Source organism: Malus sylvestris, chromosome 10, assembly GCF_916048215.2.
Source record: "Malus sylvestris chromosome 10, drMalSylv7.2, whole genome shotgun sequence".
NCBI classification, from domain to species: domain Eukaryota; kingdom Viridiplantae; phylum Streptophyta; class Magnoliopsida; order Rosales; family Rosaceae; genus Malus; species Malus sylvestris.
Window position 1 is genome coordinate 6,854,053 of NC_062269.1, and position 71,349 is coordinate 6,925,401.

At 38.9% G+C, this 71,349-nt stretch overlaps 4 protein-coding genes, 1 long non-coding RNA gene and 1 pseudogene across 9 annotated transcripts; 4 read left to right on the forward strand and 2 right to left on the reverse strand.

Annotated features, from left to right (window-relative positions):
• The first annotated feature begins 1,735 nt into the window (after positions 1-1,735).
• On the forward strand, positions 1,736-3,522 carry LOC126586655 (protein CHROMOSOME TRANSMISSION FIDELITY 7-like). 2 transcript variants are annotated; one of them, XM_050251577.1, is made up of 4 exons: positions 1,736-2,043; positions 2,313-2,594; positions 2,705-2,800; positions 3,125-3,522. In XM_050251577.1, exons 1-4 carry the CDS (start codon positions 1,865-1,867, stop codon positions 3,243-3,245), a joined length of 678 nt encoding a protein of 225 aa, XP_050107534.1. In that variant the 5' UTR covers positions 1,736-1,864; the 3' UTR covers positions 3,246-3,522. The 2 variants fall into 2 exon arrangements, with proteins under 2 accessions (XP_050107534.1, XP_050107535.1); XM_050251578.1 differs by having other exon boundaries at positions 2,316-2,594.
• Positions 3,523-13,806: 10,284 nt separating this feature from the next.
• LOC126586654 (beta carbonic anhydrase 5, chloroplastic-like) lies at positions 13,807-17,129 on the reverse strand. Of its 3 annotated transcripts, none has more exons than XM_050251574.1 (10): positions 16,794-17,129; positions 16,639-16,706; positions 15,926-15,985; positions 15,658-15,819; positions 15,523-15,571; positions 15,242-15,355; positions 15,049-15,102; positions 14,738-14,820; positions 14,513-14,615; positions 13,807-14,161 (listed from the first exon to the last, which is right to left on the reverse strand). In XM_050251574.1, the coding sequence occupies exons 1-10, from the start codon at positions 16,887-16,889 to the stop codon at positions 13,958-13,960; spliced, it is 993 nt and encodes a 330-aa protein (XP_050107531.1). In that variant the 5' UTR covers positions 16,890-17,129; the 3' UTR covers positions 13,807-13,957. The 3 variants fall into 3 exon arrangements, with proteins under 3 accessions (XP_050107531.1, XP_050107530.1, XP_050107532.1); XM_050251573.1 differs by having other exon boundaries at positions 14,513-14,618; positions 16,794-17,128; XM_050251575.1 differs by lacking the exon at positions 15,926-15,985 and having other exon boundaries at positions 14,513-14,618; positions 16,794-17,123.
• A 3,081-nt stretch (positions 17,130-20,210) lies between these two features.
• On the reverse strand, positions 20,211-22,456 carry LOC126586649 (uncharacterized). The gene has a single exon (XM_050251568.1). The coding sequence runs from the start codon at positions 22,174-22,176 to the stop codon at positions 20,395-20,397; it is 1,782 nt and encodes a 593-aa protein (XP_050107525.1). The 5' UTR covers positions 22,177-22,456; the 3' UTR covers positions 20,211-20,394.
• A 22,942-nt stretch (positions 22,457-45,398) lies between these two features.
• LOC126587510 (uncharacterized) lies at positions 45,399-47,358 on the forward strand. 2 transcript variants are annotated; one of them, XR_007611107.1, is made up of 3 exons: positions 45,399-45,529; positions 47,066-47,135; positions 47,270-47,358. It is a non-coding gene; the product is annotated as an uncharacterized LOC126587510 (long non-coding RNA). The 2 variants fall into 2 exon arrangements; XR_007611106.1 differs by lacking the exons at positions 45,399-45,529; positions 47,270-47,358 and adding an exon at positions 46,141-46,301 and having other exon boundaries at positions 47,066-47,241.
• Positions 47,359-48,440: 1,082 nt separating this feature from the next.
• Positions 48,441-60,907, forward strand: LOC126586518 (probable ubiquitin-like-specific protease 2A). The gene is made up of 15 exons (XM_050251371.1): positions 48,441-48,777; positions 49,073-49,266; positions 49,512-49,602; positions 49,712-49,761; positions 51,960-52,035; positions 52,707-52,782; positions 53,431-53,559; positions 54,229-54,429; positions 54,524-54,579; positions 54,844-54,937; positions 55,366-55,456; positions 55,820-55,939; positions 58,706-58,990; positions 59,080-59,118; positions 60,026-60,907. Exons 1-15 carry the CDS (start codon positions 48,567-48,569, stop codon positions 60,695-60,697), a joined length of 2,385 nt encoding a protein of 794 aa, XP_050107328.1. The 5' UTR covers positions 48,441-48,566; the 3' UTR covers positions 60,698-60,907.
• Positions 60,908-65,559: 4,652 nt separating this feature from the next.
• On the forward strand, positions 65,560-67,648 carry LOC126584180 (uncharacterized; annotated as a pseudogene).
• Positions 67,649-71,349: the final 3,701 nt, after the last annotated feature.

Sequence of the window (71,349 nt, forward strand, 5' to 3'; positions counted from 1 at the left end):
AAACTCAGGTGAGTTATGTTAGGTTATATGAATTATCAATGGTGCGATATGTGATTGAATAATGTGGAGCTCATAAAACTGCACCTAGGGTGATTGTGATTTAGCCAGAGATATGACACAGACCTGTTTATTATGTCACTTCTTGGACCATATGCTCATATTGGATCCAATTTAGGTGCACAGTCCTGTCGTATAGACCATCTTAGGTGGTTCCAACTCGTAGGTGACTAGCGATTTATCGCCCATCTATTATGTGAGAGTAGTATTGAGCATGATTATATTACACCCACTATTGTCATACAAACCTTGTCATTTGGTTCCGACTCTTGTGCAATATAGTGCTGTATAGGTCATTGTAGTGACTCCAGTTAGATTGACTGTTGAGCTATGAATTCAGCCTACAGACTACCACAGGGGTTCTGGCTAACTTGTTATATTTATATGAAATTATTCTTACCTGAATTGCTTACCCTGTTATATCTTGGCATGGCATACATATGAATATGATTATGTGAAGCATGATTTGAATTGATATGATTACATATATATTTATGTATATGCTTAGATCTTGATTATGGGAAAAATTATACATGTTTTACAGCGAGGGGTTAGATATGTTGATAAATGAAATGGTTTTGTAAAACATTTGTTTTTGCCCACTCACGTTTTTTGTTTTGCGCCCCTCCAGGTTTTAGGTAAGCTTGATATTGGTGGCTTGAGGACTTCGGCGGTTCTGACTTATCAAAATAATTGTAGGACATCATATGGTATTGTATGACTAGTACTTATCCTACTGGACTGCACCTAGACTTTCTATGCTCTGATTAGGAGTACTTACTTTTGTATCTTACTCCTAACACTTCCTGTTTTCTAATGCACTCTAGTAGTTTCGATTTTTAATTATTCATATATTTCTTATCCTTACTGCTTCCGCACTGTGCACATGGCTACGTCACCTTCACGTGACGGCCATCATGCCTTGATTTTGGTCGGGGTGTGTCATATACCATCATGTGACATTGTATATTTAATCAATGATAGAAAAATTACATATGATATATTTATGTTTTATGCCTAAACTTCGTATCATATATTTATATTTTTAGTTTGTACCCACTTTTAATTTGCAACATTTTTTTTAATTTGTAGTATTTTCTTTTTTAGTTTTATTTTGTACCCATGTATTAATTTCTTTTAGCACCTATATTTAAAAAAAAATCATTTGTACTAATAATTTTTTAATCTTTTATCTGTATCCTAATTTATTTATAATGTACCCATTCTTCTTTATTAATGTACCACTTTGTTATATGTGAAATGTACCTATTTTTTTTGTAAAATGTACCAATTTTTTTAACACTATGGATACATTATTTTGCCATTTATTAATTCTTATTTTTACATAGTTTTTATCCATTTATTAAATCAAAATGTTTGAATTTTTTATTGTAACTGTTTCTAATAGTATTATAATGAAGGATTTTAAATTTATATGATTATAAATCTCATAAAATATCAAACAATTAATGTCAAAACTATAAAAATATAAATATTAATAGTAATATAATGAGGTGTACAAAGTCAAAAGACTTTGATCAAACTTTGAATACTATTAAGATTTTAATAAAAAAATGTCAAGGATTAAGCACTGCATCCAAAATATTCCAAAATAAAAAGTGATCAAATTCAATAAAACTCTAGGGTTAGTTCAAAAGGAACAGAAGGCCCAAAGAAATAAATTAGGCGGGAAAATTGACTCAATCCCCCAATTTCCCCAATTTCTTGGCGCCAAAATCAAAGTCAATGATGAGGTAAGCGCAATGAAATCAGATCCAATTCAAATCAACTCCGACGAATTCATGCAATGCAATCAAAGATCAGTGCCTTCTTCAAACCCTCCTCCTCTTCTTCTTACTCTTCACCCAACCCAGCAGCCGCACCTCCGCTTCTTTCCAACGAAAACGACGACGAATTGACCATCTGGGAGAATACGCAGCACCAGTACTGTAACACCTACAAGCGAAGAGCTCCAAACCCGCAAAGGTATTTGTTTTTTGTTCTGGGCTTTCTGCTGTTTGGATGCCGAGAAAAAACGTTTCAATTTTTATTTTTATTTTTTATTAAAAGTTGTTTCTGGGTAGCTTCTGTTAAGACAATTAGGAACTTGGGTTAGCCTGGATTTAAAATTCTGGGATTTTCCATACAGAAAATCCGAGATTTAGTTTATTTATGAATATATTGATTTACTGACTGTTTAAATTTATATTTATTTGCTTCTGTTTCCCTTCCAATCTTTTCTTTGTCTACTAAAGTAGTGGAAGGGACAAAAATCCAGTGAACCAATTGCCGGAGAAACCCTTTTCTGATGGTAATTCCGGGAAGCCGGAATCGACCACATTGGGAAGAACAGTGATCAAGAACAAGAAGAGAAGCTATGCTCAGTTCTATCTGGACTATGGACAGTCTGATTTTAATCTGCACATGTGCTCCACTTGCGGGGATAAGTATACCGCCGGAGACGAAGACGATGAGAAGGCTCACAGGACGCTCACAGGGCATTTCACAAGGACTATACCAATGGAATTCCATTCAAGGTGCAAATTCGTTATAGGTTTTGTGTCTCCTTTGTTAGGTCCATTTATAAAAAAATGAGATTGTTAGAAATGGGTGCTTGTTTACTCAAATTGCTGACCAAATTTTGCAGGGATGGTGCAATGAGAGGGTTGTTCATTTGCCTTCTGTGGAAGGAGGTCGGATTGTTTTGGTGTAAGATTCTGATCCTCCGGCGCAGAGAAACAAGGTTCGAACACAAAATCTGTTTTCTTGAATTTGATACTTTATCAGAGGATTGGATTGGATTGGATAGGATAATTCAAAGAATTCAAGGTATGATAAAGGTAGAGATGAATGATTAGAGTGAAGGAAACTTACCCCATCTGGCTTGCACCTCAATTTAAACACGGTTTTCATTTCTTGCTTCAACCATACCTTGAATATAATGGGTTATATAATCAAATCCAACCCTAGACACCAAACGAGCCCTATGTCTGTGGTATTGTTTCAAGTTAACTTGAAGATGTGCTGAATGGGGTTACTATGTTGTATGGTACAATTCAATTTGAAGGGTACGCCAAATACAAGTGCAAAGAAGACAACAGCTGGCCGACGAAGAGGTGGTTCTGCTGCTGCCGTTGAGAAAAAAAGGTGGCCGAGGTTCAGGAGCTGGTGCCAAGAGAAAGAGATGAATGGAATGGAAAAAGAGATGAAACTTTTCCTTGCTGTGCTGTTGGCACGTTTTATAAGCGAACGTAAATAGATATTTCCTCCGTACATGAACATTTTTGGTAGGAGAGGAATGGTAGGATCTCCAATTTCAGCGTCGGTTTGCAAGGTTGATGTTTATACTAATACTATTGATCTCTAGTTTTAGTGTCGTTTTTAGTGCTTTAGAAATGTGTAGACAAGTTGGCTAGAGCAGTTACTTTTCATCTTCATCCCAAATTCAAATGGCTATTTACGTAATTTAGTTTAAATTAAATTAGAATATCGCTCAATTAACCTTTTTATAATAGAAAGGAGAAATGTCAAATGTTTGAAGCAATGAGCCATAACCGGTAATTGGTCGCTTATTATAGTGTCGAAAGATTTTATTACAATTGAGCAAGAGCAATGATACACCACGCCACAATATTATATGGAAATTGATCATTACAAAATTATTCAATTTTTCTTCGGCTTACACAAACTATATCGATAAATGTTTAAAGTTGCTCACAAAATGCTTGTAGCTCAATTGACTAATAGCATTCATCACTGTATCAACACTGCAACACCAAACGATTGAGGTCCCCAAAACAGATCTAGCTAGAGGGATCCAATGAATCCACCTTTATTTAACTGCATTTGGAAACTATAATAATACCATACAATAGCAAGTTAGTGCCAAGATATATTGGCAAATGCCAACTTATAATATATAAAAGACATAGACATAATATATATATATATATATTTATGTGTGTATATATTGATGGTTTTAATTAAGGGGTGGTAGTGGTAATTGAAGGTGGAGAGGCGATGGGGAAAGTGAGAACTGGAGGGAAATCTGGAAGTGAAGTAATAGGGGGAGGCAACCTGTATTCTGGCCAAAGTGGTGTGGGTGGCAGAAAAGGAAGGTCGATTGTGGGTGGCAGAGGTGGAAAGTTGAGGTTTGGAATATTAATATTGGGCACATTATAAGGAAAGGTTGGTGCTAAGAGTTTTCGAGGGGCGGCGCCGCCGCCCAAGGCTGAAGAAATTGATAATGTGAAAAGGATAGAAGTGACAAACAACCACTTCCAGTTATATGCCATTTTGGACTTGTGATGTGGAACCAAACCAAAGGGAGTGAGCTCGAATTAGCTAATTCACGAGGAAACTCAACAAGGTTAACTTGAGGGAGAAAAGACCCAGGAGATGGTGAATTTATATACGAATGGTTGAAACCTAGTTGTTTTAATTTGGACCCCCCGGAAAAAATTGAGTAAAGGTTTGGTAGTTTGATGGGGTACCATCGAATTTATATTTGGTTTTGAATGCTGTAAAATTCTGATGTGGGTGTAAATGAGTAAGACACATATGTCAGATGCAGGTTTCGGTCAAATTTAAGAATAGCAGCAGCAAAAGTACCAATAATTTGCACACCGTTTCTGTTGACCCTATAAATCACAGAGACTACATGGTATACATGCCGAAATAACTAAGGAGCTAATTACACTTTTAGGTGGTTAATTGCTGATGCGGGCGTATCAGTTTGCTACCGAACTCGATTGGGCGAATATTTTGAATGTAATGGATGTGGTGAAATGCACTTTTGATTCCTGAATTGAGCGACTTCGGCCGAGGAAGGAACACTGTAGACTTTAAGTTGTATAACTTGAAGACAAGGTTATGCAACTCACTATGAAGCTCTGGATCTTGTGCACCGGGTTCGGCAACCTTGACTATATTGGTAAGAGTATAGGTCTGTCGAAATGGCATCTGTTGGAATTTATTAGGTTTATTTAGGAAATTAATTAGAGATTTGATTTGATTTTGTAGTAGGGTATTTTTGGCATATACGCATTAGGGTTTCTTTGGTTTATTGCTCTATAAATAGAGCTTGTAATTTAGTTAGAGAGTAAGTTATTCACAATGTAGTCTCTAGGGTTTTTGTAGCCGTCTCGGCATTCTCAATTTGTTCAATAAAATTCCTATTATTTTGTAGTCTTGTTTGTTCCGCACTCTGATATTCAACTTGGTATCAGAGCGGGTTCGATCCTTATGGTTCAATCCGTTCTTGTTGGTATCAATTTGTTTTGTCGCTTTTTGTTTTTTGGTTTAGTTTGGGTCTCGTTTAGGCTTTCGCTTCCGCTTTGGTCTGTGTCCTTTGTTCTTGGTCACTCTGTTTTTGTTCGTTTTGTCTTTGGATTTCTGCTTATGTTCTTTGTCTTTGGATTTTGGTATTGACCGTCAAATTGTGTTAGTCTTGTCCGTAGATTTTTTACGTTTTCTGGTTTGGTTTTCAGTTTGTCCTTGGTAGTCTTCAAGAAAGGGAAAAAAATTTCTGTTTTTTGAAAAAAGGAATTTGGTGAATCCATTGCACTAGGATTTCTGCATTCCCCAGCCCCACCCTACATCTGGATCCGTCCACAACCGTACCCTCGCGAAAAAAAAAAAAAGGAGCCTGGTGATGTTGGTTCGCACAAAAGGTAAAAAAAAAAAAAAAGGAAGGAATCACACAGAAGGAAAAAAAAGGAAGAAAGAAGGAAGAAAAAAAAATATTTGGTTGGATTTTTTTTGTTTGTTTGTTAGGCATCGGCATTGACATTTGCACTGGTACTGGCATTGGAATCTTGCACTGGCATGGAAATCTTGCACTGGCATTGGAATCTTGCACTTGCACCGATGGAATTTCGTATTGAAATTGGCATCAGAAATCGGCATCGGCATCAGAATTTGGAGGCTTGCATCCATATCTGCTTGTTGGCAAACTCATGTCGTGTACCGCCATGAGTTTGACGGGGGGTGTTGGAATTTATTAGGTTTATTTAGGAAATTAATTAGAGATTTGATTTGATTTTGTAGTAAGGTATTTTTGGCACATACGCACTAGGGTTTCTTTGGTTTATTGCTCTATAAATAGAGCTTGTAATTTAGTTAGAGAGTAAGTTATTCACAATGTAGTCTCTAGGGTTTTTGTAGCCGTCTCGGCATTCTCAATTTGTTCAATAAAATTCCTATTATTTTGTAGTCTTGTTTGTTCCGCACTCTGATATTCAACTATAGGGACAAAAGTACTCAAGGGAAATGAGCGTTTTTATTGTAAAAGTAGTTCGGCCGTCGCGGTCTGTCGAACTCTAAGGGTGCGTTTGGTACGTGGGACGGGACGGGACGGAACGGGACGAGGCGTTCCGTCCCGCGTTTGGTGCGCCAAAAATGGGTGGAACGGGCTGTTCCACGGGACAGATTTTGGGTGTTTTTGCGTCCCACCTCCCCCCTGGAACGGGTTTGTTCCACATCTGTGGAACACAATGTTTTACCATTTTAAGACAAATATACCCCATGTCTTTTTCAAAAATTACACCTTCGTTCCGTCCCGTCCCGTTCCGTCCCGTCCCGTCCCGTCTGCGTACCAAACGCACCCTAAATATAACTTGGGAGCATTCAATCATAAAAACACTCCATTTTGCCGAGAAGGCTAATGAAGTGACCTCATTCGGCCAAAAACTTTTCGCCAATGACGTGAGATGGATAACTTGTAAAACTTGGTGTTTAACTAAACTGTTAAGACTCCTAAGACGAACTGTTGCCTCTTAAATACTTCATTTAACTACTTAGTATTTTTCTCAAAAAAGTGACATGGTTTATGTAGAGGCTGATTTGTGTATTAAATTGAAGATCTCTTTACAGTGCAAATCCTTGTATATTTATAGAGACAAATTCCTTGATGCCCAAGTCGTACTGCAGAGTCTGACGGCATTACAACTCCTTGGAATATTATCTCGATATACTCGAAATCACCTTCAATTTCCTCATAACCAATCCAACTTTTGTAAATTATCTTAATGCAATTTGCTATTAGACCCATGGTCCGAAATGCCGATAATATCGGCGAAATATCGCCGATATTATCGGTTTTTAAGGGAACCGATTTTTTTTTCAATATCCAAATGATTTTCGTCAAAATATCGCGATATTTCCGAAACTATCGCGATATTTTGGCCTGGTTTCGACGGAAAGAGGACGCCGGAGCTTACAAGCTCCGGTCAACCCCAAAACGTGACCAACACATGTCAAATAAACTACCAAACTGAAGCCCAAGGGAAGAGGAAGAGATCTATACCATTTTCAAGGCATGTCGTGGTCGGAGCTCGACGGAGTTTCACCTTGGAACCCACGGTCCACACCGGAAACTGGGTTTTGGTTCCTTGTCTGCACTAGCAGAGGGAGAAGAAGAACGAGGGAGATGAGGGAGTGCTGGTGTGTGTGTGTGTGTGAGTTCGGGGAAGAACCGAAGAACTAGAAGGAATGATGAGAGTTGCAGAGAGAGGGAGGAATGATGAGAGTTGTAGAGAGAGGGAGAGCATGGGAAAGTGGAGAGAAAGAGAGGACTGAGAGAGATGAGAGCCTCGGGACAAAAATAAGGGGGTGGACCCCTTGGCTCACTAATTAAGATCCAAAAACAATAATTTAAAAAAAAAATAAAAATAAAAACCTACAAAGTAAAATTATAAACTAAAGGGAAGGGTTTTACATTAAGGCCTTATTCGAAGATGTGACCCTTCTAAACTAGAAATATACCAACTGATGGATTGCTTTATGAAAAATTGGTAGAAAGAGACATAAAGATAAAGTCATCTAACTTGTAAGGCAACTTTCTTGACATAGTATTTTACGTCAATATATAATTTTGAACCTCATAGGAACTCTATGTGGTACTGAGTCACTAATATATCTTACCATGCAATGTATAAAGTGTAAAATATTATACTAATTCATTATATATAAATGATTATGGTGTGTTTAGACTTCTTTCATTAATTACTACATATTTTCTACATTCACAATGTTTGTCAGCTCGCTATATAATCAACTTGATAATGTTAAATCCATCATGCAATGCATTTCCTTCCAATTTTTTGTGATAAACTAATAAATAATTGACTAAATAAACATCCTGCAAAGTTTCAATAAAAATTTCCAAGTTTTTCTTACAATTTCCGTGGTTTCCATGTAATTTTTATCGATATCGATATTATCCCGATATTTCCATCAATATTTCCGTGTTTTCGGACTACCGATATTTCCGATATTACCGATATTTAATACCTTGATTAGACCTATATTCCACGTAGACACCAACTTTTGAAATAATCTTCAATATTATCTTGACATTCGGCCTTTTCTTGATAATTTGCTATCAGACTACCAAGATAATTTCCACATGGTCAGTCAAGCCTTATCTTGATATTCTAAAACCCGATAGCATCTCAATCTCCAAGACTCTTTAATTATCCATTCAATTTTACGATAATTTTCAATAACTCCTCAGATAAAACCATGATTATTAAAACCATAATATCTAGAAAAATGATTAAAAATCACTTTGACCGGTCGATAGTGAAAAAAATAGTGTCCAAACAGTTCCATTGAAAACTTTGCAGTTGGCAGTTATCTATTTATTATCATTGTCCCTCTTGGTTTATCCAAGGATAAGAAGTTCATTGTCTCGGTTTTCATTTTAATTTTCCAAGTTATTATACTTAATTTTAGTGGTTAAAAGGAGTAGTATAAAGAAATGGCTAAGGGACTGTGTAAACTTTTGTGGTTGGGGAGGTTTGTCACAAAATTGGGTTTCTGATTGTGTAGTGAATCTATATGGCGACAATAAAACTGCAAATAACATTGCTCATAATTTAGTTTTGTACTAAGCATGTTAAGGTGGTCGTATATTTCATTTAAAAGAAGCGGGAAGATTAGATTGTTCAATTCAGTTTGTGAATCAAAAGACCAATTGGCTGATATCCTAACGAAAACAATTTCGAGTAAAGCGCTCCACAACTCACTTTTATAATTTCATGGAAATTAGGTATCCTATTATATTTATAATAACCTGTAAAGTCCCTTGTATATGTATATACTTCCACTATAGATAGGAATAAGATATCAGAAATTTATGATGAGTTAAAATCATATTCTATATTTTACCCTATTCTTAGTATAATTTGATAATTATTTTGGTAGAATTTTGATACTTTGCTTTATATTTTCAACATAGAACATTCGACTTCCTCTGGAGCCAAACGTGACCAAACAGACGAATTTTGGAGTGATTCAAATTAGAGGACGTTCGTGTGTTCCTTAGCTTGTCCGTGTCAAAATCTCAGCAATTTCTACCAAGCGATTACTTTCTGAAGATTAAATGAATGAGCAGTGCGTGTTGCTGGAAAGTAATGTTTATGGGCTTAAACTGCGTTTTTGGAGCCCAAGATGACTTTGGATGGGTTCGTGGCCTTCTGGAGATGTGTTCAGAATAGTCAAGGCTTTAAATCCAGCTATTTTGGGCCAGTTTTGGAGGTGATTTGGGTCCAAAACGTGGTTGTGCAAGATTTTGGACGAATTTACCAAGTCAATTTAAGATTATGTTTCCTATTTTATTTTAATTTATTTAGTTTCCTAGTCTATTTCTAAGACCTTTTACATGGAGGATTTTAATGAGAGTAGTATAAATAAGCCTTTTGGCAGACCTAGGGTTTGATGGGATACATTGTATGCAACTTTTGGAGAGAAGACTTTGGGCAAAACTTAGAGATTTCAAGACTTTATTCTACAAGGTATTTTCATTCTTTTTCTATAGTTTAGTATAATTCTTTTGATTTTAATTATGAATATGCGTAACTAATCCTTTTTGCTAGGGTGAGGCCATGATCCTTAGCAAGAATACCTTTTAATTTTCTTATGAATTTATGCATGCAAAGTTTTGGATTGTTAATCACTGTGCTTTAAACTATCTATTTGTCTTAATGATTTGCGACCATTAAGATATTTAGAAAAGTAATTTGATGCAATTTTGGCGGAGGGCTATCCCTAAAATTGACTAAGGCTTCTTGTGTTTAATATGTGTAAACGACACATTTTAAGGGTTATATGGTTTTTCAAAAGGTTTTCATAAAACTTAATGAGTCTTGCATGTTCACATTCGATCTGGACGCCACAAACGGGTTGCATGTTAGATATACGTTCTATGTTAGAGGTTCCAAGTAGGGCATACTTTAAGAAAACCTAACCTTCAAAATATGCATGTGTAATTCTTAAGGAATTAGCAGAACTATGAAGGATTGTTAGGGTGACGGCGGAACCCTAGTACTTTCTCACTTTGAATTCTAAAAATTGTTTATGTCTCCTTCTTTAAAATTGCAAATTTTAAGTAATTTTTTAATTAAATTCGTTTTTCTTAATTTAGGTCATTAAATCACCCTTTTCAAAAATTTTGTTCTAAATAATTAGTTGAGAATTGATTTGGCGTCAATCTATTTAAATTAATCCTTGTGAATAACGACCTTACTTGAGCCAACTATACTACGACAATCTTGTTTCTCTTGCAAGTATTTTAGGTGTTTTTATCCCTACTTTTGCAGATGGTAAAAATCCTATCAATTTACATAAACTTAATTTTCCCGCGAAGTATATGAAGAAAACAAATTAAGTTATAGGTTCGATTTCACATTATAAATACAAAGCACAAATGAACTTGAAATATGTATAACAACACACCAAATAAAGCTTCATTGGACATAAAGCATATCAAGGCATACAGTACATATTATAATCAAAGACATACGTAACCAATACCGTGCATAAACAAAAGCATATTAATAAAAAGAGAAAATGAAGATCCAATCCAATAGTAGCTAGTCAGCTAGCGTTGCTGCGTCTGCATGTGCGAACATATATGCATGACTTACGGTTTACGGGCTGCAGGTGGTGGAGAGAAAAATGGGAAAGATGGAATTATAGTAGGGAAATTGTTTGGGAGTACTGAGGGATAGTTTGGTATTGGAGGCAGTGTAACCTTAGGGATAGCAGGGAATGATGTAGTAGGGAAATTGGGAAGTGGAGGTAGCTGTGTCTGTGTGGAGCCGCCGCCGGTGGGAATAGGTAGAGATGGTAGGTTGTTTGGCAAGTTTGGCAAGTTAGGCAATGTGGGTTGTGGCAGTGTTGGCAGGGGAGGGAAAGGTGGCAGTGTTGTGGCAGGTTTAGGCAAAGACGGTACAGTCGTCTGGAGAAGATTGCGAGCCGCTACGGAGACATGGATGCTTGAAGAACACAGGATAATGAACAAGATGGCAGCAAAGAAGCAGTGCTTGTAATTGGCCATTGATTCAAACTGATCGATCTAAAAGGTTTGGAAGTAATTCGAATGAGTAACTAAGTATATATGACCAGTTGAGTTAATGTTGATGATGAGTTTGTGCATGTATATATAGCCAAGGAAATATATATTATATTTATTTTTTTTTCTATGGTTGTGCTGTTGTTGGTTTGCTCAAATATGGTTAGGAAAAACTTGACATGATGACCCATACATATTTGAGTTGTTAATTAGTTCACCTTCTTGTCCACTACTCGTCAATGAGATAGAGTCGGTCTCTTAAGTTGTTGGCTTCGGTTGCGGTTGGCTGTATATAGCCAATTATGACTCACTACGTGCTCGTCTGGTTTAAAGATATATATTGCATGCAACGTTAGATTATTTCTTCCGCGGTAAAAGGTAGAGTTATTAGGTTATCTAATTTTGCTCACTACGGCATCTATTTGACAATCATGGAATCAAATCTTGACTTATACATTGCATTCTTTTATAAATTCATATTGAATTCAAAATTTTGTTCACTATTTGTGGCTTAATACTACGATTTAATGATATTACTTTTTATTTGTACGTGAAAGTCTTATTTCGATCTTATAGATGACAAACCAATGCTTATTCATCTACAATTAATATTTACAACCAACTGTTACACAATTTGCATCCAGTTAAATTTAGTTTTAACAACCAAATCTACTTGCATCCAGTTAAATGTAGATTCTCATCACTTCCACACAACAATTCCATTTATCATTGCCTTCTTACAATTACTTCGATTTCATACAATTACTTGGATTCAAAGGGCAGTGTTATCCACATACTCATTTTTACCTCTCACACACACCTCTTAATTTTCGATCGTCAGATTGAATGAATTAAGAAAGATCAATAACAACAAATTAATAAGAGTGTGTAGAAAGTAAAAATGTATAAATAGCAGCTTCCTTCACAAAATACCAATGTAGTTGGACACTTGACAAATCACAGCTAGATTGACCTTCATTCACAAATATATCGACCACACCCAAACATAATTTTCATGCCCAATTTTGCACATTAGCCTGCCTCCGCAAAACTTCTGTACCACTCACGCTTGTTTCTCTATATCATTCAATTCTCATCCTTCTACGCATCATTCCATTGCATTTCAGTCAACCCTAACCAATACAAATCATCTTACTGCGGAATATAATCCAGAGAATCATACCCAACAAATATAAGAACGGCCGTCGGCAGCACGCCTCTCCACTATTTTTTAGTGTGCATTTATAATGGTTTGGTATGTCATTACAATTGGTTGGAAATTTTTGTTTTCAAGTTTCCAATCGATTGTATTATTACACTTAGTATACCAGATTCTTTTACTGATACATTAAAAAATTTCTCCACTTAGGATGAACTACACGAGTTTCGTGACAGAACATACACAATGACAAAAATGCCCTTATGGCCAACTGTAGTAAAAATGTGAACCAAACACAATGAAGCACATGTAATGTCCCAACGTTTAGAGGGTGATGGGAAGTTTTTAAAGCCAATGGTTTCAGGTTTCCCAAATTTGCCGACACAAATGAATAAGCTTGCATATGTACGGGAAAGGTATTTCGCTTTAATTATAATTTTTTTGCGTCAGACAATAGATTTTTTTAAATTAGATATTAGATTAGAGAGCCGACGGGGTTTGAACCAATGCCGTGGCACAAGGGTATTTCGCTTTGATTATTTAATTCCCCCAATTTAATGAACAGAGATTACATGAATTAGTAAGGCGGTGGAGAGCTAATTGTCTTCCAAGTTTTGTAACGGTCATAACTGGAACCCTATCCTCAAATACTAAACCAACTCTAATGACTCCCTACTCATAATCTCATTATTCTCATATCATATGAAAGCCTTAGACTTTAGAGCTCGCACAAGTTTTTCTCTTTCTCTTTCCGTCCTCAATCTGCAAACCAAAACCTTGATTCAACCTGAATCTCTCTCTCTCTCTCTCTCTCTCTCTCTCTCTCTCTCTCTCCGCATCAAGCAACGGTGAACTAAGTACAAAGAGAAAAACTTGGATTTCGTACAATTACTTGGATTCAAAACTCGTGCGATTGAGGACGTATATCAACAAGAAATTGTTCTTCTTGTTCTTAACTTCATGCTCCACACTTTGCTAATTGACCGACTTAAACTTGAGTTGCATCTCTTAATCATACGATCAATGTCTTCAAATGTCTTCTTACAGAAAAATAGCTCGATGCCAGGTTGATGAAATGTTTAACATAGAGTCGCGTTAAATTTAATTTTGGTAACTTTACTTTGGATAACTACTGATCAAAAGAGTGAAAGTTTCTTGGCCCAAAAGAAAAGAAAAGAAAGCATCAACTTGAAAACAATGAGCATAACCTCCGTCAGATGAAAAACAAAACAAATTATAAAAATTGTTTTATTTTATTTTATTTCAATACAAACGAAATCATTTCACATTATTTTTCGAATTGTCTTAATTTAATCACCATACAAACAACATATACTTTAAATAACTTATTGGGTGAATTAGATCATACAAGGCCACAGATGAAATCAGGACCAAAACAAATGATTTTTGACAGAAATTCTGCCATGTTTCTCCTTCAAGTTGCCTTCCTTATAATCGAGCGTCCATTTCTCAAATGTACATTCAACAAAGTCATAATAACCACCATGTACAGCAAGAACACCTTGCTTCACCTTTTCTTCTATCCACGGGTACGTGAGCAGATTCAACAACGAACGGTTGATTGATTCCTGCACAAGGATATCATTCAATATGGGCAACATTTTTTATAAATCTGGAGCATCCTTTTATAATACAAGACACCCAACATTAGTTACAACCAAAATTTATGCCGCAATGGGAGAATCTATGGCCTTCAAAAGAATTTGGTTTAACTCCCAGATACATACAAGGTCAACGACGACTAAAATAAATGGATCAGGAATTTAATATACCAGTACAACAGAATGCTGATACAAGTTTGAACATATACAAACTAGAAGTTCATTTAGGTTATAGTCATATACTGATGAAATGAAGAAAAATACAAATGGAGAATAATTACGTTACTTTTAAAGAAAATAAGAAATATAAAATGTTACCTTCTCACAATGTTTGCACTGCTGGTCAAAACTGAGCGTGGAGGCAGCAGCCTTAGTCCACGACCTTGCATCCTTCCCAACAACAACCCAATTTTGTATAAAGCTACTGCATAAAAGAGTTTTGGCAAAGTGAAAACTATAGGTCGACTGTTATTGGAGAAACAAATAAAAGGCAACCGTACACAAAGACCACATGCAACAACTTGAAAAGTATACAAGGTGAACCTTTTCTCTATTTCATCATCCATGCTCATAAGAGCACGAATGCCTCCACAGCAGCTGTGACCAACGACCAATATGTTTTCGACCTACAAAATAACTACGGTTAAGGATGTATTTCCATGTAGCTTTTCTTGCTTCCCTTTTCTATTAAGAATCGCACTCAATCTGGGAAACTCAACTTTTCGAGTTGTACCTCCCTATTGCCACTCTATAACTTTAAAGCCATTACTTAGATAGGGATTTGGTTGTAACGGATTAGACTAGCAAGCAAATAATTGGAAGTTTCTTTTAGAATTTATTCCCAGTATACTTACTTTCAGAGAATTCACGGAGAATTCCAATGCAGCATTTGTTTCTGAGGGTCCACTCTGCAAAAACAGAAAAAAATAACAAAACAAATGTAGTGGATAATAATATATCATTTGATTCGTGACTGTTCACTTTTTCGTAACCTTCCACAAATCAGAAATGAAACAAAATAATTCAACTTTGATTTACAATGTATACCTCAAGGGAGGGCACCAAATTCGCAATGTTGCGCACTATAAATGCTTCTCCCGGTTGGAATCCCAGAATGGTTGAGGGGCATACCCTAGAATCTGCACAAGAAATGACCATGAACTGTTCGAGAAACATCAGTACACACACATATTCTCCCTGACACTCAACACCAGATTGAGGCAAACAGCAAATGAACGACATGTCCTAGTATTAAGAATACTTATGAACATCAACTGTTAATAACTAAATTTGAAAAGAAAAAAGAATCTACACGTATACTATACAACCTTTGGCGCTTGACCCTTTGCAAGGTTTTGATAATGTTCCAAGTTTTCCCTATTCATAATAAAAGCCAAATTAGGAAACAGAATTACTTTACTTTAAACTAAACAACCTTCAGACCTGAGTCCTTGGGCACCTACATGTATTTATGGTTTTTGAAGTCAAGAAACCGTTGTTTCATATCCTCAAACAATTCGCTCCGATCATCAGTTTCAGCTACTCTCTCCAGTTTGATGTTTTTATGTTGTTCGGTGATCCCTAAGGACTCTCTTGAAGCCTTTACAGTCAACCCTGGACAATTGCTGCAAATATGCCGAAAGGAAAGGATTTCAGCACCAACCAATTATCTTTGGGATTTTGAGTTCAACAGGTTACTCGGATGGCGAGTTAAAAAAAATAGAGACATTCTTATCTCTTAGATCAATCTGAAGGTTGCATGTAGTCGTAATCTTATATTGTAAACATCTCCTATATACAAACCATCAAACAAAGAAAATTAGAACCTTTGTGATGGCACACAACACATCTAAGTAAATCCATCAAATTGATCTCACTAATAGAGGAGCAGTCCATGGATTTGTAGCTGAGGTATGAACAACTGACTAAACCAAAAGTACGGTTAATAACATCCAAGCCAAAAATCAAATTTTCCCAGATTATACCAGTAACTTTAGCCATGATACTGGATTTGTTTTTGGGAACTTTAACGAAAAGCTCTATGTACTGTTTACTTTAACAAAAAAACCATATTTTTACACTAAAAAATCAATCTTGGTACTATTCACTTTACCCTTTATTTTTTCCTTATAATTAAAACTCAAAATTTTCAAGTTTTTTTCATTAGTTTTCATTTTGTTTTTTCTTACACAAATTTAAAAATTAAAAAATTTCACGGAGCTGACAGAAATTCAATGTCATTTACATTGCCTTTCTCAAATCAGTCAAAATTAGTAAATTTTGGAGCTCAAATGGACATATTTGGAAAGAGGATATAAAGCAAAACATTCAAAATAAAATAATACAAAACTAGATCATGAAACCTGAAACAGACATACCAATTAAGAAAACATAACAAAAATAATAAGAATTTGAGCAGAAAGGTGATGAATTCAGGATCTTACTCGGAAGTAGTCAATAATCTCAGTTGGGTCGGCTGAACTTTTCCTGATTTCAGCTTAGAACCAAAGATCTGCAGCAAAAATGACCAAAAATAAACAAAACCAAGAAACAAATGAATAAATGAAATGGTAAAGAGAGAAAGAAAGAGGAGGTTTACTGGTCGTGTGTTGAATGGGATTCTGTGAAAATCCGAGGAGGAGGAGGAATTGGAGATTGAGTATTTTGAGACAGAGGTTGGCGCGAGAACAGCCATGGAAGACAGAGAGCTATGAGATGGGAAATGGGGTTTCAGTCTGTAGAGAAGAGAGCGATTAAAAAGATGGAGGGGAAAGGAAGGGAGTGGGTGAGTTGGTTGGTCAGATTAAGAGACATTTGTCGGCCTCCCACAAAGACGGAGAAATCGAAGTTAAAGTACATCAAATCTATAGCTTCTATGCTATTATGCTCTGCACACACGCAGACACACTAAGTAGCTGCTTCCTGAATCCTGATGTTATCCAACTGTCTTTTGAAAAATGAAAATATTTTTGCTCTTAGTAATGCTTACTATTTTATTTATTATTGTTAAATAAATTTAAATTTTGATATCTATGTAGTTGATAAATACAAATATCAAAATTTAAACTTATTCAATGATAGTAAATAAGTGATGAGCATTACTACTACTTGAGAGTGATGAGCAAAAATGCATCATTTGGAAATGAGATGTTTGGACACCATGTGGAGAGTCCACTTTTCTTTTCTCTTGTGCCACTTTGTGTTAAGAGTTGTCTCACATCAGTTAAGGACAAGATATGTTATGAGCTGATATAGTCTTGGGCTACTTTCCATATTACCAATTGGTTTTATGATGGAACCTCAATCTCATCATGGTATTAGAGCAGTTGTCCTCTTGTGAAGCCAAAACGGCCACACGCACCCTACGTCACGTTGTCCACGTGTAGGCTTAAAAATACGCCACACAGGCTTAAAAATACACCACACATGCAGGGGCGTGTTAAGAGTTGTCCCATATCCTTGAAGGACAAGATATGCTATGAGCTTATATAATCTTAGGCTACTCCCCATATTGTCAATTGGTTTTATGGTAAAACCTCAATTTCATCACTTTGCTAACTATTTTCCTATCTGTCCTATTTGCTCAAGAGGTGCATGCGTTACTACACTTTTTTTGTTCAATAATTCAGATTACTTAACAGTATGAAGAATGAATGGTCATAATTAAATTGAAGAAATATTATTTTTGTTTGTTTACTAATCTAACGGATATAAAGTCAAACTACTTAGTAGCCCAGACTATTTTTTAGATATATATATATATATATATAAATGCTAAGTTAGGGAGCACCTCAAACTCACCGGAGCTCTCCGCAACCGAACCGACGCCATCCTCGTCTTTCGATTGTCCTACCTCCCTCGCCGCCTTCCCGTTTTGATAACGCGACTCCACATGTTTAGTTGCAAAGTAAACTTTGTGGAGTTTGTTGGAGGATCTCTAATTAAATTGAGTCTCCTTCAGCAGTTTTCAGCAAACGCCTGAAATGTTTCCCCTTTCGATACATTCGCTTTCAAGCCGAGTTGCCGTACTTGAGAAGGAAGACGACACTGCAGAGTTCGTCGTCGCAAGTCCACCGGCCTTGTAGTATGTAACGTGTGAAATTATACGAGACTATTACATCTGAATGATGGGCAATGATGCCAAAGCAAAGGTTTAGAGGACGTGCACCCACCACGATTGCAAACATCAATAACTGCTGCCCTACCCATACAGCATAACCCATACAAACCGGCCACCGCAGCATAAATAGCAAGTACTCGGGTGAACATCGTGAAAACATATTCTCAGTGAAATCAGTACCAATTTTTCAGCATGACATTATGCCTCTGCATACCGATGCCGACGTACCTTTTCCACCCTAACATTACCTAACATTAAAATACAACTTCTAACGTCATAGCGAAGAGAATGAAGAAATAATTCTAAAGACAACATGATATGCAGATTGTTGCACAACAGGCAGTCATCAAATAAAGAAAGGAAGGACCATGCTGCCCAAAGAGTAAATCAATTATCCACGTCTAGTAGAATAAGACACAAAAATTCCAGAATCAAAGTGCTGCTAAGCACCCAATAATATTTGTTTTAGAAATCAAAAGGCCGGTACGCGGATTTGTTCGGGTTGTAAAAGAATGAAATGAAAAACCACCTCAAAGAGATAATTAGTTATCCTGCCACAGAGCACCGGGGCACTAACCTAGGAACAATACAGTAATCCTTTACTCTCTAATAAGTAAGGGCATATACAAGTGATTCACGGGAACAACAGAGCATATCAAGACCGAAATACATATGGTTTACTAACAATGACCACGGCACATCAAGACCGCAATACACATGGTACACGAATGACCGCTCTTCGTAAAATACTTCCCATACCCACAAAACTCTAGCCTCCCTTCCTCTACAAAACCCAACAGTACCCTTATGCAACCTTTTGAGTCCTCTAGCAAGTATAGATCGACATATTGCACTATATTTAAAGAACAAGAATATGCGGAGAAATAAATGATAATGGACCTTGTATAAATAGATTCTTCCACAGAACTAAAACATTGATGAATCACATCAGGAATCAATTTAGAAATGAAAAGCCTACAATCACTACGGCTTGGTGATTACCATGTTGCTCCATTTCCAGCTTTCAATGTCAATAATACCATTGTCATCAGTGAAAGAATGCAATTTGAATACCCATCTAAACTTGGCGCCGACTGGCTTTTTATGAGCCCAAGTTGGGCCAGTGCTATGATTCCCAACAGACATTCCATATGCTCCAGAAAGAACAACAAAGGCATCACTTCGAGCCAAATACGCTTTACCATCATGTTTGCAACTGTTCTTCTCCAAAAGCTTGGCCGGATACCTCAATAAACATGACCTCTTTGAATAACCCCAAAAGACCTGGCAACCTCCATCATGGTCGGGGAAATTAGACCCATCAAACTGACATTCTCCCAACATACACGAAAATTATCTTCCTTTTCATCAGTTCATTGCCCAACTCAAGAGTAGCATCACTAAAGATATTCCTTTTCATCAGTTCTTACTCCTTGTGTTGCTTTCTTCCATTCACAACTGCTACATTTTATACTATTCATAGTCGATCCCAAACCATCTGGGAAAAACAGGTTTTGAGTTCCCTATAAGACACCTAGGGATAATAAATAATATATCAAGTAAATAACGCAAGAGAGGCCCATTCCATTTCCTTTCTAATCCCAAAAGAATGTGAAATTGCTTATAGCACACCAACATAAAAATGTTAGTGGTCTCCTAACACAATCCTTGTCATAGGATCAGCAAAAAGATAATAAATAAAGAAGCTTCAACCATGATTGATGAAAAAAAAAGCCTCTGCATTATAGTATACGAAGATTTCATGATTTCAGCACAACGGAAAAATCGGATTATCACTAGAACTGATGCCCCATGTTAGTCTATTTTGGGGTTGATGTCCAAACTTCAAAGATCAACCCTTCCACCGCAAGATAATCCACGGAAATCACAGTAACATTTTCTAAAACTAAAAACTGAATTAAGTTCACATTGCTGCAGATTATATAACATATTCAAACAGCGAGAGCCATGAAACAAAAGGCATAGAAGCTCTACATCATTCAATACAACATGCATCCATAAAGCAATTACAACAGCTAAAGCAGCAATGACAAAAAGGAAAATTCTTACCCTTACTTCCCTAATTTGCCTTAACCTTGTCATCTCCCACAACATTAAGTATGGGTAGACTACTCAAAAACTCGTCAAGACCTTCAAAAAACCCGATCCCTTCCATATTATCCTCCTCCCCATTTGCTGTCCCATTCCCTTCACTCATTGTCTGAGCCGCAGGCTCTTCCCCCTCATTATTACTAAACTCCACATTCAAATCCAACTTCCCCAATGCAGCAGCACTTCTCTTTCTTGCACCAGAAGTTGATTTCTTACTTGACTCTGCCTTCGACACAGACCCAGCACCCACACTCCCACCAGTACCCTCCTTACCCTGCCCACCAGCATTCTGACTCCCCTTCCTTAATCTATCCGAAGCTCTCACGGGAGTCTTAGCGGTGGAAGCTTTACCTTTTGCCTTTACAACTCTCTTCTTCCTCCTAACCCTCTGCCACTCATCATCATCATCAGAGTCCTCACTTGGGTCCGAAACATCAAGCAACGCCTCCTCATCATCATAATAGACCCTTGGCCCCGAATTAGCAATCTTGGCTCGTGCGGTATTCTTCTTCCCTTGTATTGGGCAAGCAAACATTGTCGAAAATGGTGTCCACACCTCAGCAGACCCGCCTGTATCCTTACTACTCTCCAGTAACCCCAATGGGAAATACCCCCAACAGCAGAAGTTCACATCTTTCCCCGCCTGAGGCGGTGCAGCTATCGCCATTGCATTGAACGCCCTCTTACAATTCTGGCACCGGAGCATGCAATCCGCGTAAGCGCTAGGATACTCGAAGAGGTTATAACAGTAAGGACATGCAGTCCAGAAGCTCCCCGTTTTGGACACTGTTTGAGGCCGAGTCGACTCAGAAGGGGGAGCTGACTCAGAAGGAGGAGTTGACTCAACAGGGCCAGTTGATTCGGAGGGCGGAGGAGTTGACTCAGAGGCCGGAGGTGCAGGCTCCGTCACATTGATGGGAATCGGAATTGGCCTTTCCTCCTCCATCGACGGTCTTCCGTCCTTACTTCTAGGGTTTTTACTCACTTCTTGTTGCTGCAGCTGCTGCCACAGCTGGGGAAGTTCCTGATATTGTTGCTGCTGAGGAGGTTCGTGGTGATGGTGCTGCTGCTGATGTTGCTGCTCTGGTGGTGGTTGTTGTCGCTTTTGTTGAAAATTCCATTGTGGCTGTGGTCTCTGCACTTCTGGTTGTGGTTGTGGCGGCGGTGGCGGTTGAGGCTGGAATTGTAGTAGCTGTGACGGTTGGGGATGAAATAGAAGTGGCTGTGGTGGTGGTGGCTGCTGCGGCTGTTGCTGAACATGATGCATTTGCAAGAATTGCCTCTCGAACAGCTGAGTCGACCCGGATGGGGGCGAGTCGAACCGGTTGAACATGCTCAACTCGTGGTCGTACATGGCCTTCTTGGTGGGGTTAGAGAGGACGTTCCAGGCCTCGGAGACCAGCCGGAAGGCATGATCGGCGTAAGGGAAGCGATTCCGGTGGGGGTTCAGCAGGAGAGCGAGTCGGCGGTACTGAGTCGCGACGATTTCGAGGTTCTGAGTGTACTGGGCGAGTTGGAGAATAGCGTACCAGTCGGGCTGCTGGTTTTGGTTGTTGATCTGGGATTCAGCGGCGAGGAGAGTGTCGGCGACGGCGATTATCTGCTCGGTGGCCTCGAGCCTGGGGTCGGTCTCTCGGGCTCGGATCGCGAAGGTCTTAGTCCCCTGCAAGTCATGCGCCGACAGTAGCTTCACAGCGGTGCTCAGCCACCGCTCCGCTTCCGCCCTGTTGGTGTTGAAATTGAACTCCATTTCTCTGTCTCTCTCTTCTCTGTCTCTCTCTCACTCCCCCTCTTTGCCTTTCTTGGTTTTCGGTGAAGTTCGGACAGAGTAGAAGGGTGGGGGAATTTGGGTGGACGAAAGAGGACCTGGGTTGTGACTGAAATGACGGGGATTGTTCGGTGGTGGGGTGGGAGAATGGGAGGTGCAGTAGGGGTGTTTTGGGAGTTTGGTAAAAGTTTGATCTGATAAATCTGGGACTGGCGTTTTATCTGGATGCGCAGTGAGAGTGACACGTAACACGTTGTTGTTGTTGAGGGTTTTGAGCACACTTGGACTCGGTTAATGGATTGAGATTTTAAACCAACGGAACTGCTACTCTTTTGACTTTTGACCACTACTTCGTCTGGTGTCAACAGCGGAACTAGTCTCTCATGAATCATGACATCAATAGATGTGATGTGAAATGGGTCGGATCATTGAACACCAGCACTACGACCCACTGGAAGTCCACGTTGGATCTCCTGTTTTGATCACTGTGATGGTTCGCCTACTAATTTGTAATCAGAATAGATAAAATTGAATTAATGAGACATACAATTGAAGGATAATTGAAATCTGATTATCTAGAATTGAAATCTGATTATCTAGAATTGAAGTAGAAATGATGTTAGATATCATATGATACTTGTGTTCCCGGTTAAAGATCATCTCATTGCCCCTTTGACATGGACCTATTTAAAACAAGATACCTGTTATTCTACTAAAAAGAGAAAAAGAAGGCTGAAATTTTCTAAACCGAATAAAAAAAAATTGTATAGAAACCGAAAATTACTGAACTTTTCGGTTCAATGTTCAAAATCGAATTGAAATTATTAGTGTATTTGGATGAGATTAATCTCAACTATTGGTTCATAAAGGAAAACTCATTCAGTCATAAAGATAAACTCATTCTTTGTATTCAATATGCCTTTATTAAAAACATGATATTGGTTCATATAGACAAACTCATTTAGTCATTTTCGCATTTAGTCATGAAGAGAAACTCATTCTTGGTATTCAATATGCCTTAATTAAAAACGTAATACGGCCTATTTATTTATTCCTTGTCAATTTTATACGTATGCATCTAAGTTGAAGTTCCAAATAGAACTCTAGGTGAAATACCACTTCCATTACCCCCATCAACTCATCCAACTCCTCAACAATGTCCACCTCCACGTTCTACAACTAGTTCAACTTCAAGAGGAAGGGATCAAGCTTCTACAAGGGTAAAGGTGGCAAATCAAACCATTGGGTTTAGAGGTGGGCACGGGCCGGGCCAGGCCCAAAATTGAAAGGACCGGACCGAACCCGCTTGAAAATACAACAAGCCGCGCCGAGACAGATTTTACTATTTAAAAACTGAGAACTGCTCGTAAATTCATAGGAGGGAAAAAGAGAGAGAGAGAGAGAGAGAGTTACGACGTCGCCAACAACTATTATACGAGCCGAGCTGCGAGCTACAGCGGAGGCCATGGAAGCACGCACGGCAATGTGGTTGGAACGAGGGTGGAATTAGCACTATTCCTATGATTTGTCTCGAAAAGCCAACGAGCAGCCCTCTCTCTATCTCGGTCTCGATTTAGCATCATATATCAATCTGGAGAACATTTTTATTGGTTGTGGCAAACCGAGGAAAGAACATGGTGTGGGTGCTGGTACTGGCGCGCTTAGCATTCCCTGACTGTCTCTATAGTCGCTCTATCTTTCGCACATATGTTGCTTTATTGGTTGGTCAAGACGACAAGGATGATGGTGATGGTGGCTAGCTCGGAGTGGTGTCAAAGAGATCGAGGGATGAGACTCCGAGTGGTGTCGAAGAGATCGGAAGGTGAAAGGAGACGACAACGACTATGGTGATGGTGGCTGGCTCGGAGTGGTGTCGGAAAGATCGAGGGAGGAGACTCAGAGTGGTGTTGGAGAGATCAAGGGTGAGGGGAGAGTTTGACAGTTGAGTGAATGGGTGGGTAGAGAGATAGACTAATAAAGGGTTATTCATTTAGGTGGGCAATGAACGATCCGAGTATGGGACCCGTTTTCTCCAATTTTTAGAACTGGCCCTCCCCGCCTCGTTTTGTATTTATAATTTTTAGACCCATCCCGTACCCACCCTGAACCGCAAGGATCCACCCCGACCCTCGGGTCCAAGACCCGTTTGCCCATCCCTAATTGGGTTATTAATGAGTACTTGTTAAGACTTGTTTAATTTGATATCACCATAATATAGATGTGAGATTGGTAGTGGTGGTTATAGTGTAAGGTGAAATCAAACCAAATGAGTCTTCTTGAGCACCCATTAACAACTAAATAGATCGATTAACAAGGGAAAAGGGGCAAAGGAGCCTCAGAAGTGGAAGGGATTAAGCTTCTGATAAATATTGAAAAAATTAAAAAAATAAATAAATATGTAGATTATCGTAAATTAATTTTATAAACATTTTAATCTAAAAAAATTTAAATTCCGATAAATATTGAAAAATTTAAATTTCGATTTCTGGGCTAAATTTCGGGGGGAATATGGCCTTGATTTAACATTTAGCATTTAGCCCAAATTTTCCCCTTGGGTTGGAGTGGGTTTGGGGGGAAAATTTGGGGAGTAATTTGGCTTTTAGCCCACCATTGAAGTTGGTCTAACAAGGGAAAAGGGGCAAAGGAGCCAAAGAAGTGGAAGGGATTAAGCTTCTGCATCAAGCTCTTGAGTTTGAACTCTAGATTTATTTTGAATCATTTAGATTTGTTACTTTTGTGTCGTAACTTATTATTTCATTTGGGTTGTAAGCTTTGTAATCTATTATTTTGATATTTAGATATAACCTTTTAATTTCACTAGATTTAAAAAAAAATAAAAAAAATAAAAAAAAAAGCCCAAACTGATATTACAACTTGTACAAATTAGGTAGCTGCAGAATGCATTATATTCTTATCGTTGCTTGTACAATTCGGGTCCTTGTGGCTTGAGCTACCGCTTATACAATTGAAAATCCTTCAGTCCATAAATTTGGGTCATTGCTTTTAATGATAGAAAATGGTCATTGATAGAAATAACTTTACACATCAAACCCTCTTTTAATAACAAATTGACTAATTGGATGACGATCCATCTAAACTTTCTATGGCAGCACGAGTTTGACGATACCCACTCTCTATATTAAGGCACATTAAATGAACACCAAGTTTTCATACTATGGCAATCTGGAAAACGTGTACTGTGGCATACAAAATTTTTTTTTAAAGAAGAAAAAACAAACTAACGAACAATATATTTTCTGAAAGAAGTATCAGTTATGTGTTTTTTCAAGATCCACTTAAATTTTTACTAATGATTGTTTTTAAAAATATTTTCACTAAAAACGTTTTCAATTATTTTAAAATCACTTACAAATAAGCCTTTTATGCAAACAGTGACGGAGCCACCTTAAGACCTGGGTATAGGTTACGCTCCAAGTCAAAGTTCTTTTGTAAACTTCTCCTGTCATTGATACTATATATATCAATAATTGACCCAAAAAAAAAAAAATTAAATACCAAGTGGATGAAGTTACTCCAATGTATCAGCTTGAGTTTGTTTAATTTCGAATTACTTTCAGTCCAACAAATAATGAGGCTTAGTTTTCTGGAATCAGAGATTCAAAATTACAATTCCATATAATGATATTGGTTGAAGATCTAAGGATCTTCTGTCTTTGGCCTGTTGCACGCTTTCCTTGCCAACTGTTTGATATATACTCAAGCGTATGGTAATTAATATATTGTATAGTAACTTGTATAACCTAGAGGTCCTTTCGTTTATTTTGTTTGATTTTTTTATTTCCTCTATTTTCTAACCTATGCTTTCAAGAGAGAAAATGGTTTATGTGGAGTTCAAAATAAATCCAAAAATTCTAAAGGCGACATGTGAATTTTTACTTAAAAAATACAAGATTGCTCTTATTAAATAGGCATACTTCTCAAATACTCTCACGCGTAGTTCAACACTCCTGAAGGTTCATGCAGCTGAATACGACAACTCACAGCTCACTTGCACATGGCAAGGAAAAGTCAAAGCATTAAAGATAAGGATTAATTATCCAAATCCTATCTTTAATACATTCCAATTGAAGATTGACTACATGTAAGTAATCTCTATTTAACTCAATTAGGGAAATTTACAATTTTACATCATTATCTCAAGATATTATTTCCTACATAATATCTTGAGAATATTCTCTCCATAAACCTTGTCCAATAGAATGCCGCCATGTGTATGGTAAAACCCTAACACCATGGCTGGCCTTCTCCCCTATATATATCTCTAATTCTACCAAATTTCGAGAAGTTTTTACTACCCCTAAAAGCCCTAAATACATACTTTTTTTCTTCAGAGAAACTAACTTAGGCATCGGAGATTCATTGGCCTAAACCTCCCACCTTGTGGGCGTGTAAGGCTTAGGTTTTTGATCAAAGGAGTTGATTGTTTTACAGGTGCATTTTCGTCAAAACAAAGGACGACATAAATTTGTATCGACAAATTGGTGCTTTCAATGAGAGATAATTCAAATACTCGAAGAAAACTCTCGCAATTAGTTTTGGGAATTTTCTGTTATGTTGAATTTCTCACACGTCGTCTCAATTAATTTTTCCTAGAAAAGTTCATTCTAGGAAATGATACAATGGTAGGCAATTCTGAAATCACGACAAACGGATCCCATATGTTCAAGGATTTTGAACGAAGTGGAGATGAGGATGTGACCCCACTACAGTGATCCTCGAGGCTCAATGAGACGGTAGGAGGTGCCCCACCACTACAGAGCAACGTCACCACCACGGCCGTAAACTAGCAGCCACGACAGGGCCATCAGGGCATGCCCAAATAGCTGCACTACTACCCTTGTAGCACATGGACCCCAAAACCTTGGGCAAAAGGCCTAGGTTCATCCACCAACCAACGGGTAGGAGACCCAGGCCCTCCCAGTAGCAGGCTAAGCCAGAAGGCCGAAGCCATTGCAACTCAAGCAACTGGAGCCCAGCCAACAGCTGAAGCCGCAAACGGTCCAGGCCCAACTTGTTATAAATGCAGCTCGAGCCCAGCAGACGGCGCAAGCAACGTAGACCTAAGGACAAGCGGCCCACGCGTGAGCCCAACGTGCTCCAACACATAGCTCAACCAGCCATGAGGGTTGGCCCACCCCGTGATCCGACCCGTGGCCCAGACCGGTCTGAGGCCATTTCAGCGGGCCAGATTCCGACCACCGGACAGACCATCGACCCAGGTATTTTTTCACCCTATTTTTCCATAGGTATGCCCGCTCCGGGCCTAAGTTTCGTACCTACAGCTCATTACACTTACACCACACATGGAGACACCCATCATCTAGATTTTTCCACTCCAAATGGTGAACCTCACCTGTCTCGGTAGGTCGCCAACCTAAGTAGTGCCCTCGTGCAACAGACAACCTTGGTGAATCAACTTCTTGAGTGCATCGAGATGCAGCATATGTCCTAGATAAGGTGTTCAAAAGTAGGACAAGGGCAGATGATCGTGACTCTTTCCTACGATGACAAGCCCCGATCCCGATATTCCCCGAATACTAGGGTAGGTACTTGCTGGCCGACACCCGATGGTGACGAAAGCCATTTATTGAATGCAAATGCTGAGAACAAGAAATAAATAAGACTTATAAATTTAAAATATAATGAATATGCACTTCAAGAACATGTTCAGAGCACACATCTAATCTAGAACACTAAAAGAATTTATATAAAAATTGAATGAATAAAAGAATGGGTCCTACACCGAGAGGACTCGAAGATGTCGTTGCGGAAGTGCCTTGATACCGGGATTGTATGCCTCAATTTTAGTCCTAAAGGGGGCTCAAAACAAACATGAGTTGACCAAGTTGATATAGATATAATAAACTAGTTATCAACATACTAACCCCCAGGTTTTATGAAAACACATATATCATGACGCAAATATGTTTTCCGAAACCTAGTATGCCGTGCAATGTCTCAAACCATACCTCGTATATATAATAATCACTAATGAATATCCAATATCCCTCCAAGCCCCGTGCCAGCTCCTCGTCCTTGTGCCAATTGCCAAAGGAAAATCACCTTCAGGCCCCGTGCCAGCTCCCTATCCTTATGCTAATTGCCAGAGGAAAATCATCTTCAAGCCCTATGCCAACACTGTACCCTCACTCGTGACAGAATCTATCCATCGCCCCGTGGCGGAATAGGGACCACTAGGTAAGTACAAAACTATTGAACATACATCTATTTGAAATTCAACTTCATAGTATAAAGTCATCCATCATCTACACTATAAAGAGGTGTTCGAAACATGTTCTAAATATTATATTTTCATCCATCAAATATTCTATAAAGAACACGGGTTATAGGAAAAATAATAATAATTCAAACTAGCCTTAGTAAGCATGTTATCTCGTAAAACGTTTCATAAAACGTAATCATTAAATCATGCTTTTCATGTATGCATTACTACTGTTAAAACATGCATTTTTAGAAGGGGTCCATCACAGATACTTAGCCGCCAAAGAGTCACGCAAACTAGCGAACATGGAATCGTCATAAACAATTACCCCTAAGCACATAAAGGGTTTAATTAATAAAACTATATAATAGCAATTGAATTTGGGAAAACGGACATCGTAAACGGATTCACAAAATTGAATTACCCTAAAAAGCGTACCAGGTAAATTTCGTAAAGTCAATATAAGAATATTCCAGAGAATATTCCCTGACGAAATATTCTCTAATGGAATATTCCCTAATGGAATATTCCACATAGAGGGTTTGGCCCCGCTAGGGTTTAGGATTTTGGACTTGGGTTACAAGGATTTGGGTCATGGGAGGATTACGGCTCAAGCCTAGAAAGGGTTTGGGGATTAAAAGGTTATAGGGTTAGGTTGCCCAAAAAAGTTGGCTTCTAAGGGATAAAAGGGTTTAGGGCTGGGCTTGAAGCCTGGCCCAATTATTTTAGGGTTTTGAAACAAATAAACACAAATTAAATTAAAAAGGAAACGGGCTGGGCTTCGAAGAATTCAGCAGGCCAAGGGCCTGAGTTGGCACGGCCCTTAAGGCTTGGTTCAAAGGGATTTGGGCTTGAAAGTCTGGCCTGAGTTCAAAACATGGGTCGCCGAACCCAATTGAAGGATAAGGTCGAATTTTGGCCTAAAAATTGGACAAATTTTAAACGTTCATAACTTTTTCAATACTCAATGAAATCGAGTGATTAAAAATGGAAATCATAGCTCTCGACGAGACGAAGAGAATGGTACCTTGCACGACGTCTAACTCGTCGTGGTTTGGCCGGAAAACGCCTCGAAAGCCACAGAGGTTGCTAGAAACTAGGTAAGATTCAAATGAACATAACTTCTTCAATACTCAACAAAATTGGGTGAAACAAAAAGGAAAGTTGTAGTACTCAGCAAGATGAAGAGATTGATATCTTGCACATTGGCCAACTCATCGTGGGTTGGCCGGAAATTGGCTCGAAAGTGATGGGTTCCTTGCCAGAATCTGGGAAAGTCTCCCCGACGTGTTTCTTCATAGTTTCGACGACCAAAACACACAGATACGATCAGAAATGAATTATGAGGATAAAAAGGGAAAGTTTTAGAGTAGTTTCGAAGCTCGCCTATGTTGGGGTTCGCCGGAGCACACTTTGAACAGTGACAGTGTCACTGTTTATTGAAAGGGGAAAGATAAGGACAACTATGGCGGTCCAGGGTCACGATGGGGAGGTCCATGTGGTTGATGATGCTCATCAGAGGGAATGAGTGCTTGCGTGTGTGTGTGGGTTGCAGAGAGAGTCGAGAGGGATAGATAAGGGAAAATGAAACCTGAATGAGAGAAAAAGAGCTCGAGGGAGAACAGAAACGAGAAAGACCGGGGGACACAAAAACAAGGTGGGCCCCCTGGGCACACCTATTAAGGCCCTAAAAACAAGTTTTAGATAAAAACCCAAAACTACCTTTAAAATCGGGGGTGGGGGTGGGGGTGTAACATGCGATATCTCGGCAAGCAGTCGCTCAGCCTATCATGAACTGAACATTAGGATTGTGTATACTTTCGGCTTAGCCCTCGAGAAAACGTCTTCTTATGCCTTAATGCACAGAGAAGCGTTCATTCCCGACTCGGCCCATGAGTCCATGTGCATTCGAGGTTGGGTTCACACTCTGACGAACACTCTGGACATTCTAGGCAAAATGGCCACACGAGACTAGGCCCACAAGGAGATCCTCATGTGAGGCACTGAAGTAGGCAGTTGCACTAGGAGAGCAAGAGAGCAATCCTGCTTGAGTTCAACTTAACACGCCTCGATCCCGTGCTAACCGACACCCAAGGGTGACGCAAACCATTTCATGAATACATATACTAAGAACATGAGGAACATGCATAAAAAATTTTGCGCATAACCACGCAATATAGTATTCAAGTATAACCTTAATACAATATAATAATCAACTACCAACAATTTAAAAGTGATAATGCATGACATGTTCAGAGCATACTACTAATTCGAAATACAAGCGGAAGGAATATTATAAAGTGCGATTACAAGAGATGTCCTAAGCAAAGAGGAGGACACAAATTCATTGATATGGAAATGCCTCGTAGCTCGGATCGTATGCCTCGTTCATAGGTCCTGAAGGGGGCGCAAAACAAAACATGAGTGGATCAAGTTTATATATAGTAATACTAAATCAATTACTCTACAAACATACTAACCCCAGTTTTAGAAAAGTCATATAGCATAATAAATAGTAGGTTTTCCGAAAACCCCAGCATGCTATAAAACCTTCATAAAATATATTTCGTATATAATGTGCTTAATATTGGTATCATAATCGCCTGAAGGCATTTATATCTTCCGTCCGAAGGCACTACATCGCCCGCTCGAAGACATATATATCTTCCGCTCAAAGGCACTACATCACCCGCCTGAAGGCACATATATATAGATATCCACTAAGTAAGCCTAGAAAAATCTTGAACATAATCTTTCCAAAATATATCTCATTGGAGCTCAATACCTCAAACATCATATCATAAATCATATTCATCAATATCTCAATAAACATAATTCGATAAATCACAATATTTCATAAAGCGTAAAACTGATAATTCAGAAACATTTTATACAACGTGGCCATAAGATCATGTTTTTCATGTATGCATTTCTAGTAATAAAATCATGCATTTTGGAAAGGGTTCACTCACAGATACTTCGTGATATGCTCGACCCTGATATTATCCAAATACTAGGGAGGCATATGTTGGCCGACACCCGAAGGTGACGAAGCCATGTTAGGATGCATGAGAACTAAAAACAATTAACCGACATAAATAAAACTTGTAAATTTCATTAATGAATAAGCAATTGTGGAACTTGTTCAGAGCATACAACTAATTCAAGACACTAAAAAGGAACAATATAAAATTGAATGAACAAAGGGATGGGTCCTACACCGAGAGGACTCGAAGATGCCAATGCGGGAGCGCCTTGACGCTGGGATTGTACGCCTCAATTCTAAGTCCTGAGGGGGCACAAAACAAAACATGAGTGGACCAAGTTTATATATAAGTAATGCCGAAATAGTTAAACATCAACGTACTAACCCCCAAAGTTTATGAAAACTCAATAGTATAATATGTAATAGGTTTTCCGAAAACCCTAGCATACCATAAAACCTTTGCGTAAAACATATATCGTATATAATGTGCTTAGTAGTGTTATCATAATCAACTGAAGCCAAATATAAATATCGTCCGGCCGAAGCCACCAACCTACGCTCGACCGAAGCCATACATACATACATATATATATCATTCGCCCGTAGGCAGTATCATTGAATAACCACTAAGTAAGCATATAAGAACATTAACATAATATATATATATATATATATATATATCTCAAAACAAAGCTCAGTAACTAAAACGTCATATCGTAAAACCACGTTCATAAGTAGGTATATAGTCATCAATCATATATACCACAAAGAATGCAAAGTAGATAAAGCATAAAATATCATAAAGTGTAAATCCAATTTACTCATAAACGTTTCATAAAACGTAACCAACAAATCATGCTTTTCATATATGCATTTCTAATAGTAAAATCATGCAGTTTAGAAAATGTCCACTTACAAATATTTCGCCGTTGAAGAGCCATGCAAACAAGAGAGGACGGAAACGCCATACACAATTGCACCTAAGCACATAAAGGGTTCGATTAATAAAACTCTATCATAACAATTGAATTTTGAGAAACGGACGTCATAAATAGATTCAGGACATACCGGGATGGCCATGAGCCGATTTGGGTCGCCAAAAAGTTGGCCAAAAAGGTCACTGGCGCCGCCATCACCATGGCGGAGCATAGTACCTCTAATGGAGGCACGTGTACTCCATGCACCTGTCAAGATTTGTGTTCACGCGTGCCTATACATAGGCCCACGTACGGCCTAGGTTCTGGGTTAGGCCGAGTTCTATAACCCAATAACTTTAGGCCGACTAGGGTTGTGCGTCGGGTTTAACACGTTTTCAGGTCAAGGTTTGGCCGGTTTCTGGGCACAACTTCAAACGCCCATAATTTCTTGGATAATCAACCAAATCAAGTGATTTAAAAACTAAAGTTGTAGTACTCAATGGGATGAAGAGAATAGTACCTTGCACGATGGCTAACTTGTCGTGGTTTGGTTGAAAAACACCTCAAAAATGGCCGTGCTCACAGAAAAACTAGGAAAAGCTACTCCGAGCTATTTTATGCAATTAACACGTAAGTACAACTCAAAAAAAACTTTGATCCAACCCTAAAACACATCTCAAGGGTTTAAGGGAACTTACCAACATAAAAAAAGTCACGAAACATGTCATAGTCTGACGGGGAAGATGGTGAATAGTGACTCTGTCACTGTTGGGGTTCCACAAAGGTTTGCCTGGGTTTCTCGAGATCCCTACGTCTAGTGGGAAGGGTTGTTGTTGTTGTTAAGCTCGGGGATGAGGAGGAGGATACGTTGTAGATGAGAGAGAGGGTTCGATGAATGCTTAAAAGAAAGAGAAAAAGTGATGGGGAAAGAGAGTAAGAGAGAGTTTCACACGAGAAAGAGGAAGGAGATAGCCAAATGGGCCTAAAGCAATTTTTAAAATAAATATCCCAAAACTTAGTGAAATTACAAAAATGCCTTTTCGTTCAGTAAATTCCAGGATGGATTGTTACACTTTGTTGATGCACAAAATCGACGAGGACTTTGGTACAACAGAGAGTGTCAAGTTTGTGACCTTCGCTAGATTGCTCCAGTCACTAATATGGATAGGTATGTAAATGGACAGAAATAAGGAAGCAAACACAAGATGTATGTGGTTCACCCATATTGATTACGTCCACGGAGTAAAAGAGTTATCATTAATTGTGAAGGGTTTACACAAGTACATAGGTTCAAGCTCTCCTTTAGTGAGTACTAGTGAATGATTTAGTACAAATGACATTAGGGAATATTGTGGGAGAATGATCTCCTTTTATAGAAAAGGGTTTCTAGCTTTGTTCTGACAATGACACGTGTCGTGTTGTGATTGGCTTCTGATGTTGACACGTGTCGCGTTATGATTGGCTTCTGATGTTGACACGTGTCGTGCTATGATTGGCATCTGATGTCGACACGTGTTGCATTGTGATTGGCTTCCTAGTTGAAGGGAAACTCTTCTGGGTACTTGACGGTATAACGTTGATCGGTGCCTGGTAGTTTCGAGATTGGTCAAGTATGGTATAATAGTGCTTCCGTAAGTTCTCGAGTAAGGGAAGCTCCTCGATTGGGGACCTGCAAGATCCAAGCCGCGAAGTAATCACGAAACTTCTAAATACCGAAGTGTGGTATCGTTTTCACTTGCCTTATCTGTCTCATAGGTAGATGTGGCATCTTCTCTGGAAGTACTTTTCCTCCTTCCAAGGGTGGTATCTTTAACCGGTGGAGATGCACAAGGTAATGTATCAATTTCGCTTGAAGCTTACTTGTAGTTTCATGCTTGGTCAAGCGCGATACAAACCATGTAGTAAGAGTCCCCAAGTCGCCGAGCTAGGAGATTTGCCGAAAGAGGTGGCAAACAAGGTAAGCAATCAGAGTTCCAAGCAATCAATCCCAGATTATAAGTTTAATTTTGAGTTCCGGTTGATTGTTCTCATTCTCCCGATCTTGCAGGCAGCAAGAAGGATAAAGAGAAGAAAAAGGAAAAGAGATGATATGAGATACTTTTGCTTTTGAAGAAGTAACTTTCCACAATCTTATTCTTGAACTAGGCTGGAAGGTTTTCTGGTTTCCTCTAGAGTATAAGGCCAACTCAAGAATTTGAGGGTCAAAACAAGTTCATCAAATCTAGAGTACATTTGACCATGATGATATGTGATACTTTTGTTGTTGACAAAGTAATGGATGTGGCATGGCGAGGCTTTGCTCTTTGGCGACGATGTCAGCAAAAGGTTGTTGAAGCTCCTCGAGCTATTCGGATAGGACTATGATGTTGAGCTTGGATTTGACTTAGACTGTTCCGTCTGGATTATGCGATTCTGCAGAGAGGGCGTCGTGCTATAGTGATCTGTTCCAGCTCATCGTTGAACCTTCTGCTTCAATCTTTTGCATCGCAGAAGTGGTGCACAACCTTTGCATTTTAATGGTCCTTCAAAGTACTACTTCTCATCGACTCATCCATGTTTGGCAGCTTCAGTGTAAAGAGCCAATATTGTATCAACTATTCTGAGGTATTTGCCGAAAGAATTCGCGACCTTGACAACAGTTGAGGATGAGTACTTGAGAGCAATGTTAGGCAAGCAACCATGCAAACATTCCGGGCAATCAGTTTCAGATCGAAAGTTTGATTTCAAGTTCCGACTGATTGCGTTCTTTCTTCTTGTCATGTAGGTAAGAGCAAGGGCAAAGGAAAAGACAAGGAAAAAGCATGATATGGGATACTCTTGGTTTTAACCCTGATAGTATGAGATACTCTTGCTCTGGTGTGGCTTGTTTGCAGAGGTATTATCGGGGGAAAAATAAGCTGAGTATTTCGAGAGACTCTGCTGAGAATGCCCTCTCGGATGTGAAGAAAAGTTGAGCATTTTTTTTATTTGCAGGTCTGCCTGACTGTGGAGGATGGAGGTCGACATATATAGAAATTCTCCCAACAACGAGTAGTAACGTTGTTCCTTTACCTTTTTCGATCATAGCAATGTAGTGAGAGCTGCAAGATTCACGTGCTTTAACTTTGTTAGAGCACTTTGAAAAAGTGGTCTGTGGTATCTGGAAAGCTGATGTTGCGTGTGAAAATTACGGACAAATTTTATTCAAGGAAATCTGGCTCTCGAAGTTCGGAGAGCGATGCCTCTTCGATTTTCGAACAAGCAATCCTATTGAGGATCTGGCTCTCGAGATTTAGATAGCGGTGCCTCTTCAATTTTTGAGAAAGTAATCCTGGTGGGAGTCTGGCTCTCAAGATTTGGAGAGTGGTGCCTCTTTGATTTTTGAGAAAGCAATCCTGTTGAGAGTGTTTTCTTGATGTGAGTAAAGGTTGGACATTTTTGCAAGTCTGTCTTAGCACGGAGCACGGAGGTTGACACAAATAGGGATTTTCCAGTTATCAAGCAGTGGTGTTGTTCCTTTACCCTTGTGGGTAATGGTAGGGTAGCTGGACCTTCAAAATTTATATGTCTAAACTTTTTCAGAGATATTTAGCAAAGTTATCTGTAGTACCCGAGGAGCTGATGTTGCGTATGGAGATTGTCGACATATTTTACTCAGGAAAATCTGCTTCTCGAAATCCGGAGAGTGGTGCCTTTTCGATTTTTGAATAAACGGCCCTGCTGCCTTTTCTTTTATAGGGGCACTAATTGTGTGCAAGAAGTATGTTCAGAGAGTTATTGCCTGTAGGAATTTTCCCCTTATTTTTGTACTTTAGAGATTTATTAGACCTCATTTCTCCTTCATTATTTCTGAAAATGTCTGGCCCATTCGACTGTCTTTTTTACTTGAACTTTGGTGAAGAGGCAACCATGCCTCTTCAAGACAACATATGGCGCCCATCCTTCTTATCCCCTACTGGTCCTCTTACCGTTGGGACTCTATGATGAAGAATGATATGACCGCTGCGATGGTGGCCAGGAACCTTCTCACTCCCAAAGATAACAGACTATTTTCCAAACGGTCTGATGAGTTGGCTGTTAAGGATTCTCTGGCTCTTAGTGTTCAATGTGCAGGTTCTGTGTCTAATATGGCTCAACGCCTATTTGCTCGAACCCGCCTAGTTGAATCATTGGCGGCTGAAATGATAAGTCTCAAATAGAAGATCAGAGGGCTCAAGCATGAGAATAAACAATTGCACAGGCTCGCACATGACTATGCTACAAACATGAAGAGGATGCTTGACCAGCTGCAGGAATCTGATGGTCAGATTTTACTTGATCATCAGAGGTTTGTAGGTTTGTTCCAAAGGCATTTATTGCCTTCGTCTTCCGGAGCTGTACCACTTAATGAAGCTACAAATGATCAACCTTTGGTGCCTCCTCCTTTTGGGGTTCTGCCCAGTACTGAGGCTCTGAATGATCACCCTCTGGTACCTTCTCTTTCTAGGGCTCTGCCGACTGCTGAGACTTCTCCTGAGCAACCTTTGTGAAGGCTCCATCTTGTTTGTTTATTTTGATTCATGTACATATTTGTAACTTATCGGAGATATAAATAAATAAGCTTTGCTTCATTTCAACGTATTGTGTTAAATACACCAAGGCCTCCTTCACTAAGTTCTTTGAATTTTTTCTTTTGTTGAAGCTTTGTGAGTGAAGCATGTAGGTTGAGGTAATGTTCCCTTAATTTCCCGAGTGAGGAAAACTTCTCGGTTGGAGACTTGAAAAATCCAAGTCATTGAGTAGTCGTGATACTTCCAAGTACCGAGGTGTAGTATCATATGGTAGGAGTCCCCCAAGTCTCCGGTCAATGGAGCTGACGAATGAGGTGTCTTGCTAGTAGCCAAGTTTCCAAAGTAACAAAACTTTACCATTTTCCTTTCTAAGTGGTAGCTCAAAACTCCTCTTTCACGTACATTTGTTATGAAAGTTGTTAGGCCCAAAATTTCTGAATTTTTGAATTTCCGAAAATATATATATATATATATATTTTTTTTTTTAAGCTTTGTAGGTGAAGCTTTGGTGTTGAAGTTTTGTAGGTGAAGCTTTGTTGGGTACCATGAATTGATTTTGCTTCACACTATCTTGATCAAGAATGTGTGAAGCTTTTGACATTTGTAGTTGCCCTCCATTTGGTGAAGCTTTTGTGGTGAAGCTTTTGTGTTGAAGCTTTGTAGGTGAAGCTTTGAGGTTGAAGCTTTGTTGGGTACCATGAATTGATTTTGCTTCACACTATCTTGATCAAGAGTATGTGAAGCTTTTGTGGGTCAAGCTTTTGCAGGTCAAGCTTTTGTGGGTCAAGCTTTTGTGGGTCAAGCTTTTGTAGATGAAGCTTTTATGGGTCAAGCTTTTGTGGGTCAAGCTTTTGTAGGTCAAGCTTTTGTAGGTCAAGCTTTTGTAGGTCAAGCTTTTGTGGGTCAAGCTTTTGTAGGTGAAGCTTTTGTGGGTCAAGCTTTTATAGGTCAAGTTTTTGTTGGTGAAGCTTTTATGGTGAAGCTTTGTTGGGTACCATGAATTGATTTTGCTTCACACTTCTTGATCAAGATAGTGTGAAGCTTTTGAGAATTTGTAGTTATCCTCCATTGATGAAGCTTTGTTGAATTTCCTAATTTCCTTTTTTTTTTTTTGGGAAAATTAGAAATTTGAAAATGTGGGAGAGACAACATATACAAATTTTGCTTCCACACTGTTGAGCAAGAGATTGTGATGCAAGCCACACCTTGTAGTAGTCGAAGGTTTGGATGAACCATATAAATTGAATTTGCTTCGAACAGTCTTGATCAAAAGTGTGTGAAGCTTTCTACGAGTTGTAGTGTTTGCATTGTTACAGAGGAGAAATGTCTGAAGCAATGCAAGAGGGCTGAAGAGCTTGATCTTCGTATACCATGCACTGAAGTCGTTGTTGGCTTGCAATAAGACTTTGTTGGTGACTATAACTCTTGATAGGCATGAGTGCTCCCCTAGTTGAGTTGTAAAGCTTGAGGGTTTGTGATTATATGTGAATGCTAAGAGTTCACATGTACAAGTTGTACCACTCATCTTCTAGTTGGTGGAATGAATGGTGAGTTGCTTTCATCACTTGGTTGGTGGTACGAAGGTGAGTTCCTTCATCACATTTCATCACCTAGTTGGTGGCACGAAGATGAGTTCCTTCTTCACCTGGTTGGTGGCATGAGTGGCAAGTTGCCAAATGATATTAGAGTATGAGTTGTACATTTCATCACCTAGTTGATGGCATAAAGGAGAGTACGGGTTGTACATTTCATCACCTGGTTGGTGGCATGAAGATGAGTTCATTCTTCACATTTCATCACCTGGTTGGTGGCACGAAGGTGAGTTCCTTCTTCACCTAGTTAGTGATAAGAGTGGTAAGTTGCCAAATAATATTAGAGTACGGGTTGTACATTTCATCACCTGGTTGGTGGCACAAAGGTGAGTTCTTTCATCACATAGTTGGTGAGAATAATGGCAAGGTGTCGAGGCACATTGTAGCAAGTGTCGAATGTCACAAAGTATGTTGAACCCTTTTGAAGCACAGTTGGCTTATGGATGTATGTGTTGGAATGTATGATGTTTATGTATGAATGTGTTGGAATATATGATGTTTATGTTGATTGACATGAGTGATGCTTATGAATGTTTTGTTATGCATGAAGAGATCCATGCTTTCGTTATGCGAACCATGTTGGTTGTAACACTTAGTATCACATACTTTGTGTCAAAATACGCATGTTGAAGCTCTGAGTTGGAGTATAGAGGTAGGTCAGCGTAAACCCAGTATTCCAGTGCTAGGAATGCAAAAGACTCAGAAGAAGTGTCTGAATTCCCTATTCTTTAAACATTTGCCGAATGGCTTGTGTGACAAAAGATCTCAAGCGGTTGAAGGTCAAAACATTTGTAATGTGTATGCCTTCTTATAATAGCATTTCCTTCAATACCTAGTCCTCCACTTTGAAAGAGTGAGGCTTGGCCCCATAGTCATAATAGTTGATGGTAAGTTCACCCCTAGTTGTCTTGATACGAACTTTTATCCCTCTTGTTGTAATAGGCTTGTTGAGAGTAAAAATTCTTCCTTTTACCAAGAGACAAATACGTTTGGTGACTTAGCGAGTAGCTAAATGAGGCAGGAGATGATGCAATGGGTGTTTGAATGGCCAAGATTTTCTCACTTGGTAGACTTGACTTCCACTTCCCACTTGTTGATAGGGGTTAACCATAAGGGGGTTCCTTTGGTATGTCATTGCTTCGGCGGAGGCGTGGTTGTATGCCTGTGCCATCACCTCAGAGTAAGTCTTCCAAGTGTTGGCATTGATCATGTACTTGAAGAAACAATCACGTAGCCCTACCGTGAAGGCTTTGAGAGCGGTCTTGTCATCTGCCTCAGCGCAGCGAGAATACTCATAGCTGAAGCGACTGGCATACTGTAGTAGTGACTTATCCGGCTTCTGGCAAATAGTGTACAAGTCATTTGTAGAATGTAAGCAATCGATCTGGAAGATGTGTTGAGAGACAAACAGTTTCCTTAGTTCCTCAAATGAGTTTATTGTCTTGGGTGGAAGACGACAATACCAATTTAAAGCTCCGCTAGAGAGGGTGAAAGGGAAAAGAAGACATCGCTCTTCATCGGTGTGCATCCGGTATGCCATGGTGGACTCAAAGAGGTTAAGGTGTTCAATCTAGTCATTCTTTCCAGTATAGAGTTGCAAGCCAAGCTTCTACTTTGTCTTTGCTTTGAGGGAGGTTTCGAGATCCTTCTTGTAAGAGGGCCAGGTCTGGGTTGGTTCCAATCAGGTATCTCAGCTTGTCGTTCAGCCTTCAACTTGTTTACTTCCTTAAGGAGCTATTGGACAAAAGGGTCCTAAGTGGAGTCATGTACCATTGGAGCTTTCTTTCGTGAATCTCCATCTCCTCTTGGAAGTAGGAATGTTTGATCAAGAGCATGTGATTTTTCCCTAGACTCGTCGTACTGACTTCCAAGGTATTCTGTTGGAACATTTTTAAGTTCCTTGTACCTTCATGTTCCTCTGGGACCTGTCGTTCCTTCCCTAGATTGGCAGCTGGCCTGGGTCGTGGAAGAGGACTGAGTCTTTCAGAAACCCTTAAGTTATTGATCTTCGAGCTTATGTGGAGGGGATTCTCTCGACGTTGCTTTAGGAAGTCTCGGCAGTCACGATAAATGGATTTCGATTCTTTTAACCCTTCTGCAAGGAGGTGTCTTTCTCCACTTCTCCTGCTTCGGGTCCAAATAGCTGGGTTGAGAGAAGTCTCATGTTGATCAATATTTTGATGATTAGTTCACTCCTCATCAGGGATACCCATGTCGAAGGAAGATGACCCTATGTGTTGGGGGGCACCCAGATGATGGTTGATGCCTATATGGGCAACAAGCTCGTGTGTTTGAGTACGCCTAGTTTCTCGAAGCATCTCAAAGAGTTTCTCATATTGTTCTTGAAGGATCTCATTCTTTATTGTTATCTTGTTATTCTAAGCCTCCAGCTCCTCAACTTTAGCTTGAAGAACGAGTTTTTTTCGTTGCTTTACACTAGGTGCGAGGGGGTGTCGTTCTGCGTGCTGTGGCTTCCTTCACTCCCCTGTTGGAGAGGGATGCTTGGTAAAAAAAGAGTGTACAAATGGTGGAAACCAGCTTAACAAAGCTGAAGATAGTAGGAATAAGTGTGATTCCCACAGACGGCGCCAAATGTTGATGCACAAAATCGATGAGGACTTTGGTATAACAGAAAGTGTCAAGTTTGTGACTTTCGCTAGATTTCTCCAGTCACTAGTATGGATAGGTATGTAAATGGACAGAAACATGGAAGCAAACACAAGATGTACGTGGTTCACCCAGATTGGCTACGTCCACGGAGTAGAAGAGTTCTCATTAATTGTGAAGGGTTTACACAAGTACATAGGTTCAAGCTCTCCTTTAGTAAGTACTAGTGAATGATTTAGTACAAATGACATTAGGCAATATTGTGGGAAAATGATCTCATTTTATAGAAGAGAGTTTTTAGCTTTGTTCTGACATTGACACATGTCGTGTTGTGATTGGATTCTAATGTTGACATGTGTCGCGCTATGATTGGCTTTTGATGTCGACACGTATCGCGCTGTGATTGGCCTTCTGGTTGGAGGGAAACTCTTCTGAGTCCTTGACGGTATAACGTTGACTGGTGCTCTGTAGTTTCGGGATTGGTCAAGTATGGTATAAACATACTTTGTTACCAATGTGCCGTTCAACAATAGGGATGACGGGGTCACCTCAAACGACACAACTAAGCACAAAAGAGGACAATTTAGTAAACCCTAACAAAAAGATTGAATTTAAGAAAACGGATGTCGTAATCGGATTCAGGACATCGAAAAACCTAACAGGGAATCTCGAGTTCCCGCATGCGTCGCCACGGGATGGCAGCCAGGAAGGCCATTTGTCGCCGCAGGTGTCGAGTTGAGTCATCGAAAAGTTGGTCAAAAAGTCGTTGGCGCCGCTGTAGTCGCTGCAAAGCACAGTACCTTCAAGAAGGCACGTGTGCTCCATGCGCTGGCCATGACAGCCCTCCACGAGCACCATACGCCGCTAGTACGCTGTACTTGCCTTCTCCACGAAATCTGCAGATTTGCATATGGAAGGGCCAACTTCCAGAGCTCATTCTGAGCTTGATACAACACCAAAATGAGTAATTCAATGTCCTATGTAAAGCTAGAAATATAAGGAAGAAATATATACCCTTTCGAGGCTCGACGGTAAGGGTGGGTTCAAAAAATCGAAAACCGAAAACCAAACCGAACCGAAACCTAAAAAATCGAACCGAACGAAAAAATCAAACCGAATTGAAAAAACTGAACCGAACCGAATTCTTTTGGTTCGGTTCGGTTTTAGTGATCTGAAACCGAACCGAACCGAATTGATTAAATTAATTTTTTTATTTAATTATTTGTTTTGGGTATTATTTTCTAAACCCAATTTGTAAGTTAAAATGTGCTAAACCCAATGTGTTGCCAAACTTTAAGCTCAAAATATTAAAAAAAGGCCTATAAAAACTCTAAACCCTAACCTATTATTTATCCCCCATATAAGGTTCCGGAACCAAACCTCCTTCTGAAGTACCTACATCCATCTCCATAGCACTGTCTACTTCTGCCCTAGCTTTCTTTTCCAAATCTACTCTCATATAACATGTAACAGAATCCATAAATATTTATTTCGGGTAGATTACTTGGGTAATTTGTGATGGAAAAGAATCCAACACACACTAAATAAATCCACCCACACATTACTTTTACTAATCAAGTTGTCAACATGCAGTTACAAGCAAACAACCCTGATCTTTGAACAACATCATACAATTTAACTTTTCTAAGTCATGTGTACGATTTTTGTGTTGTGAGGTTGTTAGTTTGAACTTTGGAAGACTTGATTGATGATTTTAGTTCAACTTTAAATGTTTATTTTCATTGTCTTTGATTCTAGTTAGAATGCTTATGTTATGATTGTGTTGGATATGTTAAAATTTAAAATTTCAATGTTTTTAATTTTTTGAAAAAAAAAAACAAAAAACCGAAACCAAACCGAAAAAAACCGAAAAAAAATGAACCAAACTGAACCGAACCGAAATTTTGGTTTGGTTTCGGTTTTGGCAAAAAACCGAACCGATTTAAACCGAACCCACCCCTACTCGACGGAGGTCGGAGCTCGTTGAAAAAGTGATTAAAATGTGGCCAAACGACCACGGTTAGGTTTTCCAAAAATGCACAATGCCTTACATCGGGTTTTCCTTGCATCCACGTGTGGTCAACTCCTAAAACTAGCCTAATTGAACACTACAATAAGATCTAAAAGGTTCTAGGGGGCTTACCTTTACCGTAGATGGCAAAAACTCGTCGAATGTAGGTTGCATAGTGATGGTGCACAGTGCAGGGAAAGAAAAGAACTTAGGGTAGAGGTTCCTCCTTCGATCCTGGGTTCGTAGAATTCGCAAAGGATGTGGGAGGCTGATGGTGGTGAGTGGTGTCCTTGTTGATGTTGTTGTTGTGTGTGGTACCCTCGGGGAGGGTTGGTTCGAAGAGAATGAGAGGGCCAAGAGGTGAGGGAGAGAGTTTTTGAGAGAATTAGGATGATGAAGTCACGGGAAGAAATAAAACAAGGGGAATGAGAGAGAAATGGCCGAGAGATAAGGGAACATGTAGGCCTCTAGTCACAAAATAGGGTCCACTAAAGGCAAAAATATAAATATCTCCCAAAAGTGAAATATCCCAAATTCGAATCCGTTCCCGCCCATGCGTTCATGGCGATAAGTACAAGAAGAATAAATAAAAAAGTTTAGTCACAAACGTTACGTCGAGACGGTCAACGAAAGTCAACGTTTATGCCACAGTGGAAATTTGATAATATAACATACGAAAAATTAAAGACGAGGTATCACATAACTAACGGCCCTCACCAAGCATGACATCGAGCAGTTTGTACCTAGACCATAAATGAACCACGTGCACCGCACCTACAACACAAACGAGTAGGACATGCGAAAAAGCAACATAGGCCAGTAGGTCAACATAGGGGGCAATCGATGGCTCCGCTGCCCCAGTAGAGGCAAATCTAGGATGAAGTACAAAAGTTCGTAGCAGAATAACTGCACGGATTCCAGCGCATTAAAACCATTGATGAAAGTCAACCCCTTTAGGCGTATATCCAAAAAAGATCCGAGTGATCTTGGATATGAAGTCCCCTACTACTCTAAATGAGATACAAGGTCTTACCAGGCAAGCAATAGCACTCAACCTTTTCCCCTCGTGATCTACCGACCAATGCAAGTTCTTTTTCAAGGGGATCAGGAATGTGCACCGAGACAAATGTACGGACCAATGCAAGCTGTTTTTTGAAGAGGTACCTAACATGACCTCTTCTATTATCCAACTCAAAAGCAGCGGATGACCTATACATCTATGTGGCGGTATCTCAAGCAACAGTGAGCTCAACCCTCATACGATAAGAGATAGAGGCCAACTATCTATATTCCACAGTTCAAAAGCTCTTCTCGATGCTTAATCCAGATGCTCGAAAATCAAAACATTGATTTTGGCGCTAGTTGTCATAACTCGGAAGCTCAAGTCGTACCTTCAAATGTATGCAGTCATCATCATGATGCAGTATTTCCCACAATCTAGACGTGATAAGATAAAGCCACAAACATTAGCGGACATTTCGACGAACACAATAACTTAGCCCAAAGGCACACTAAGGGCAGACTAGCACTAGAATGACGCATTAGCCCAACCTATAAGATAGTTCCTCTAACTACCAAGGATCAAAAGCACGCATTGTCTTCATTACCTAAACAGTTCCATACATGGAGCAGCTTAGCACCAACAGTCGAGCACCGCCTTTGATGCGCTTAACTCATCCCTTGTTTCAGGGGTAATTTTGTCCAATTATTTTAATCGAAACCTTGACTCCAACTTTCCACCAAAACCCACATGACTTTATAACAGTACATATTTTTTTAAACAAAAATACTATATCAAAATTAAAAAAATTTGGAATGGAAGTAATGTAGTGGCGGTTCATGGAGCCCACCCCACTCCAGTCTCTTACTTATTGCTCGTCTTTTTTTATGGGTAAATTACACTTTACATGAAACACCCCAACCCCATTTTATTTTAAAAATAGTTTTAATTCTTAATTGGTGAGCCCGTGGGGCCCACCTTGTTTTATTTTATTTTTTGTGTGTGTTTTCCGGTATCTCTTCCCTCTTCTCTCTTTCTGTTTCCCCTCAAACCCGATACCTTTCTCTCTCCCGTAGCTCTCTCCCTCTTAGCTTTCCCGTGTATCTCTCTCCCTCGACCTCGCATCTCTCTTTCCCTCTGGACTCACTAGGACAGTGTCACCCATAGAAAAGGCTCGCAACGAACCCAGGATCCCTGCCCTGTGAGTTCGACGACACGGAGCAAACTCCGACGAACCTTTTTTTTTTTTTTTTTCCGTTGGGTAAGTCTCGAACCTCTCCTTCTCGTTGTTAGCTTACTGCTTGGTGGTGTTTTGTGATCTAGAACCTTTCATTTTTATGTAGGATTTGCTTCGGAATCGTTGTGGGTGAGCACACCCATTTTTCCGGTGAACCCATGCACTCCGAGGGCTTTTCCGGTCACCTCCAACCGAGTTACGGTGTTTGGAAGGTAGAAACCTCTCCCTCTCTCTTTGTTCTTCATGTTTGTACTTAGATCGGAGCGTGAAACCCCCGTTTTCAGGTGACCGGAGCTGTAGCAGCTCCGGCCTTCTTCTTCCTCGGCACTAGGCCATCCGGCTTTTCCCATTTCCTCCCCTCGGGCCTTAGGCCCGTGTTGTCTTAAGCCCAAAACCTTAGCCCCTTTAGTTTTTAAGTTTTGTTATTTGGTTTTTAAAACCCTTAGGGCCTGGGCCGGTTTTGACTTAAAGGGCTTAAAGCCCTGTTAGTTTTTGTGAGGCCTTAGGGCCTTGGTGCCGTGGGTGTGTGTGTTAGGTGTGTGTGTGTGTATGTGTTTATGCATGCACATGCATGCCGTGTGTGTGTGTGTGTGTGTGTATTTGTAGTATATGTGTGTTGGGCTAAAGCCCAAACCCCAATTCTCACCCTAAAACCATTTTAACCCAAAAACCCTAGGTTTCTAAAACCCTATAAATCCTAATCCTATTTAACTTAAACCCTAATCCAGGTTCAAGTCTAAAACCCGATAGACCTAATTTGACCATTGACCCCCGGTCAACATTGACTTTAGGGTTGACTTTTTGGGTTTTCGTCCGGGACCATTCTTAGGGTAATTCGACGTTCTGAATCCGTTTCCAATGTCCGTTTTCCCAAATTCAATTGCTATTATATAGTTTTATTTATTGGACTCTTTATGTGCTTAGGGGCAATTATTGTGACGTTTCCGTCTTCACTAGTGGCGCAGCTTTTGGCAACTAAGTACTGTGAGTGGACCCCTTCTAAAATTACATGATTTTATAGTAAATGCATAAATGATTAGCATGCCTGCAAATTTATGAATTGATTTATGTTAAGCCTGTTTATGAAATTTATTGATTTCGTCTCGTGTTTTGGTGAGGAAATAAATTGTTAGCCTAGTTTGTGCTATATTTTAATATATCGTACTTTCTATAAAAACCATGAACTGGTAGACTATCCGATGGATGACGATAGGATGCTAGAACATGTTTTAGAAACCCCTCTTTATAGTATAGACGATGGATGACTTTATACTATGAAGTGGTTATTTATGAGAGGCGTAAATATTTGTGCGTACCTAGTAGACACTATGCTGCCTGGGGTGAGGATCTAGTGTTGGCATGTAGGTCGGGAGAAATAATCCCTAGCGAAAGGCTGAGGGACACGAAGACAGGCATTGGGTCGGGAGAGAGTTATCTCTGGCTATGGGCACAGAGACTGAGGTGCAGGCATTGGGCCAGGAGTTATATTTATTCGGTGATCTTTCTAGCAGCACACCGCGTTTACGAGACGATTTATGATACGTTTACTATTTTGATTTCCGCGATGCGTTTCCGCGATGTGACTTTTGAGATATTTGGCATGCGAGGATTTTTATTAAATCCATCACTTATTATGCTAGTAGTTTTCATTATATAAACTGTGGGGGTTAGTATCTTGATAACTGTTTTATTATTATTATATATATACGAACTTGGTCCACTCACCTTTGTTTTGCGCCCCCATTCAGGACTTAGAATCAAGGCACCTAATCCCGGCGTGAAGGCACTTCCGCAGCAGCATCTTCGGATCCTCTCGATGTAGGACTCACTTCTTTATTCATTCAATTTTATCTAAATTCTTTTTAGTGATTAGGTTTAGTTGTATGTTCTGAACACATTCGTAAATTGTTAGTTCATTGTATTTCTAACCTTTATTTATTTCTTATTCTTAGCTTTTGTATCAATTAATGGCTTTCGTCACCCTCGGGTGTCGGCCAGCACGTGTCTATCCTGGTATTCGAGGAATATCAGGGTCGGGGCGTGTCATTACCACCTCAGGTTTGAGGTCTATTGCAACCTCATACAACATCTTCAAAACATTTCATTTTCATACCTCACGTACTATTTTATTTCAATATAATACATCCGTTACATTTTCCATCCATTGATTCGTTAAGAGCTGATGTGATTGCCAAATTTGTGCCACGTGGTAAAAAAAAAAAATTATTATGCATTAAAAATATTATAATATAAAAAATAAAAAATCTGGCATAGAAATCGTCTTCCCCACCCAACCACCTCGCAGCCGAGCAAGCTGTGGAAAGGTGTTTTTGCGATGGCCGAAATCATGACCATGCTCGTCACCTACGACGTTCTCCAAGTCCCTAATTCCCTCGCATTTCTCCAATTCATCGAATCGATCTATGTTTTCGCGGCGGAAATGTTGAATATTTTGCTTAGTTTCTTGCAGGAGAAGATCATGAGAATGTCTTACGGCGACGACAAGGCCTTTTTCAAGTACTCGCTTTTCCTCATCTTCTACAACCGCATCACGATGTCGACGGTGTGGAATGGGGTGGAATGGATAAGGATAAGGGGCTTGGATTTGGACAGGGTGGAATAGAGGGTCTGGATTTGGAGGTTTAGGGTTTGGGCGATGACGGTGAGAAAGGCGATGATGGTGTTGTTTTGGTGGTCGGAGTGGGCCTTGGTTGCGGCTAGTAGGTGGAGGAGGAGTGATGAGGAGAAGGTTGGACATGGTGGCGGTGAAGAGCATTAGAGGTGTAGGGTTTGGGCTCAGTGAAGGTGATGGGGTTCGGAAAGGGAGGGAGAAGATGGGTTTTCTGGGGTTTTAAAAAAAAAATAATAGGGTAAATATTATTATATTTTAAATGCATAAAAAATTATTTTTTTTATCACGTGACATAAATTTGGCAGCCACATCAGCATAAATGTGGATTTCATATTTACCACATCATCACTTAACGGTTTACTTACAGATTTTTTAACAGATATATGAAATTGAAATAAAATAATAAGTAAATGTCTGAAATTGAAATTTTTTAAAATATTGTAAAAAATTAAAATCGATTTGAACCTGAGGACGATTCTTCTCCCTTCCATTTATGTTTATTAGACTTGTCTCGTACGCTTCTCGACTTTCTCCTGTCTGTTTTCCATATCATTCAAATTTCTCGCAAAAATTTTCAGCCATTTTTCTCGTTTGCGAGTTTTGAGTGACTTGGCTTCATGACTCGGCGGTTCGCGTCCGACTTGGAGTCTCCGAGCAAGCGATTCGAGGCGTTCGAGTTCAGCGCCGACGACCAGGTGGTGGAGACGCAATCCGCCAAGATGATGGCCAAATTCCGAAACCTCATGAAGAAGGTGCCCAGGAACGCCAAAAACGCCAAGAAAAAGTGCCTCGGTTCCCCACTCACCAAGTACACGTTCCTCCAGTACTGTAAGTTTTCACCATTCGCTTTTCCTAATTTGCCTTTTGAACTGTGGTTTCTGACTAAATTCTGGGAACGAGAAATTGGAATTTTGGGGATTTCGGAAATACATCGTTCTAGCTCTCCAAAATTGCGCCAATTAATTAACTTCAAATGATCGAATTTAAATTCTGCTTCAAAATGTTGGAAATAAACCGATTGACGTCGACGGTGGAGGTAGTAGTAGTAGTAGGGTCATCACTGCCTGAACCCATTTACTGATTTTTAAGTTTTCTGAGTTTTTTTCTTTTACTTTCTGTGTAGTTGCAAAAGAAGCAAAGAGTCCACAAAAGAAAATTAGCACAGTATTTTTATTAGACGATGATTCTGGTACTAGTGCGGATCGTCAATGTGGATCGTCTGATTCGTTTCATGCGGGTACATTAGCAGAGGATGGCGCTGCAAGACGGATGTCTGGGTCGGATGCTTGTGCTCTTTCTAGTTCTTCAAATCATCAAGTAAATATTCATGCTTTTTGCCAATTGCTTCAAGTTTCTAACTCCTAACTTGTCCTACTTGGGCGAATTGTTTTCAGTGGGGTTTGAAAACCTTAAAGCAACTGTATTTGGCCCTGAAGTTTTAAATATGATCATACTTGGTTTCTTTCCATTTTGCTAGACTCGTTATTTTACTCATTTTAAGGGGATGCCAAAAGTTCACTTTAAGCATATTGTTGATAACAACTTGATTTATATTGTTGCAGAGTAAGCAAGTTTTTATAATTTCAGATGACAATGACAGATTTGAGAAATGCTCCTCATCAACTTTGGCCGTTAGTCCATCAGAGAATGAAGGTGACTTTTTAATTCTGTGAAGTACATATCATATAGTTATGGTGCCTCTTTATTCTCAGTATTTTGTGAATGCCATTTATCTTACCCAATATTTTTTGCATGATTTTAGCTCCATTAGAAGAACAAGTATCAAAGCCAAGTTCTGGTGGATATGCAAGGGTAAGCTTGCCTCCCTTCCCCTTGTTATATTCCCTTTCAACCTTTTAAATGGTAATTTGAATCTTGTTATGGTAAGTGTAAGAAACATAGTGAACAGGAGGAGCAAGAAGACAAACATAATATAGAGTGTAGAAGTATGAAAAAATGAAATGTTTGATGAAAACTACCCCCAATGTTTTTTTTATCTCCAGAAAGTAGGATATCCTTTCATAATTCTATTCTCAATGTTTGAGCTTGGTGGATCACCAAGTTTATGATAACCATTGCGTCATCAGGACTCGAATTGAAAGTTTTGTTAGAGTTATTCCTATGAGGCTGGTTAAGATTTTGCATCTGAATTGGAGAACATAAAGAAATACGAACGAAATAACTTTGAAATTAACCTAACTCATTTTTATGTCAGCTGGATGAGTATCCGAAACACTTCACCTCTCCTGTCTTGGGAACTTCTTTGAACCAACGTCTTAAATCAATGGCTTGATGCTTGGATTTTAGGTTTTAATTGTAAGAAGTTCATGAAAGAGTGGTGTACATGCGGAGGAGGATGCTTTAAAGGGGACATGTATGTATGACTAGTAAACTATGAGCTACATGCATAACAGTGTGCTGGAAAGATATGTCATTTTGTGTCTTCCTGACAAACTTAGGTAAAATATAAGTCTACTCGGGGGTTTTTCTGGATCGTTCCTCTAGCCTGTTTAACCTTGGCTTCATACCCTTTGCAATTGCGGTGGAGATCCCTAACCATAAGAGTTTGGTCTTTGGATGCCCCGAAGAAGGCTATTATTCTTTCTTTGCAAGTGTTCCCTAAACCAGCTGGTCTTGAAAGATGTGTGAAGTTTGGTCTTTGGATGCCCCGAAGAAGGCTATTATTCTTTATTTTTTTTCAAGAACCAAATGTGTCTAAACAATAGAAAAGTCTCCTTTGGGTTTTAGCCTCATTAATCATTATGCTACCGATATTAACTACGCATTTTCACATCTAGCTGCATTATGATCAAGCGTCCTGTTTTTTTTTTTTTTTTCATCCTTTCTAAATGCTTTTGAAGCATGGCTAAGACTCGATGTAACTAGGGTTGAGATGATTAGTGTTGGGGCATTCGGGTAATTTTGGAATTTTTTGAGATTGGAGTATTTCTCGATATAACACGTAGCTGCATAGTCATTCTAAGGGATGCTTTCAACCTAAGGCTCTTGATCCTCAAAGCCTTTTTTAATAGATAACCCGTTTTCTGCTTTGTGAAATGGTTTGATGCTAAATATTTTGAATTATTGTTATTAGCTTAGTTGGATGATCTCTGGTTTATAGAAGATATGTATAGCACAAGAAGTACTACCTTTGATCTAACATCATTAGACCCATGACAACCTTAATTGTTGACTTCTTAGTTACAAAGCTTACTAGCATGAATTTGGTATTGTGATGTTTATTTGGGCTACAAGATTTAGTTTTTGGGAATTGTCCCTTCCAATAGAGATCTGTGTATTGGAGGGGACTTATATTTGAGATTGTTTAGCCATATCTGCTTCTACACCACCCTTAAATAGGTAATTGGTAGAATAAATAAATGAAAGTGAAGCTGTGACTATATTACAGTGTCCAAGGCCCATCATTATTGCCAATGGTGCCTTTAAACAAAAAAGGTGATGATCAGATGGATGTTGAAATGTGATTGATCTGTGATAGGGGGAGCATTATCAAGTTAAAAATTGCCTCTCTACACACCAAATAAAAAAAATTAAAATATCAAGTAGTTTGCAATGAAGATTTATTGGTGTAAAGGAAACAAGAACATTCTATGGATAGCTGTTGTTTCTTTCTTTTGCATTAGTGGAGTTACATGATAGTATATTCACAGAATGTTTGTGCATGTGGATAAAATACATTGCTTAGACTTATCAGTTTTTTTTAGTTTACACTATTTAGTAACTTTTTGTAGTAAATTGTTATTTTGATAGATTTTAGATACTTTATGTGGGACATAGAATCTCAGTTAATTTTTTTATGCCGTTGTCTTTAGGTAGATGGTTTAACTGTAAATGGGAAATTGAGCCAAAGGGAATGTTTATCTTCAAGTGGTAAATTGGTGATATTATTGAGATTTGAGTCAGAATGGTGTGGCAGGGTTAGCTGCAACTGCTTTTATGTTCCCTTTTATTTATAAAGGAAGACTTATGTGCAATTAAATTTGGTGTAGGTTGAAGAAGCTACACTCAACCTTCATCTTGAATCAAGGGATTCTAGAGGAGCTGGAAATGCAAATAAGGATTCAGGTTTGTGCATATTTAGATAAATGGTATTGGATCTTTGTGATATTGGATTGTATAGTGTATTTTTTCCCCTTAAACTCCTTTATAAATGTGTAGCGTTACATATTTACTTGAAAGATTCTACCTATTTGATTGAGCAAATAATGAATTTTTGTCTACAAATCAATGTGGTTTACACTTGAATATCGAGTGACTTAAACAAGCACGATTATTTTTAAAAAGGCCTTCTTCCTAACACTTATTTTTTACTTTATAAAACTTAATATCTAGCTTCTTTATTATTGTTTAAAAAGCCTTCTTCTAAACACTTATTTTTTACTTTATAAAACTTAATATCTAGCTTCTTTCTTCCTCAATTTACACTGTAACATTAGATTTTATACTAAAGAATTGGTTTCAGCCTATTGGTATTGAGAATAGAAGATCAAATTTGATATTATATATATTTGGTTTTATTTTATCTCCATTTTAGCCCGTCTTGCTTTGCCTCTCTGCTGTCTTGGATAGGAAGACATTAGATAATGGTTTGTTTTGATGATTTACATTTTAATAAAAATTTTGTTTCTCTTCAAATAAAATCTAAACCTTTCGAAGACAAGTGAGTACTACTTTTGAAAATTAGCTAAACTATTTAAATGTTCTTTGTGTAACATTTGATTTTGTTGTCAATGCAGGCATTGAGCAGTTGAGCTGTTCTGTTTATGAACCTCATGTGGACAAAGAGGAAGATACTAAATCATTGGATGAGAGGTATGGACATTTTGGATTTTTTATTTTGATGTTCACGGTTCACCAGATAGTTAACTATTAAAAAGAATTTGAAAGCTCACCACCTTGAATCTTGAGGAAGCAATGCACTTTCACCAAACCTAAGCTTGGCTAGAATACTAGACCTCCAAGGTTTGTTCTTGCATGGCACCAAACAATAGCAGAGTCACTTATCTGACCACAAATACCAATACCAGAGAACCAAATATTAGCATGGTAATCTTACCTAATTTAGCTAAGGGACATGATAATACACTCCAAGCATCAGGTGTCTAAGAGCAGCACATTTGTAACTGTTTCTCATCTGCATAAGGCAAAGCAATAAACTATACATTCTTAAAATTTAGATTAGTCATCTCAATTTTTTTTCTCGAGTTGTTTTTCATTATATTGTGTTAATTTATGTCATTGTAATTTGTAAACTATAGTTTTTTTTTTTTTTTAATCTTTTATTATTTCTTTGCAATTTGATACTACCTTTGTTGAGTGTATCGCCCATTATATTTAAAACTACTTGTTTTGGTGTTAAAATTTTGGCAATCTTCTTACATGTACGTTTATTGGCTTTGATATTATCATATCTCATCCTTTTTTACTTCCATTATGATCCGTGTTGGTTGTTTATTTTAGTGCCGATAAGCCTTTTGAAGTGAGTTATCCAGAAGGAGATCCTGATGCAGTTTCTATAAGTAAGAGAGATCTTGAGCTTCTACAGCCGGAGAAATTCATTAATGACACTGTAGTTGACTTTTATATTCAGTAAGTTTGACCTGGCCACTTTCAAGTTTCTCTATTGGAAGCATTAGAACTTCCTTTTTTTGCATAACAATGAAGGCATTATAACTTTCAGAGAAATTCGTTAAATGTGTAGGGAGGCTTCTTGTATTTTTTTTTATCTTTTATTTCTGGATTTGAGCTTTTAAATAGTGCAGAATTTCAAATTTGTTTGGGTTTGGGCTGCCTTCGTGTTCCATATAATTTACCATATTGTGTAGATCATCAGATTGTCAGGCACACATGATGCTTTTTCCTTACCCAATCCTTATTGATCTGATGCTAATTGATATTTACAACTTGAATGTCTATGTTCACTTTGAATTAAACATCAGCTTCTTTTTTTTTTTTTTTTTTTTGAGGAACTCATATAACCATATTAATGTGTAAGTAAGACTTTCAGGACAGGTACTGCAGAGAGGAATCTATTTCGTTGATGAAACAAGCCATTCCCCTTTCTGAGATCATAGTAGTCTTATGATAGTTTACCACCTTTACCTTTAATTATCAAACTTGGGAACTACAAAGTGTAAAGATCTACTTGCAGTTTGGTTCTAGCTCCTATACCCTTTCTTTTTATCCGATTGTACTTCCTACGTCCCAGATTAAAAAATAGTCGATATTGAGTAATTTTGATTTTTTACTTTCTCACAGATATTTAAAAAGTAAAATTCAACCTGAGGAAAAGCATAGGTTCCACTTCTTCAATAGTTTTTTCTTTCGGAAACTTGCTGATCTAGACAAAGACCAATCAAGTGCTTGTGAAGGCAAGGCAGCATTTCAGGGTGTTCATAAATGGACTAGGAAAGTGAATGTGTTTGAAAAGGATTATATCTTCATTCCTGTAAACTACAGGTGAGAAAATGCCGTGCATTATTTTTGTTGCTGCTTGTGGCATTGGAGAATTAGACCACCGTTTTAATACGAATTATTACTATATCTTGTGCAGTCTCCATTGGAGTTTGATTGTCATTTGTCATCCTGGTGAAGTGGTTAATATCAAAGGCAAGATCTTTTAGGACTGTGATTAATTTCCCTTATGTACTATGGTTTTATTAGAGGTCGCACTTGGTGCGATGGCAAGTGCCTTCGCCCATGAGCGGTAGGTCTCGGGTTCGAGACTTGGGAGCAGCCTCTCCATAAAATGGGGGTAAGGCTAGCCGACATTCACCTCTCCCAGACCCTGCGTAAAGCGGGAGCCTTGTGCACTGGGTACGACCTTTACTATGGTTTTATTGTTTCAGTTTGTTTTGTCTAATTATCTTGCAGATGAGAAAATTGAAAGCTTATCAAAGGTTCCATGCATCTTGCACATGGATTCAATTAAAGGAAGTCATAGAGGCCTCGAGAAACTTGTTCAAAGGTAGCTTCTTATGGCTCAGCTTCACTAGTCTCCTTCTGGTTGCCGGCCATAAGAATTCATTGTTCTGGATTTCAATTTTCAACAAAAGCTATTATTAATTTTTTATTCATGCTTCTACTTGAGTCTATTTTGGATTCTATTAGTCTTCTGATTTTGTTTACATTTGGTTGATGCGGAAGCTAGAATTCCCATTCTAAAAAATTAATGGGCCCACTTGTGCAAATTTTTTCTATCAAACAAAAATAACGATTTCATTAACTAATAGTTGAGGTGTTAGATGTAAAAGAATATATTGCTTATATTGGAATTTGCTCTCTTATCAAATTAATGATTTGCTATAATATTGAAAATTTGAAACTATGTCCTTCAGTTTGAGACTACTGATCACAAGGATTTCCCTGATAATTTACATTGTCATGAGATGACAGATACCTATGTGAAGAGTGGAAAGAGAGGCATGGTGACACATCAGAAGATGATTATTCAAAATTCTTACATTTGAGATTTGTAGCTCTGAAGGTAATGCCTTGTGCTTTTAGTGACATCCATATCATTAACTAAAGAAACAATATCTCTTTCCACTTTATATATCTAACTTTTTCTTAGTAATAATCATGGAAATTTTTTAAATATTGGGGAGGAGTTGGATTTTCTGTGGGTGATTGGCAGCTTCCATGTCAAAACATTTTAGACTCTTCAGTTTGATTTGTCTTGATGGGAGGGGAATATGATTTATTGTTGTGTTTATGGAGTTAGTTTTTAGTTCTCTTCTCCAAGGTGTACTTTTTGTCATTCTTTCCTTGTGCTCCTTAATAAATGTTTGTCTAACAAGGGGAATTAAGTTACCATTTGTGACGTTTGCTTTTCTTTCATATTATTCAGTTACCACAACAGGAAAATTCATATGACTGTGGCCTCTTTTTGCTTCATTATGTGGAATGTTTTCTGGAGGAAGCTCCTGTCAACTTTAGCCCTTTGGAAATCACAAAGTCCTCCAAATTTGTAAGTCATCCTATCTCCTTTCACCAGAGCCTAAGCAAAAAGATTGTATATGTTCTGTTTTCCAGGCCCTTATGAATGATGCAACTTTTCTTAGTCCTATGATCCTATCTCCTATCAGCATAAAAAAGTTCGTTTAGTTGTCAAATTTTCCCTTGTAGCTTCTGTTGCTCTCTCGTGGTTTTTGGTTGACTTGTTCTACTATTATTTATTGATTACACTCAAATTCAATCCATAGTAATCCTTAAGTTGTCAAGCTTATGTTGCCTCTACATGTTGTCAAAGTCATGTGCACCATCCATAATATATACTATTGGCCACATTTTGTATGAAGCTTTGGGTTTGAATGGATAAGCAACTATTTTCAAGAAATGATGAAACAAGAAATGAAAATTTTGTTGCCAACTTGGTTCTAGAAGATGGATTACTCAAGAAGAAAACTTCTCCCTTCTAATCCTCTAATTCCTATTCTAACCTCCTTGAAGTGAAAATCATTCTCTTTGACCTTAAATTTAGAGGGTTTATCCATTCTCGTCCAATCCTCTATACCAAACGAGGCCAAATAAGTTGGCAGATATCCAATATACATCATGCCTCATGGTAAGTTCTTCACCCAAGAGTTCTTCACCCTAGCGGCTTTTGACAATATGTATAAGCGACTAGATACCAAAGAAGGAGAGTTTGTTATCTATAAACTAGCTAGAGCAAGGGAAAAGAAGACAAGGGACCTAAACCATGTGAGGTGCATCAAGGATGAGAATGGAAAGGTTCTTGCTACAGAGAATGCGGTCAAAGACAGATGGAGAGGTTATTTTGATAATCTTTTCAATGAAGGACATGAAAGGAGTACTTCTTTGGGGGAGTTGAGTAACTCAGAAAAGTGTAGAAACTACTCCTTTTACCCGTCTAATTAGGAAGGAAGAAGTTGTAGCTTTGAAAAAGATGAAGCATAGAAAAACAGTGGGCCCAGATGATATACCGATCGAAGTGTAGAAAGTCTTAGAAGAGATGGGTATAGCATGGCTCACAGACCTTTTCAATAGGATTTTGAAAACAAAGAAGATGCCAAATGAATAGCGAAAGAGCACTTTGGTGCCTATCTACAAGAATAAGGGCAACGTACAAAATTGCATGAACTATAGGGATATTAAGTTAATGAGTCATACAATGAAGCTCTGGGAGAGAGTAATTGAGCATAGACTGAGGCAAGAGACATGGCTCTCGAACAACCAATTTGGGTTCATGCCAAGGCGCTCTACTATGGAGGCAATCTATTTGTTATGAAGATCGATGGAAAGATATCGAGATATGAAAAAGGATTTGCACATGGTCTTTATAAACTTGGAAAAAGCATTTGATAGGGTCCCAAGAGACATTCTTTGGAGGATTTTAGAGAAAAAAAAGAGTACGAGTAGCATATATCCACGCTATAAAGGATATGTATGATGGAGCAAGGACTGCCGTAAGAACTCATGAAGGACAAACCGAAAGCTTTCCCATAACTGTAGGGTTACATCAAGGCTCATCTTTAAGTCCTTACCTTTTTGCATTGGTAATGGATGAGTTAACATGACATATTCAAGATGATATTCCTTAGTGTATGCTTTTCGTAGACAATATAGTGTTGATAGATGAAACTTAGGAAGGAGTGCGAAGCTTAACTTTTGGAGAGAAGTGTTGGAATCTAAAGGTCTTCGCCTAAGTCGGTCAAAGACGGAGTATATGGAGTGCAAGTTCAATGCAAACGGAGGCTCAAATGAGTTAGGGGTGAAGATTGAAGACCAGGAAGTACCAAAGAGCAACCGCTTTCGCTACCTAGGATTTATCTTGCAAAAGAACGGAGTTTTGGATGGAGACCTCAACCATAGAATACAAGCTAGATGAATGAAGTGGAAGAGTGCATCTGGCGTGTTGTGTGACCGTCGTATGCCACTGAAGCTCAAGCGAAAATTTTATAGGACGACAATAAGGTCGGCATTGCTTTATGGCATGGAATGTTGGGCAATGAAGCATCAACACGTACATAAAATGAGTGTAGCGAAGATGAGAATGCTTCATTGGATGTGTGGGCACATGAGAAAGGATAAGATTAAGAATGAGGATATCCGAGGTAAAAGTAGGAGTAGCTGAAATTGAAGGAAAGATGAGAGAAAATCGGTTACGGTGGTACATGTGAAACGAAGGCCTACTGACGCTCCAGTTAGAATATGTGATTACGGGATAGAGGTTCAGGGCCAAAGGGGTAGAGGAAGACATAGGAAGACTTTGGAAAATATTCTAAGAAAAGACCTAGAGTACTTAGATCTAACGGAAGAAGTGACACAAAACCGAGCGCAATGACGTTCTAGGATTCATATAGTGGGAAAAGGCTTTGTTGTTGTTTGTTGTTGTTGTAGGATCATCTAACCGCTATTATACCAGCTTGAAAACCCATCTTGTATTGCACCCCAAATGAGAACAGAAGATGAACAATTTTATTATCGATAAAATGATGGATTGTGGGCCTAAGGTTACTTGTTTCCTACTATTTCCTTGTATATAGGATATGGAGGCAGGGAATTCATTGTTCTTCTACCCTCTGCCAAAGTTAATAAAAATCTACTGTTTCTTCACTTGTGGAAGAACTAACATAAATTTTTATTCTATTTTTCATTTGAGAGGATTTACTGATGCATTTGACCATGTATTTTTTTTATCTTTAACTGGTGTATGACTTTGTAACTATGGGAAATTAATTTGATATGCTACAACAATGTTATAATTTTTCAGCTCACAAAAAATTGGTTCCGTCCTGAGGAAGCTTCTGCCAAACGATCTCATATTAAGAAGTTAATTTGTGAAATCCTTGAAGATCATTCTCGGGAAGCACTAAATGCGGATTGTACTGATAAGCATCCTTCCTCTCAAGGGATGGACGAAACAGACAAGCTAGAAACTGGCATGAAGTTTCCTGAAGATCTGTCCAGCTTAACAAAAAAAGTTCATGGTAATTCCTCCAGTTCCAATGCTAGTGGAATTGAAATTTCGTTGTTAGGAGATTCTCCTCCTGTACAGGTACGGTGCTTTAGAAAATCATGATTGGTTTTGAGGGGGTGTAACCAAGAACTTCTGTCGGGTTAATTTCTGATGTAAATTATCTGCAGGTTGCTTCTCGGGTTATGAGTTTAATGTCACCAATAGAGGTAATCCTTTTTTATTTATTTATGATCCAGAGGTTCCTTTGGCTTTTGGGTGTTATTATTTGCTAGTTGCTAATAATAGGTACCATGTATTTGGAACTTGACTGAAAATTTAGTGCTGGATGACATTACGAATGTGCTCCACCATGATTATATTGTATCAGTTTGACCACATCACATGCCATTTATATGTATCTGATCGTTCAGTGTACCCATGTGTGCTTTGTATTTATTATGATTCCAAAGATACTTGACATGCAACTGATTATAAACTAAATGAAAGTACAAAGAAAATGATTTTGCTATTTTCATAGAAGATTATTTTACATAGAAACAACGATGGTGCATTGCAAAAAAACCGTCCAAAGAAGATTATTTTACATAGAAACCGTACAAAGAAGATTATTTTCCATAACAAGTATTTTGAAGACAAACTCTGCTAGTCTCCAAAATTTTCCCAGAAACTGTTGGAGCATCTGCCCTTTGGCCATTAATAACATCAATGTTTTTTAGATTTTACTAGATGCTTTGTACGTTGCATAAAGTTCGCAAGGTGTCTGTGATCCTTGCTCCCAAGAGAAGAAAAAATAGTTGTACCTGCTTGTATTCCTTGACAACTCATCAGGCATGTTTAGTTATGATATCCGGGAATGCTGTCTAAAGTTGCAATGCCTGTTCAAAGCTTATATTGCCTTAACAATATTGTTCATATGGATTGCCATAAAAAGAGTAACGTCAGACACGTGTGCCATGCATTCTAGTGAAATTTGCTTCCAGATTATGTCGTGTGTAGTGTGCACTATTATTAATTTTGTAGTTGAATAACAATATCAACCGACATTATGCTCTGAGAATGGTTGAAAATATTTCCAAGCAACTAAAGATATCCACTTTATCTTGCTTGATACAGGAAGTTGACGATAGTGATGATCAGATTGCTGATTCAGGGGTCAACGTGGAAGATTGTCAGCAAGGGACTGGATTAGCTTCTAAATCACTCCCAAAATCCTGTTTTGAGAAGAGATTTAGAGTTGCTAGGCATATCGGAGGAAATGTTGATGCATCTAGTAGCGGATTACAGAACTTATCTGCAGTGGGGATAGATGTAAACCGTTCGATAATGGAAAATGAGGCTTTGAACTATCCAAGGAAAACAGATGCACCTGAATCTTCAAGTGAAAATTACAAAGATTATGTTGTGCTGGATTCTCAAGACGAAGACGACATCCAAGGCGACTACAAAGATTGCGTTGTGCTGGATTCTCAAGACGAAGACGACATGCCAGGCGACTACAAAGATTGTGTTGTACTGGATTCTCAAGATGAAGATGAAATGCAAGACGACAATGAGGTTAAATATTTTTCTTCCTCTCTAGAAAACGAACTTTCATTTCATCAAGATCCTGACTCAACCCAAAACATCGATCGCGAAGGGATTCAAACGCGAGTGAGTCGTGAGGATCCAGAGTCGGGATCGGTCGACCAGCAGCCTCGAAAAAGGCGACGGATCGCTCGTGCAGGACGTAGAAGACGGCTTACGCCCCTTTTAAGGCGGTTGCATTTATTCTGGCCGTTTTGGTAATACAGCACTAGACATTAGTGATCTTTTACTGTATTAAGAATAATTGCTTAGTAAAAAGCAGTGGAAAGGGTAACGAGTGTTCGGAAGTAAAAAAATCTAACACAATGGTTCCGTCGTGTATGCCTCCAAAATCATACGGTGGACGAAGAAGTGATCTTCGTTCAATTTACTCCCTCGAAATTTCGCCAACGAAGACAACAAATCTCATCACCTACTGGTCATTTACCATAGTGGTAGAAAGATGTTGAGCCCTTACAAGACGGTATGAGTTCAAACTCTAGTCTCTAATGGTGGTTAATTTAAAATCTAATCTTACAAAAATTTATCGTCTGACAAAAAAATATTTCTCACCACCAACCTCACCATTTATCTATTACTATTAGATGAGTTTGAATTTTAAAATTTGTGTAGTTTTGAGCGGTGATAAATATGGTGGTTAGAGTATCTCTAATGGAAGTCCCCATTTAGGGACTCTCACCACCATTTTGAGTACTTATTTAAAGACTTAAAAGTGAATCTTTGTGTCTCTAAAAGAATATTGTCTCCAATGGTAGTGTCCTTATAGGAGAATCCTTAAATTTGAAGTTTTTATGGTTTTATTTATGTGATAATTTGGTTTGGTGCACAATTTTTGCTTATGTTAAATTTTTTTTTAATTAATTAAAAGCATTAAAAGAAAAATCTTCAATCAGGATTGTGAGTACGGTTTTCCACTCAAGGTGTACTATTTTTTGTTTATGTTAACCATTTTTTAATTAATTAAAAACTACAATCAAGATTGTGGGCTCCGTTTTTCACTCAAAGTTGTCCCTATACAGTCTTTATATGTGAAAAAATACATTATGTATCCGGGGAGTCCTATACTATAGGGACTCACTTTCCGATCCATTACAGATTCATTTTGTCTCTATATTTGTTTTATACTCATTTTATACCGTGGTTGTTCCTATTTAGGGACTCCAATGGAGATGCTCTTAGCACTACCCTATTTAAGGGTGGTGAGTGAAAATGCACCCAAACAAAGTAATTTCTAATAAACACATATGTCCAGCGTGGCTTTCTCAATTTCTTTATTAATTAGATAATGCCACTGTGTATGCCTACGTGTAGTCCACGTAGAAGTAAGCCTTCCAAGTTTTTTTTGTCCTCTATTTACTTTAGTATTATGATCTAGTTGTATTCCTCTTTAGTTGTAAGTACGAAGTTTTAAGTTCGATTCTCGTCAAATGTGGATTTGAATCATATTATTATGGCTGGTTCATTTAAGACTTAGAGGGGTGTATTCAATTGAGAATTTGAGATATTTTAATGGATTTTTATGGAGTTTAACTGATTTGTAGAGATTCTATGTAAAATTATGATTCAATTCCTTAGAAATCTCATGGGAAGAGGTGAGATTTGTGGATGCTTAAAATACACTACTAAATCTCTCTAATTCCCTCTAATTCCTCAACTTTTCCAAATTCTTTAAATTCAAATTCTAATTGAATACCCCTAAGGCCATCTCCAACCGATGGCTAGCCAGAGGGCTCGTTTTAGCCCTCTGGCCCTTCAAGATCCTCCAAGATATTAATATTTTAATGAATAGTACATGATCATATTTGTGTCCATCTCCAACCGAGGGCCAGAGGGCCAAAGGGCTCGTTTTAGCCCTGTCACAAAAAACTGTCTCCAACTGAGGGCCAAATGGCCATAGGGCCAAACATAATTTATTATTTAAAAACTACAACTTAAATTCAAATCCAACGGCAAAGTGACGTCAGCTAGCCGTTGGATTTGAATTTTTTTTTGCTATAAATAGGGTCGATATTGGGATATAATTCACACAACTTTGAATTCAATCTATTTCAATTCCATCTCTTTCAATTCAAGTTTGCAATGAATTCCAACTTTGGATCCTCTTCAGATTCCAATTGGGGGTCTTCATCCAATTCCAAAAAAGAATCAAAATGGGCGCAAATGAGACGAGAAGATGAGGAGTCTGATGAAGAAGTTCAAGTAAGGCGCAACAAACAAAACAGAGTAGCAGCCATGGTTGTGGCCATGGTGTGCCAACCAACTAAGGAACAACCTCAATGGGGTGGCTCTATTGTTGGTCGCTCTTACAAACCATGAAACAAAGCGATGATGCATGCCAATCTGATGAACAACTACTTCAGCCCCAACTCGGTGTACACAGAAGAGGATTTCAGACGTCGCTTCCGGATGAGGCGTCATGTCTTTGAGCGTTTAATTTGTTATGTCCAGCAGGTCAATCCGTACTTTTGACAGAAGCGAGGCAGAGCAGGCCGTCCTAGTTTGGCACCTCATCATAAGGTTACTGTTGCACTCCGAATGATGGCCTATGGCTCCCCAGCTGATTCGATGGATGAAACCCATGGTATGTCTGAGTTTACATGCCTTGATACTCTTGAAGAATTTTGTGACACAATTGTTCAGGTTTACAAAGAGAAGTACCTCCACGAGCCAAATCAAGAAGATTTGAATCGGCTCCTTCGCAAAGCTGAAGACCGTGGGTTTCCGGGCATGATAGGGTCATTAGACTGCATGCATTGGGATTGGAAGAACTGTCCCACCGGATGGCAATGAGGCTTTAGCGAAAGGTCGAGAAAGCCAATTGTTGTGTTAGAGGCGGTTGCCTCATATGACACATGGATCTGGCATGCTTTCTTTGGAGTCCCTGGTTCCCAAAATGACATTACAATTCTTGGGCGTTCACCCCTCTTCAATAACTTGACGGAAGGTAAAGCACCTCAACTTGACTACTACATCAACGGTCGTCAATACAATATGGGGTATTACTTGGTAGATGGCATCTACCCAAAGTGGGCGACACTTGTCCAAGCAATTCCAAACCCTAGGAATGACGTGGAAAAGTTTTTTACCTTACACCAAGAGGCATATCAGAAAGATGTTGAGAGAGCTTTTGGTATTCTACAAGCACGGTGGAAGATCATCATCGAACCGGCAAGAGGGTGGAGTCGAGAAAATTTGGACTCCATCATGATGTCTTGCATCATATTACACAATATGATAGTGGAGGATGAGCGAGATGGGTATATTGATGGAGAGTCCGATGACGACCAAGAAGATCCAAATAGGTCAAGAAGAGCTCGTGCAAAAATATATGATGAGCCTAATTTGCCTTTCAATCCAAGAACTGGTAGTATCTCTACAGATGAGTACATGAGGCGCTATAGAATGATACGTTCTCGTACCACAAACAAGTACCTACAACAAGATCTTGTTGCACATCTTTGGGCCCAAAGAAGCATGGAGTAGGCATTTACGTTTTATGTTTTTAAAAATGTTGTTTAAGTTTCATGTTGTATAATTTTTATGTTGGTTAATGTTATTTAATGTTGTTTCATATTGTTTAATATTGTTTCATGTTACTTAATTTAATTTAATGTTGTATAATGGCTTAGGAAGTTATAGGAAAAAAAATAGAATTTAAAAAAAATATGAAACAAATTTTGTGAAATAGAAGTTATAGGAAAAAAATGGAATTTAAAAAAAATATGAAACAAGTTTTGTGAAATAGAAGTTATAGGAAAAAAAATGGAATTTAAAAAAAAAAACAAATTTTGTAAAATAGAAGTTATACGAAAAAAAAATATGAACCAAAATTTGTAAAATATAAGTTATGGAAAAAAAGTTATAGGAAGTTATAGAAAAAAAAAAGGTTTAAATTCATAAAAACAAAAAAAAAATTGAATACAACGGCTAGTGACTGGGTAGCTGTTGGAATTCAAATTAGTGTCGGTTATAACCGACACTGTTCAAACTACTATTATATTAACATTGCTATTAGTGTCGGTTATAACCGACATTAATAATATAGTATATATTATTTTTGTCGGCTATAACCGACAAAAATAACAAAACATTAAAATAAAAAATGGCCAACCCCGGGCTCGCTGCATGCAACTAGCCCTCCAACCCTTTCCGATTTCGTGGGGCCCTTCCAGATTCCAGAACCCTCTGACCTAGCCCTCGGTTGGAGACGGTTTTCGGGCTATTTTCGGCCCTCTGACCCTTTGGACCCTTCGGTTGGAGATGACCTAAATGTTATAAACTTCTTTAAAATTCTAATTGAATACACTTGGATTTCTAAGGATTTTAATAAACTATCTTAAAATCCTGATTGAATACACAATAAATTTCAAATAATCACTTAAAATCCTGTCTAGATTCATTAAAATAATTAAAATCCCTCAAAATCTCAATTGAATACTCTCCCACCTTCTTAATATAAATACTTTGTTAATAAAATTCCTCCACAACCAAGAACCGACAAAGTATTACTAGCAGGTTTAAAAAATGGGAAAACTAATAAAAAAAAGGTTTAAAAACTTTGAATTTTAATAATAAGAACAAAATAAAAGGTAAAGTGAATAGTACCTGGATTGACTTTTTGTGTAAAAATATGATTTTTCGTTAAAATGAACAGTACCAAGAGCTTTTGTTAAGGTTCCTTAAAAAAATTGAATTAAATGGTCCGGACCATATGGAAGCCGCCAAGCCGGACCCCAAAACAAAATTAGAAATTAGCATAATATCTTTCTATATAATTTCTTTTTGGGGTGTGATATCCACACACCCCATTTTACTTCTCACACACCTTTTTAATTTTTGGCCGTGGAATCGGATGAATTCAAAAATATCAACCGACATAAATTATCAAGGGTGTGTGAGAAGTAACATGGGATGTGTGGATAGCACATCCTTTCTTTTTTTATTTATTTATATGGCCTAATTCATCCATGAACGCAGGCAAACTGGAAGCTTTACATTTGAGTGAGAGAGAGAGAGAGAGAGAGAGAGAGAGAGAGAGAGAGAGAGAGAGAGAGAGAGAGAGAATGGATGACGACGATGGGGTGAGGGCAGAGGCTTTAGAGATACTGAGAATGTTCCAAGTGCTTCCGCGATTGGTTGTCTTCGACATTGATTACACTATCTGGCCTTTCTATTGGTACGCCATTTTTTCTCTATTTTTCTTTCCCGACTACAACTTGTTTGGTTGCCGAGCAAAGTCAAGGAAATTCTTGTTTTTCTCTCCTTTTCCCATGAAGCAGCGAAAAGCTTCCATTAATTGTGATAACCCTGATGACTAGTGAATATATGTAATCCTACTTTCCCTGTCAACTGGAAACAAAACCATGATATGAGGTTTCGGATGTTGTGAATATTCTTTTGCGTAGTGCATTATGAATCCTAGAACGCCACAACCCTTGGTTTTGTACCTTTATGAATCCTAAAACGCCACAACTCTTGGCTTTGTACCATGTATTCCGTTAGCTCCAAATATTTCGTATCTTTTCTTAAATCTCTTTTCAAGTCTTCCTAGAGTTTATGGTTTAGGGTTCACATTTGTAGGCTATAAGCCATGGACGGAGCTAACTTGCGCTAGGGGGGCAGATACGCGTGCTCAATTTTTTCGTAGAAAAAAATGTACATGCTGGTGACATAAGTAAGGTGTATCACTAGTTAACTTGCTTGTGATATTAGCATTTTTTTTAGTACATTGATATTTTTACACTAAGGAGAGGGGGAGGGGGAGTTAACTCTTTCAGTTGCTACTGTCAACGTTGAAAGAGCATGTTCGTCCATGAAATTTTTGAAGAATCGATTGAGAAGTCGGATGGGAGATCAATGGATGAATGATAACATGATTATTTTTATAGAGAGATATTTGATGGTATTGGTAATGAAGTTGTCATGATATTTGATGGTATTAGTAAATACTTTAGCCTTTTAATTGTGACTCTTGTTTGAGGATGCCCCCATCCGTACAAATCTCTGGCTTCGCCCCTGCTATAAGCTATCCATGGATAGACACAAAGAAAAGATGAAACAGTCTGTGAACTGAGTTATGTCTAACATACACAGTTTAGCATATTCTCTTGCAAACAGTTTTGACAATTTTATGTTCAGCCCAAACTTACATTTGTATTCCTTTTTCAGTGAATTGCGCTCCGAAAGTGAAATGCCATCGATGTATCACCATACTAGAGCAGTATTGTATGCACTGAAAGAAAAAGGAATCGACCTCGCCATTGCTTCGAGGTCACCAACTGTTGGATATAGCAAAGACATTTTTTGAAAAATTGAACATCGAGTCAATGTTCGTTGCCCAGGTGATGCTTCAGAGCACAATGCCTTTTTCTTCCTTCAGATTCAATTGGGATTAAGAGAGCTGCCAAAGATGTGCTGACTGTAACACTTCGTCGATTGAGTTTTATTTGTAACTCTGAATTGCCGTTTATACAGGAGATTTTTCGGAGTTGGACGCACAAGACAAATCATTTTCAGCGAATTCATACGAGGACTGGGGTCCCCTTCAACTCAATGCTTTTCTTTGATGAGGAAAATAGGAACGTCCAAGCGGTAAGATCATGCCTTCCATTTCTTCTGTTGCAATTGTTCTTATTGCTATTGTTACGATTACGTTTCGGATTTGTGTTATCAACTTTTGAATTATTATATTTCTCACCATCACCAGCACCTTCGTCTCTTACTATCATGAAAATAAATATGAATAAATCATCTGTTGACCCTTGATCGTTTCCAAATACATGACTTTTGCCTAAAATATTTTAATTTAAAAATAATGAAGAAAAATTGTGTGAATTATTTGCTAGTGTTTAAGAACTTATCAGAAATCACTGTTTATCTATACAATGTGTGACAGAAGTGTTACTTCGCATCATGTCTCCGTGCCAAGAGATTTTATTTTTATACTCTCAGTCTCACCCATTTATCAAAACATTTTGATGGTGTTTACAGGTTTCAAAGATGGGCATAACAAGCATTTTGGTGTTCAATGGGGTAAATGTTGCAGCGTTGAGGCAGGGTCTTACAAATTACGCCGAAAATGTGAATACATATGAGCGGAACATGCAGAAATGGCGCACAATGTACTCCAAAAGTTCAAGCTCATCTGAGAAGAATACAACAACAACAACAACAACAAAGCCTTTTCCCACTAAGTGGGGTCGGCTATATGAATCCTAGAACGCCATTGCACTCGGTTTTGTGTCATGTCCTCCGTTAGATCCAAGTTTTTATTCTTCTGTTGAGATCTCCATCTAATTCTCCGTTCTCTTGCAAGATAGATCCTAGGTAGCGAAAACGGTCACTTTTTGTGATCTTCGCTAGATTGCTCCGGTCATTAGTGTGGATAAGTATATAAATGGATAGAGATAGGAAAGCAAACACAAGATGTACGTGGTTCACCCAGATTGGCTACGTCCACGGAATAGAGGAGTTCTCATTAATTGTGAAGGGTTTACACAAGTACATAGGTTCAAGCTCTCCTTTAGTGAGTACAAGTGAATAATTTAGTACAAATGACATTAGGAAATATTGTGGGAGAATGATCTCGTAACCACGAAACTTAAGTACCGGAGTGTGGTATCGTCTTGACTTGCCTTATCTGTCTCATAGGTAGATGTGGCATCTTCTCTGGAAGTACTCTTCCTCCATCCAGGGGTGGTATCTGTAACTGGTGGAGATGCACAAGGTAATGTATCAATTTCACTTGAAGCTTACTTGTAGTTTCAGGCTTAGTCAAGCGCGATACAAACCATGTAGTAGGAGTCCCCCAAGTCGCCGAGCTAGGGTATCTGCTGAAAGAGGTGACAGACAAGGTAAGCAATCAGAGCTCCGGCTGATTGTTCACATTCTCCCTATCTTGCAGGCAGCATGAAGGATAAAGAGAAGAAAAATGAGAAGAGATGATATGGGATACTTTTGCTTTTGAAGAAGTAACTTTCCACAGGCTTATTCTTGAACTGGGCTGGAGGGTTTTCTGGTTTCCTCCAGAGTATAAGGCCGACTGAAGAATTTGAGGGTCAAAACAAGTCCATCAAATCTAGAGTACGTTCGACCCTGCTGATATGGGATACTTTTGCTTTTGACAGAGTAGTGGATGTATCGGCACGTGTGCTGTTACGCTTGTCTCCACATGCTTCCTTGTATCCTTCTCACTTGCCCTAGCTGTTCCTCAAGCTGATGTGGTATCTTCCCTGGAAGCCTAAGATGTTGAAGATGAGTACTCGAGAGCAATGCCAGGTAAGTAATTCCAGGCAGTCAGTTCCTGGCTGGAAGCTTGATTCCAAGTGCTGACTGATTGCTCTCTTTCTCCTTGTCTTGCAGGTGAGAACAAGGCCAAAGGAAAAGACAGGGAAAAAGCATGATATGGGATACTCTTGCTTTTAACCCTGATGATATGAGATATTCTTGCTCTAGTATAGCTTGTTTACAGAGGTATTATCGGGGGGAAAGAAAGCTGAAAATTTCGAAAGGCTTCGTTGGGAGTGCCCTCTCAGATAAGAGGAAGGGTTGAGCATTTTTGCAGGTCTGCCTGTCCGTTGGGGATGGAGGTCGACATATATAGGAGTCTCCCTAACATCAAGTAATAATGTTATTCCTTTACCCTGCTTGGTCATAGCACGGTAGTGGGAGCTGTCAGCTTCACATGTTTTAACTCTGTCAGATCACTTTGAAAAAGTGGTCTGTGGTATCTGGAAAGCTGATGTTGCGTGTGAAGATTACAGACAAGCTTTATCCAAGGAGATCCAGCTCTTGAAGTTGGGAAAGTGGTGCCTCTTCGGTTTTCGAACAAGCAATCCTGTCGGGGATCTGGCTCTCTAGATTCGGAGAACGATGCCTCTTCGATTTTTGAGAAAGCAATCATGCTGGGGGTCTGGCTCTCGAGATTCGGAGAGCGGTGTCTCTTCGATTTTTGAGAAAGTAATCATGTTGGGAGTCTGGCTCTCGAGATTCGGAGGACGGTGCCTCTTCGATTTTGGGGCAAGCAATCTTGTTGGGAGTGTTTTCTCGAATGTGAGTAAAGGTTGGGCATGTTTGCTAGTCTACCTTGCCACGAAGCACAGAGGTTGACACACAGGGACTTTCCAATTATCCAGCAGTGGTACTGTTCCTTTACCCTCTCTTCGATTTTTGAGAAAGTAATCATGTTGAGAGTCTGGCTCTCGAGATTCGGAGGGCGGTGCCTCTTCGATTTTGGAGCAAGCAATCTTGTTAAGAGTGTTTTCTCGAATGTGAGTAAAGGTTGGGCATGTTTGCTAGTCTACCTTGCCACGAAGCACAGAGGTTGACACACCGGGACTTTCCAATTATCAAGCAGTGGTACTGTTCCTTTACCCTCTCTTCGATTTTTGAGAAAATAATCATGTTGAGAGTCTGGCTCTCGAGATTCGGAGGGCGGTGCCTCTTCGATTTTGGAGCAAGCAATCTTGTTGGGAGTGTTTTCTCGAATGTGAGTAAAGGTTGGGCATGTTTGCTAGTCTACCTTGCCACGAAGCACAGAGGTTGACACACCGGGACTTTCCAATTATCCAGCAGTGGTACTGTTCCTTTACCCTTGTGGGTAATAATATGGTAGCTAGACCTTCAAAATTTATGTGTCTAAACTTTGGTAGTGTTGTTTCTTTGCTATTCTTTTACCCTTCTTGGTCAGAGCAATGTAGTGGGAGCTGCAAGCTTCACGTGTCTCAACTTTGTCAGAAAACTTTGGCAAAGTTATCTGTGGTACCCATGAGCTACTGTTGCGTGTGGGAAGTGGGTGATTGAACAGTATGCCCATAATTTCCGCAAAGCTTCGACAGAATGCCCATAATTTCCGCAAAGCTTCGACAGAATGCCCATAATTTCCGCAAAGCTGAGTGAGCGTGTGACAGGTGCTGACGAGGCTGGAAAAGTAGGTGCCTCTTCGATTTCTGAGATCGGCCCTCGTGGTCTCTGAGCAGCCCAGCTTTTGAGAAAGCAAGCATCTTCGATTTCTGAGATCGGCCTTCGTGGTCTTTGAGCAGCCCAGCTTTTGAGAAAGCCAACGCCTCTTCGATTTCTGAGATCGACCCTCGTGGTCTCTGAGCAGCCCAGCTTTTGAGAAAGCAAACGCCTCTTCGATTTCTGAGCAGGCGCCTCTTCGATTTCTGAAGCTTCGTCGAGTGCAGATTTTTATAGGGGTTGACATTAAGTTCCAAAGCACACTTGAATATCCACCAGTAGAAGCTCCATTCTTGCACTTCTAAGATCTTGATTTGTCCGACCTCTTCTCTCTTCAACACCTTTGAAAATGTCTGGCCCCTCCGACCGTCGTTTTGACTTGAACCTTGTTGAAGAGGTAGCCCCGCCTTTTCCAGACAACATATGGCGCCCATCCTTCGTCTCCCCTACTGGTCCTCTTACCGTTGGGGATTCCGTGATGAAGAATGATATGACCGCTGCGGTAGTGGCCAGGAACCTTCTCACTCCCAAAGATAACAGACTACTTTCCAAACGGTCTGATGAGTTGGCTGTTAAGGATTCTCTGGCTCTGAGTGTTCAGTGTGCAGGTTCTGTGTCTAATATGACCCAACGCCTATTTGCTCGAACCCGCCAAGTTGAATCATTAGCGGCTGAAGTGATGAGTCTCAAACAGGAGATTAGAGGGCTCAAGCATGAGAATAAACAGTTGCACCGGCTCGCATATGACTATGCTACAAACATGAAGAGGAAGCTTGACCAGATGAAGGAATCTGATGGTCAGGTTTTACTTGATCATCAGAGATTTGTGGGTTTGTTCCAAAGGCATTTATTGCCTTCGTCTTCTGGGGCTGAACCGCGTAATGAAGCTCCAAATG

Excerpts from the sequence above, each read along its gene's own strand:
- LOC126586655 (XM_050251577.1), top strand. The coding sequence starts at position 1,865 with ATGCAATCAAAGATCAGTGCCTTCTTCAAACCCTCCTCCTCTTCTTCT. Across the intron at positions 2,044-2,312 it reads AGAGCTCCAAACCCGCAAAG|TAGTGGAAGGGACAAAAATC; the intron begins GTATTTGTTTTT and ends TGTCTACTAAAG. Across the intron at positions 2,801-3,124 it reads CTCCGGCGCAGAGAAACAAG|GGTACGCCAAATACAAGTGC; the intron begins GTTCGAACACAA and ends TTCAATTTGAAG.
- LOC126586654 (XM_050251573.1), bottom strand. The coding sequence starts at position 16,889 with ATGGCTGTTCTCGCGCCAACCTCTGTCTCAAAATACTCAATCTCCAAT. Across the intron at positions 15,986-16,638 it reads AGATTATTGACTACTTCCGA|GAGATGTTTACAATATAAGA; the intron begins GTAAGATCCTGA and ends GTTTGTATATAG. Across the intron at positions 14,619-14,737 it reads GATGATGAAATAGAGAAAAG|TAGCTTTATACAAAATTGGG; the intron begins GTTCACCTTGTA and ends TCTTTTATGCAG.
- LOC126586649 (XM_050251568.1), bottom strand. The coding sequence starts at position 22,176 with ATGGAGTTCAATTTCAACACCAACAGGGCGGAAGCGGAGCGGTGGCTG.
- LOC126586518 (XM_050251371.1), top strand. The coding sequence starts at position 48,567 with ATGACTCGGCGGTTCGCGTCCGACTTGGAGTCTCCGAGCAAGCGATTC. Across the intron at positions 52,036-52,706 it reads AAATGCAAATAAGGATTCAG|GCATTGAGCAGTTGAGCTGT; the intron begins GTTTGTGCATAT and ends TTGTCAATGCAG. Across the intron at positions 55,457-55,819 it reads TGAGATTTGTAGCTCTGAAG|TTACCACAACAGGAAAATTC; the intron begins GTAATGCCTTGT and ends CATATTATTCAG.